Source organism: Erithacus rubecula (genome assembly GCF_903797595.1).
Source record: "Erithacus rubecula genome assembly, chromosome: 3".
NCBI classification, from domain to species: Eukaryota; Metazoa; Chordata; class Aves; order Passeriformes; family Muscicapidae; genus Erithacus; species Erithacus rubecula.
Window position 1 is genome coordinate 101,350,053 of NC_136689.1, and position 72,089 is coordinate 101,422,141.

Here is a 72,089-nt window from a genome sequence, read left to right on the forward strand (position 1 = left end):
CTTTGTTTGTTGCTCTGCTGTCTTTGCTTGTTGGTCCCTTAAGCCTGTTCTGCCCAAAGCCCTGCAATTTCCATCCCTAAGAGCCTTCTATCCCTATGGGACCCTTCAGCCTGGCACAAGAGATAGGGTCCAAGTGTGGTGGAATTTGAGAAATTGGTGATAGATATTCACAGTGCTTGACACTGGCTGGTCTGTTGGTCACTTCTGCTCTTAAGTTGGTGAATCACCTGTTTATACTCAGAAAAGCATGTGATTAACTTGGGCAATAGGGAATAACAGGCTCTGTCTCCTGCCCACTCTTGACAAGATGAAGCTTGCCCTGATGTAGGAAGAAGCCAGCGCACAGTTTGTCACATTTAAAGCACAGGTTCCCTTGACAAATAAGCCTTGAGATAGCCATCAGTTCTAGCAAGTCAGCAACTCATGGCAACTTTTACAAGGATATAAAATGTCCTAACTACCTGTATCCTAAAAATTCAGTGAGAGTATGGCAACCCTTATCTTTGCTGAAAATACTTAGCTGTCATTAAAAAGAGTTTTGTGCCCATTTTTTAAAAACAAGTTTAGAAGTATGCCTCTAAACATGAAATAATGATGAATTTAGCTACATGGTTTTTAAAGTTAAAAGTATGGTTTTAGACATACAAACTTTTGTTTAGTGGACTTTTTTCAAAAAACAGTGTTAAGTTTTTTAAAAATGCACAGTCCTAGAAAAACAGTTGTGAAATCTCAGATGTGATTTTTCATGTCAAAGGCCCAAGCCTTCACCAGAGGTCTTTCACATTTTTACAGTTCTCAAATGACTCTGTGAAACATCCTATTTCAAATGTGTTGAAACGCACCAAGTTATGCTACATGGATTTCATGAGGTCATGTTTGTTGTCTAGGAAATACACTTACCTTCAAATAAAATTCTTATTGCTAGGTTGGAGCAGTCATAAGATTCTCTTGAGAGGACATTTCCAAATGCACTTGGTTTTGGCTTGACTACTTCCCTCTATAGCTGCTCCAGAATTTTCTGTTCACAGTTTTTAATAGAAAAGTGGTTTCTGTAATATTTTTTCCACAGGAAAAAGTTGGTTGTGTCAAAACAATATAATGTCCCTTTGGGAAAATAAAAAAATAATCCAAAATGTTTTGAACTGTCCAAGCAAATCTAAATGTTTGGCTTCAGGATGGTTTGTCATTACTCATCATGCGTTTGTCATGGTTTAGGTTCCTTATTTCCCCTCATCATCCTGGGGTTCCTGAATGGATTTCATTTTCCATCAAGAACAATAATGTCCCTTCTAGCTGTTATGATGATGCATCAAAGATGTCCAAGCCCACATTCTAAAACCAAAAGACTTTGGAACTTTCTGTGTTTTGTCTTTCTTCCCAATTAGAAAACAAAAGCAAAAATGTGGGACAATCTTGAAGACACAGTATGATTTTCAGCAGGCTCCATTTTGAAGGGAAGAGGAATGGGAAATTCTTGTGCTTTGGAAAATCCCGCTTTAAACAAACGTGAAAGGAAAAATAAGCAGAAGGAAGCAACATATGAGCCATACTAATATAATCCTCAATGCCATATATCTTTCTTTAGCTGGGATTTTTATTCTTCCATTTAGCTACATTTTTCTGCATATTATTAACCAGCATTGTCCACCAGGAGAATTGAAAAATGTATATTTTTATTCCTTAATTTACAACTTTTTCCATGAGAAATTAAATACCAACACACAATGGTATCTGGCTTCAACAAACTGTTTCATGAAATGTATGAAACAAACGAAAAAAGTGGAATATGATGTTACTTAAAACAAAAAAAAAAATTTACATTCCTTCTGAAGTCTTACAGTTATCTGAAACAACAGAATCAATTACTTGCACATTCAAAGAAGTGGGGGGGAGGGGGAAAGGCTGCCTTTCTTGGCAGCTGCATTTCTTAGAATTACTAAGAAATTTGTACATATATATATATATATATATATATGTTGGTGAAACCTCTCCTTTCTAAACAAACTTGTGCCTTTTATAGTTTGCAGTTCTGAATTTATGGCATATACTTAGTTCTTCTGAACCTTTATAGCAGTCTTTTTTCTTTTGAAGAATATGAACAAAAAGGTTCTGGGTCTCATAAAGGCAGGCTCAGGTTTGGTTCTGTTCTGCTCCTTTTTTTCTCCTGAAAGCCAGATGACCAAGAAGCACAGTGATAAAACATCAGGACAAACCAGGAATCTGCAGAACAAAGAGAAGAGTAACTCAAAAGTAGTTTTCCTTCTTTAATAATTCCTGTATATTTTTTTTCTTTTTGAGCTAAGGGTGGAGAAGGTTAGAGCTGCTAATATTTTCCCACAATAGCTGTTGCATGGTGGGAGGTCTGTTCCAGCTCTGTGTTCCTACCTATTTGCAAAGAAACACTGGCTTAGCCTTTGAAGCCTTGGAACAGAGCATCTCCAACCTCCTTGGCTTGTGAGAGGAAATGTAGATAGAGTTTTTGGAGAACTCATCTTGGATCTACCAAGCCTCTATACGAGAAGTGAAACTGTGCAGAAGCTTACTTGCCTTTGGGTCAGGTATGGATGTTCTATTAGCACCTACTGCAAAATGCATACCCTGACATCTGCAGGGGAGGCTTAAGACATTCCAAATGGCTGTGTCCAGTCTGGAGGCAGAGGTGCTGCTCTACAACTTAGCTGCCAAAGTTGCTTCCTTCTAACACGAGAAAGCAGCAGATTTTCACCTTACAAATGTCAGAGCAGTGTGTCAGGCAATTGCCAAGAACAATCTTTGCCCAGAAAAAGTGGAAGCTATATGATTATAGGCAACTGAAAACTCTCACAAGTGCAGCCCCCTGAGTAGCTGTTACTTCCATCAGGGAAGATGGAAGAGACTGTGGCTGCTTCAAGGGAACACAGCAGATAGGGATAAGCAAACCAAAGAGTATTTACCTGAAGAGAGGTGAGAACTGAAAAACATCCATGCAGAACCATCTAAGAGTTAAACATGAGGAAAACAGAGCCCTCTAGTCTTCCCTATTCCCCAGTATCACTGTTCTCTCATCTATTAATGCAGCCACACTGGATTTTCCTAAATTGTGAAATTTCAGAAAATTCAGACTTCTGTCTGTAGGTAGGATAAGAAATCACTGGTCTACCTATGTTATTATATCTTTGCCCATGCCAGAGAGCACAACAATGTATATATACCATTGCCTAGCAAAATTCCTCAGCATGTTCTTGGTTTATAGAAAACTATTAGGTGACATAAACAAGATCATGTTGCAGAATTGAAAAACAATAGGAAAAAAACCCTACAGCTGCAGTTACACCAGCAGACCTGAGGGGACTGTAACCTCCACCTGAAAGAGTGGTGATAAGAAAGTGAAAGTCATGAGGAAAACAACAGCAATAGAGGGCATGCTGAGAAAACAAGCCCACATATCTGGCAGATGTCCAGTTTTCTCAGATCTCTAAATGGTGCACAACAGTGATGTCCACCTCTAGCAGCGAACAGCCCCATCCTGACCCAAGCTGTATCCTAAGGATTTGTTTGATGTCACAGATTGAGATTTTGCTCCTGGGACTATACCCAAAGTAATAAATTTCATCACATTAATCTCTAAATTAAGATGGAAGGCTTTCAGATCCTCAGGGTTATGACAAACAACTATTCTTAAAACGTTAAGGTAAGAAAAACAACCTGTCACAGAAAATTCAAAAGATCTTTTAAGCAACAAAATATAATAAAGGGCACTCAGCCTGAGGAATTTGTTCATCTTTAAGCAAGGTGATAGCTGAGAGGAAAAGACCATACAGAGTCCCAAGTAAGGTTTAATTACTCATTATAGGACAATAAGATTTTTTTTTTCTTTTTTAATTCTATTTCACTTGGCTTTGTTTTATGAAGTCATGTACAGAAGCACCACAACATCAGGTGTGTTCAACAGCAAAAATTCAGGATGCCCTGGAAAATAGGAAATTTTGATGCAGAATCCCCTTACAGTGCTTCCTAAATTTTAATTTCAATTCTGCAGCTACTAACATGATTAAGCATCACACCCACAATAATGTCTTGGGTAGTCAGTTGAGGGAAAACAAAATACATATAGCCAGTATGTACATGTGCAAGTCTCCCAAAGTCAGCAGATATTACTTCTTTATACTGGCTATCAATGAGGTCAGAACTCTCTTAAAGGCTATGAATGACTCTGGTTTTGACTCTGATGTCAAAATCAACCTCGGTTCAGGTCAGCTTTAATGCACAAACTTCTTTTCCTCCTACTCTTTGACCTTTCCACTCTTCCTAAGAGTACATGACCTGCTTTGTGAGGAGGAAGGCATACATTTCAAATCTCTCAGAAGACCTCAGTGGCACAAGTAAATATATTATTTTTTCTGAACATGTATGATTCCATAGGTTTCAGATTTTTCAAATATGAAATTTAAATGAAAAATAAAAAAAGAATGTGTGCAAGTTTCCCAACTGAATCATGCAAGAACCAAAGACACAGGATGTGAAGTTGCTGCCAAGGCAGGGTTGAGTGTTAAGTGTTCATCATATATAGCACTGCCCTTGAAACAAAAGCAGTAGTTATTTTAAGTAACCATAAGCAATAGTCGTGTGCAATTCAAAGGAGATCGGATATAATGAGATAAAGATTAGAGTACAGCAATACAGCTTTCATTACACAATGTAATCCAGCGTGTCTGATGTAACTGGATGTGACACAAATGTAAATAGCAACAGGTTTGGGAATACAGGCTTTCAAAGTCTAACATGCTTTTAAGCATAACTTTTAGTAATTTAAAAAACAATCTTTAAAACAATGTCTTTCAAAAATAACCCTCTGCATATTTTCTAGAAGTATAATATGCATAAATAATTAGACATGTTATGCAAGATCAAACAGAAGTGTTATTTGAGAAAGAATGGAATATTTAACCTTACAAATAGATGTGGATTCCAAACACAAAGATCCTGGCTATTTGGCAATGCAGATACATTTGCAGGCAAAATGGGACATCTTAAAATTTTTAAGATTAACATAAGGCTTAAATAGGATACTTGCTTCAGAATAGGAAATGATTACAGATCCACCACACAGTGACTTAGCACTCCATTTCCTTATTGAACTACTATCCTGGTATGTAATTTGCATTATATCCAAGGAAGATGTTTCACGTTTAAACATCAATGGTTTTATTAATAGCTTTTGGCATATTGAAATAGAAATTAACATGATAAAACCTACCCACTTATTCGACTAATGCTTACAGTATTCAGATTCAAAAGAAATATATATGAGATTTAAAAGAAATACCTGTTTTGCTAAATGCCATGTTCTTAAAATATTGATCCAAGAGCTTCCAAGTAAGCGACTAATACTAACTCCAAGATGAACTGCTTTTTTGCAATATGATCACACAGTACAATGAGCAATGGGAATGTTGCACAAGAATTTTAAGAGGTGCTGCTATAAAATACCATTGTTTCCACACTTTTAAAGAGCAATAGATAAAATGAGGCCTTGACTAACTCAGTTATTTCTCAAAAAGAGGGAATGAATTTAGATCTAGAAACATTTTTTATTTATAAAAAAAATTGTTAGCCTGTGAACCACTATAGTGTTTTTCTAATTATTCTGAATTGTTAGAATCCCACCAAGTGTTTTAAAGAATGTCTCAATGTTTTCATGTTAGTGCCATGTGTCCCACAGATTAACTTTTGGCATATAATGTAAAAGCTCTTCAGAGAATCAATCTGTCCATCTCATTCAATATCTCAGGATGCAAGTCCCATATGCCCCAATCACAAACCACTGAAATACCTTAGTCTGTCTCTCTTCATCTCTATTCCTCTGCTCCTCCTTCTTTCTGCTCTTACACCCATATTCCCCCATACCAACCTAAAAATACTTTATTTGGCATAGTATGTACCTGATCCTATTATACATTTTGCGGGTTTTTTTCAAATTACTCAAAAACATTAAGGAGTGTATAAGTATAAATGATTACTTACTTTAGAAAGTAATTTAAATACATGATAATTTTCAAAGAAAATAAAAATACAAGCACAAATAAAAGTAAATGGAGAATGCCTTCCTAAATGTAGGCTATTTGCACAAATCTTCAAGATTAACTAACCACACAACACAGATGAGGAGTTAGTGAATGCTGAGCCTGTCTGAAGAGCTGTTTGGGAAACTGTGTCCAGAAAATGGCAGCAATGAAGCCCTGCATCAGTATATTCCAGCCATGCTAAAGCATTCGAGGGCAGCTCCTCCCTCCTCCTTCTCCAGCAAGGTCAAAAATACTAATTTAAAGCAAAAGAATAAAAGAGAGGGGAAATTCCTAGAAGTAGGCACTGGCCTTGCCTGACTGGCAGCTGAGACTTGTGGTAGTTCTGGCTGATTTGCTGACTCCTGAGTGAAAACCAAGCAGTGTCAGTCCACCTGCACCCAACACATTTGAGAGCCCACTCAGGAATGGCTGTGGCCAGGGAGCTTTACCCAGACAGGCTGCAGGTTGCCTGGCTGGCAGGTAAAAGGTGGCAATGACACCCTGAGTCCCATCCTGTGCAGGATTAAACAAGCTGAACCACCAACAGTTTGATCATTTTAAGTCACCTGTTCAACATTTCCTTATAAAAGGCACACTCTGAGGAACACTCAGACTACCAGTGACAAGTGCAGGACAATTTAAGACACAGCCAATTTTTCCACTGCAATGAAAGCATGTCTAGCCTCCAAGACTCCCGACTCAAACCCTCATCTACTCTTTCACGTCCATATGGTGTGAGTCTGAGCTTGCTCTCAGCTATGGGACTGGCCAGCTCGTCCTCTCCCCAACTGCTTTGCTATTTTAATCACACTGTGCTTGAAATGAAGCGTGACAGTCTCTCCCGCTACTGACCGAGTCAATCACTGGTGCAGCCCCGGTACTGTCTGTGGCAGCCAATAGCACACACAATAAGACAGCAAGCAGAGGACACAGTTACAGCTCAGCCTTCCAGAAACCCACCAAATCATTCCTTACATTGGTCTTTAGGAGAGAAAGCAACAGGAGAGGTGTGGTGAATTGAGAATCCCAACAAACCTTTCCGTACCACACAGGCATCGCCAGGTGCCGTGAGAAAGGACTACTATATAATCCCATCCATCAACACCAAACCTGAAACCCAGCAGTCAAATTACAGCGACAGCTGGCAAGAGCCAGTATGTCTCTAACCATGAAGCTTTAGCCCAATGCTGCAAAACTTCTTATGTGAGTCATTTTGAAACTTAACGAAGATGATAACACAACTAGGTCTCGTGTTTTTCAGATATGCAAGTTATACCATTATGTTGTAAAATTAACCAATCAGCAGCACTTGCCTGTGTATACAAAACCCCACAAATGAGACTGGAGTTCAAACTTTGTTCTCATTCAAGACTACCATAAGCCCAGTTGGAGTTGTGAAGCCACGGCAGTGCTAGAGATTCAACCAGTCTGCAAACTGCTAAGTAATTCATTGCCAATGTCAATTTGTAAAAATCACCCTTGCTTTTAAAATTAAAAGTCAATTCTGTATAATGTTAGATTTCTGACTGAACAGGAAATGAAAAAAACCACCACTCTTAAAAGGGTTACATGAGAACAATTTGTAGCATTGAGTCTCCAAATCCAGAACACTTTTGGGTTTTTTGTATTTTGTTAACTGTTTAAGTGCATATAAGGTCCTCTAAAAACAAATATACGTATTTGCTTTATCTGAAATTCAAAATACAAATGACTTTACTCTGCAGCATCGCCTGCAAAATGAACTGGATATTCATTCTTAAGAATAAACTGTATTAGGTTATCATCAGTGATCGACACAATTACTCTTTTATGATCAGCCTTTAAAGAAAATAAAGCGGGGAGAGATGTACATTTGACTACTAGAGAGGTGGAAACAATAAAAGATAATACTGAATGAGAACTGCTGATTTGCCTATGTAAACCTCACTAACTCTGCCTCTTTAGGTTAATTTTTTTCTTTTCCTTCCTGCAGTCTGCAGTTCTGAAGGCTAGATGCATTCGGATCACCTTTATCCTTGAAGCCCGCCGTGACATACACTCAATTGTTTTATTTCTTAAAACACGAAACACTGATGAGTGGGAAACCCGCAAGGTAAAATTCCCCGGAGTCGCTGGTGCGCAGTTATCAGGCAGGTTCTTCGCTCGGTGTTCGGCGACAGGTCTGTTCCGCGGCGCTCCCGAGCAGCACCCGCACTGCCGGAGGGCCATCCTGCTTCTGTTTCACCCACTGGAAATCAAAGGCACCGAGACTAAGCCGTGGCCCCCCTGAAGATGCCTAGGCGAGGAGTTTTTAAAGTTATTTTGTTCGCTTTTCACGCCGACGGACTCCGCCGCCGGAATCTCTCACGTTCGGCTTCTCTGGCAGGAGAGGCTCGCCCAGCACACCAGCCCGGCACGGCCCGGCACGGCGGGAGGAGCAGCTCCCCCAGATTTACCCCGCGACCCAAGGCCGGGCGGAGGCGGCCGCCCGCGGGCAGGGCAAGCCCCGCTCCCTCCCGCCGCCCCCGCGCCGCCCCGCACGCCTCCACCATGTTGTCTGGGTGCGCAGCGGCGCGGAGGAGGCGGCGCCGCCGCCAGCCCGGCTCCGCGGGGGCCGCCCGGCTCCTCCCCGCGGCCTCCGGCTCGGGCGCGGAGGCGCTGCCCCGGCCGGGAGGCGCGGCGATCCCGGCCCGGAGCGCATGGAGGGAAACGCGGTGCGGAGGCGGGGCCGCTGTGCCCACCGGAGATCCCGGCCATAGGGGCGGGGAGTCTCCTCCTCCTCCTCCTCCTCCTCCCGCAGCGAGGCTCCGGCTCCCCGCACGCACCGGAGCGCTCGGCTCCCTCCTCCTCGTCCCTCCTCCCTTCCCCTCCTCCCCGCTTCCCTCCCCGGGTCGCCGCGGCTCCGGGAGGAGCGGGGGGGCCCCCGCTTCCTTCCCTCCCCCCCTCCTTCTCCCACCCGCCACGCCGAGGAGAGGCAGGTGAGGCCCCGGCCGCGTCCCCGCTCCGCCGCCCCACGGGAGCGGCGGCCGCGATGGCGGCGGCGATGGAGGCGCTAGGCCCCGGCCGCCCGCCCCCGGCCTCGCCCCGCCGCCGCGCCCCGGGGGCGGGGGGCGTCCCGCACCCCCGGCCCCCGCTCCTCTGCAGAAACTTTCTCGGCAACTTTCTCCCGGGCCCGAGCCCCTGCCCGCGGGGCCGAGGGGTCGGGCGGGCGGGAGCCGCGCGGGGCTGGGCTGGGCTGGGCTGGGCGGGCTGCGGGCAGTAAGTTTGTGGGGCAGGGCGCCGTGCCCCCCGCTCGGGCCGGTCCCTGCCGGCCCCGCCCGCCGCGCTGCCCGGGGCGCTGCTCGTCCCCCGGCGGAGGCGGCGTTCAGCGCCCGGGCTGGTGCTCGGCGTGAGCCGCTCCCGGAGCGGGGCCGGAGGATGCAAAAGGGCAACATTCGGGAGTCGCCCGTAGCTTGGCCTGCGCGGTTTTATCTACTGTTAATTTTTCTTCCCCCCGCCCCACCGTTCTGGTTTATATCCCATTATCGAGCCTGGGACACGGCCGCTTTACGTTTCTGAGTCATTAATTTAAATGTTCAATTTTCACACTTCATCAAGGCTCCTTGTATTCCTTACGGTTTAAAATGTGTTGGCCACACACAGGCCCCTGTTCCTGCGGAGTCTGCACATAACTTTCTGCTCGGTGTGGACCCGCGGGCTTGGTGTGCTTGAAGTTGTGTGCTGCAATATTCAATATTCAGTATTACAAATATGTGAAATTTATGATATAGTTCTGTATTATATTCATATATGGGCTTTTGCTTGTCTTGTATGCATGTGAATGTGGTCTACTTGGCACTGGGAAAACGAGGACAGAAATATTTCTGAAGCTCGTATTGTAAAGGTGTATTCAGATGTACCTGCTGGATTTAACCCTAGGCAGAGGCCAGTCGTTAATTAAAAATCAGATATTTGGGTTTACTTAAAGTGGCAGAATGTTCCAAACCAGTTTTGAAACTTGGAGTGTGTTGACAAAGAAAGTGTATTGGTTTTCACTTAATAATTCATAGCCAGCTGAATGATATTTCGGGCAAATTTTGCAAGTGAAATTGATCTTAAATCGGGGGAACTAGATACGAAAGTTTATTTCAGAGTCTTTTTCTTTCCTTTTTGGAAAGTAAGATGTTGAAAAGGGATAAAATTGCCTTGTCAGTTACCTTTGCAGTACCTCTGTTGATAGGTAGTACGCTTCAGCCATAACCATGGTTTGGTAGGCTTCACAGAAGTAAGAATGTTTCCTTTCCAAACAAGAAAAAAATCTACAAAACCTTGCACTTTCACTCTTATTTCTGATGTGTGTCTGTAAATTTAGTTACAGGAGGTTCCTACTGAGCATAAGCATAGAGTGGGGGCTATGTGTGTGTTTTTTGAGACAAGATGGCATCTGTGATGGCAGCTGAGACAGCAGTGTGGACACTGTGCTTTTCCTGAATTTCCAAGAGAAAGATCCAGTGGTAGCAGGTGTGACAGTAGTTACTAGCAGCAATTGCCAGTAAATAATTATTCCACGTGTTTTGTTAGCTTTATTTAACAGGTGCAGTTCAAATAGAACTATAATCTTTGTGTGCCTTCAGTCCCTCTAATAACTATTCTGACTGATAGAAGATTTCAAATAAATTTGGCCACAGAGGTCTCCCAGGTGAACAGTTTCTACAAAATTTGTGGAAGTAAGGAAGCCATGTAGAACGGAACTTTTAACCTGCACACCAGAGAGTTCACAGCAACACTTACCTCAGGCTGGAAATTGATGCAGGAAATGGGGCCTCCCTGGCTTTGCTGCTTGCAGAGCTACTGGTCTGGTTTTCAACAGTTATTTAATACCTGGACCCCAATACCATTCTATCTGGAATGAGACTGGTGAGCCCAAGGTGGCTTTAATCTGTATTTTGTGTTATTAAGAGTGATTTCCAAGGAAATGTTTGTTACTGTGCTACAAAACAAATGAAATTGGAAGTATTCTTAAATTGCTGCATTATTTTGAAATAGCTGGAAAAATTCTTCATACATTTTTGGTGTGCTGCATTCTGTGTAACAGAATTATTAATAAACTTCACAATATAGGGGTTTTTATCAATATTCATGCAGAGCAGAGCAGTTAACTATTCTTCTGCACCAAAGAAATGCTCTTTATCTTGAGCTTTGCACACTTTTGCAGCTCCTGAAGAATTAAATTGTCACTCTGTTTGGTCTGATAAATCATGGCCATCATGTGACAGCAATATGAAAATCTGCGGTGTGGCACATGTCAGATTATGTGGTCAAAGTTTACTTTCTGAACAAACTGGCTGCATGGTTTTACTTTTCCATCTGCACTACCTGTGGACAAAAGCTATATATTTTCAACAGATAATTCCTTGTGTTCAAAACATTAGTTAAAAGCAATATGTTCTTTCATCCATGTTCCCTACTTGCATCCAACTGTTTTTGCCGCATAGTTTGATCACAGTTGGAGTAAGATGCCTTGATGCTAATTTAAAAATTGGTGTCAGTACTAACGCAAATACGACTTTAGGAACACGTCCTTGTTCTGCTGGCTTACATCAAGCAGCCTTTTTTGGGTAGGACACCTTCCGTGCATACATACACAACCTGTGGTTTCTGTGATGTCCTCCTGTAAGGTTTCAGGCTTCTTTTCTAGTACTGAAAGTCCTGTGCCTGTTGATGGAACAGATTGATCCATGAGGCAGAACTGCAGTTTCTCTAAGTACTGTAACAGAACCAGGTTACCTTTTGTCTTGGAGGAGCCACCTCCAAATATAAGTAGATAACTAAGTCTGAGGATTTATTTAATTTCTCTTCTTGAGAGTGCCAGTAGGAGGCTGTTTTATAGTGATGGATTTTATCATGTGGCAAGAGCTGTTTTTCATAATTTTTTAAAATAAAAACTGTTTTGGAGTTGTCTATAGGAACTTTCAATCACTCCAGTTCCTGGTTGCATTCACATCAGTGATTAGAGCTGTAGGGTTCCAGATTTTATCACCAATTGCTGAGTTTTGAAGGTAAACCTGGACAACTTCCCATGTGTATGCTGAGCTTAGTAGGGAAAAAGTAATATTGAAAAAATGCTGTCAATTAATTGTAGGACAAGTTTCATTTTAGGTTATAGAGGTCATTCTTACTGCCTTTTGCACTTATGGTGGTTTATCCTTGATGGTGCCAGTGCATTTAAACAGAAACCGGACCAAAGTAAGTAAGTTATTGAAATGAGTAGGACTGCACCCTTGGTAAAGTTAACATGCATGGCTGATTGCAGGATCAGAGATCAAGATGAATAGTAACTTTAATGCTAGAAATTGAGTAAGTAAGCACTATTACTTATGAATGAGTTTTGTTCCCTTTAGATTTAAACACACTTTCTTTGAAAATGTAAAGGGTAGCTGGAAATAGGATAGGAAATGCTATGTGTTGTCATTTTGGGTAGACACTGCATAGAGCACTGGGTTTCATGCTGTGTCCCCTTAGTCAGTGGACCAAAGCCATGCACTGCTGAAATGAAGCCCTAGAGCTTGACTTCTAGCTAGCCCTGGCTTGTATCCAAGCCCCACAGCTCAGAGGGATACTGCTGTAGAGATCTGCATTTTTAAGGCTTTGTTGATTGTTGTGGCCAAGACTGGGGTTTAGTTTCGATTTTTCTTGACTGCAGTATTAGGTGATGTTATAGAGCATGGTTGAAGAGTGCTGAGGAAGTAAAATCTCAGACTGGAATAATTTGTGTTCTAGATTCTTGAACACTATTTGTTGTTGAGTCGGAATCGGATAACATTTTTGCTAACCTGGCTGTGCTTTATCTTTGTATTTTTGGAAGGCAAGTGCTTTTATAGTAGTGTTACATGAGACTTTAACAAGTATCAATATTGACTGCACCTATATCTTAAATGTTTATGTAAAATTTGAATTCTGATGGTGCTGCTGAACATGAAATAATTTGTCTTTCGACTTGTCACTTCAGGGAGATGAAAAACTCTTATGGCTTAAGATATTTCTGTGGCTTTCTTCACGCCAGAAGTCTAGAGTTGTCTGGGAAAAATAAATGATTCTTCAGAAGTGATGAACCCTTTTAGTTGAAATTTCAGGATTATGTAGACCAGGCTTGCAAGAGTGAATAACTTTATTTAACTTCATTGACAGTGAAGTTGAGTAAACACATCCACATAACTAAATCTTTGTAGATCAGGGCCTTTAACTTTGTTTTGGAGAAACCTTCAGGAGAATTTCGTGCCATTAATCACCCATTTAAACTTATTCTTTGTATTAGAGGAGTTTGATTTAGTAGGGTTAAGTTCCTTTGCACATGCCCAAAGCACTCTCAAATGTTGCAAAACTGAGGCAGTAGTTGTGTTTTATTCATGGTGTGAATTATGGAGTATAAATGCAGTCAGGCCTCAGGTATGCTTCCCAGACTGACAGCCCCTGTAGAAAAGAAGACTTGGAAAGGAGGATGGTGTTCATGTTCCAAATATTTGCCCATAGTTCACGCAAACATTTTGATGGTTTGTGCAAACTTCAGAAATAAAGTATCTGGGCTAAAGGTTTTGAAATGTTCAGCCCTACCTAATGGCCTCGCAGTAAGAAAAGGCAGTGCTTGTTCGAGGTATTTAAAGAGTAATTAGAGGGTGCTATGGATCTCTTGTGTATTGCAATTGTATAGCATTATAACTGTTTTGGCAGTCAGCCAGGAAAGGGATACTTAAAACAAATTAATAGTGAACAATCCAGTTTTAATAAGTTATTTTAAGTATGGTTAGATAACAACATTAATATTTATGTTTAAAGTGTGACAAAGAAAATACAGGTCTCAGTTGTTACATGTATCTTCTTGCTTTTCAAGAACATTTTATTGGAAACTAAAATCATGACTGAGGCTTGTAACCACAGAAGAGTAGAAAAAAACCTCCAAAATCCTTCTCTTTCTTTACGTACTCTTCCTGTTCCTGGTTGATTTTTACCAGCTCAACCTGTTCAACATAAATGCTTTATTTTGCCAGTAGTAGTACTCCAAAGTCCAGAGGCTAAAAGACTGTACCAAGGACAGCATGGCCACAGGCTTTCCTAATTCTTAGGCTCCCTTCCTGAGCATCCAGTATTGCCAAGCATTTCGGATGGTGGGGGCCCATGGTGAACCTTGGTCTGACTCAGAGGTGTTTGGGCTTGATGGACTTCTGGTTTAATTCATTAAAAACTGGCCTTTCAATAGGCTTAATGTGTTTCATAGATGAACAATGCTTTTAAGGTTTTGGTCAAAGTATGCTTCACTGAAAAATGAATATAGAATTAACATCTAGAAAATATTCTTGTTTTCAAAGTGCACATTTATCTGAAACTAGCATTTGTTTTCCAAATATAGGAAAGAAAACATTATCAAAACTGAGGTTGAGGGAGGAAATTTAAAAATAAATACAAAAGTTCTGAATTTAATTGTAAAGTGTTAAAAACACATCACCAAGATTAGTCATATATCTTTTTATTTCTCTTGTACCTCCTTTCTTTGCCTTGATTTTGATCTGCTTTTCTGGAGGTCTGCAGTTTGAGATAAAAACTTCGCATTACTGATTCCCAGAAGAATCTTCAGAAGAATATTAGCAGAAAAAATATGTAGTGCTTTAGTTAAAGTTGATCAGACTAAGTCTGTGAGAAACAGAGTTAAGCGTGACATTTAGGTCTGAAATTTGTATAAAACAGGCTCGAAACATCTTAAAAATTACAGATCTGCACCAAACCTAGTAACAAAGTTCATGTTTTAAAAATCTTCTATTCATGTGAGGCGAAGCAAGGGTGAGATGAAATGGGAGGAGAGCTTCTGGTGATAAAAGCAAGTGGTTTGTGTCCTTTGTTCTGTAGCTTCTTGAGCTGAAAACAGAACGTACCAGCAGAACATTTCTCGACTTCTGGTGTTCTGTTGATACCTAGTATTTAATAGTTGTGACCAGCTCTGATTGCAGTAGTTCTGTTGAAATACTCCACATACCCTGAGAGATGTGGACTTGTAGCAATGCTCTGATGAAGCTGTGAACATACTGAGTAGTGCATCTTATGAGCTCATAGGTAATCTCTCCTAATAGAAAATCCTGCAATACTTCAGTGACAGGCAAACATGAAAATACAGATTTTGTCGTCTTTTTCCCAATACAAATTTATGCAAGGCTTAAATAAGTTCTGCAGGGCAAAGACAGTTCTCTGCTCTGTGTCATGACTAGCCCAGGTGGGTTGTGTATCATTCTTAAAAGAGAGCTGTCCCTTACTGAATGGGCACAGAAGACTTGTAGTTTTCTTGATTGTTTGGGGGTTTTTTTATCCTAAATCTGAACAGAGCTTCTCTTTGATGAACATGTTCTTTTCTAAGCCTACTGAAAGAGCAGTTGTTATAAATCAGACCAGAAGTCTATGTAGGCAAATGTGTTGTCTTGATTTTTTAGATTTTTTTTTTTTCAATCCACTCAATTGAAGATAAATTCTTAGTGTCTCAAGTAAGTTTTTGGAAGTTCAGTTGGAGGCTAATTTTTAGAATAGGTTCTTTGAGCAACAGATGGCACTTCTCATTCTGCCTGTTATAAATAAAAAGTATTCAGGTTTTTTTCCAGCAGAAGTGTCTTAAAATGTAAGTGTGCTCTCTGGCTTCTGAGACATGCAATATATGGGATTTTTACCAAAGTATGTTCTTTGGTTTTATTTTTTTGGGACTTCCCCTGCCATGTATTTTAGAAGAGAAGTTGCATTATGGAATGACAAAGCCCTTAAAGCAAAGAGAGGATGGGCTTGTTTAGCTGATACTGGTGTTAAATATTTGTTTAATGGACAATTAAAGGTTATAATAACATTGGCCATATCAGCTCATCCATACCTAACTGGAAAACATTCGCTGGGGAGAGAAAAAGGGTATTTTAGTCTCACTGTAGACAGCCATGTTGAATTCAGCTTTCATAGTAAAGTTAAATATTCTATTCAGGAACACTTAGAGCATAGAGCAAAATACCATTCCTTTTGAAAACAATTACCCATGAAGAAAAGAAACGGGGAAAAAAAGGGTAATTCCTGAGATGTTACTACTAGTCAGATGGAGAAATTTTCTGGAGTAAAATTTGTTTTCTCAAGCCTGAAAAGAATGCATTCATATTCTGTAGTTGGTGGGATAAAAAGGGTTATGTGTTTTTGTTTGATGGGTTTTAAGAAGTTTTTTTTGTTTTTTGTTATTGTCTTTCTGTGGTTCTGATGAGACAGCAAATTGCAGGTACAAAATTTTCAGCTTCAGAACACACAAAAATTAAATCCTAGTAGTATATGGCTTTAGAGGCTAGGATGCAGTAGTAATATGGGTACTTTTTTTTTAATTTTACTTTCAAGTACAATTCTGTACTTTATTTTAAGTACAGCTACACACTTAAAACACAATTCATAAATCATAGTGATTGAGGCTATTTAAAGTGGTAAGCTTTCAAAATATCTTGCTGAATAATTGCACATTATGTAATTTGCTAAAGATATCCATCTTTTTCATTTTAGAAATTATTTCTTAGCTTGTACGCTGTAGAAACCGTAGAACTGATTGATTCAGGCTATCGTGATGTACGTAAAATGAGACAAGTGTTAGTTTATAGATGAAAAATTATTTCCCTGGAAACGTTTGACTTGTTCATGCATAGTAGGTGTATTTAAATATTCTGGAATTCATTTGCATTGGTTATTAAATCTAGGGTTCTTTGATTACCTCCCCTTCCCTTTTCCTTAGGTCTGACTATTTAAATCTGGTGCATACATGGTGAAATCATAGCTAAGTTAATACGTGACTTACATTAACAAGCATGATATCTTTATTTTATATGGTTATTTAAAATTACTATTTTACCTCAGATTTGCTCTTGGGCTTCTTTTTTCTTTTCCCACAGAAAGTGCTTGTACCTTACTAGTCAGTAAAATATATTGACTCTACATATTAGGTTTACACTGTTAGCTTTTTTTGCCAGGGGCATGGATTTTCTGTGTATATTTAATGTAATAATGAAGTGTTTTAATAATTCTCTTAAGCTATATACATAATTATTTAAGCAATGAAAGTGTAATTTCTATGCAAGACATTTATATTTCCTCCTAGTTTGTGTTCAGTGGCATTTGAATGGAAATTCTGATTGGAATTCAGATAATAAGTAAATCACCAGTGTTACATTTTAAAGTACAGGTTAATATGTTGCTTCCTAGATAAGGATATAGAAGGCAATAATTCTAGTGCATACCACATTTTGCTTTAAATCTGATCGATTTATTTATAAATGAGAGTAATAGATTTAGTTTGTGAGTCATTTTTGGTCACCAACACCTCCAAGGCATTCGAATGGATAGGTCCCATACTTCCAAATTTTCATTTTGTTTGAAAGTAGAAACAAAAAAATCTCTCCTGTCATTAAAACTTGTTTTCCCTAAATGTTTCTAAGATGCTAGTGAACTGGTATCTAGATAACGTTGAGGGGTGGAATATTCTTTACACTTGCAACAGCTTATGTTACTTTAGATAGTTGGGTATTCAAATTCTGATTTCAGGTGATTATGAATTAACTCTGCCAGTTTGGTGATTTAAATTTGTTTAAAGTTCTGGTGGCTAATAACATAGTTTGAATGTTTTAAAATTCAGTATAGGTTATCCTGAAAGTAAATATTTCTAGAAATTTCAGTTTAAAAATTCTTTCACCACTTTAAATATTAAAAAAATGTCATCAGAAGGGTAACTTACTATTATAACTATATGTGACGTGTGGTCAATCAATATATGACTTAATTCAGCTTCATAGGTCTGTTGTACTCTATTTTTGCTGTTATGCAAATACTTAGGGGTAAGCATTGTTTACTGCATTGTGTGCAATACAGTGTTGCCAGGTAATTTATATGATGGAATCAAATCATATTTAGGCCAACAGGGTAACCTGCAAAAACTTCTGAGCCTGTCTATTTATTACAGCCTAAGAAATTCTTGAGGAAATCCTGACTGCTCTGATGCAAAATTGAAAAGTTAGCAAGTCTTACTGCTGCATGATTTCTGCAGTTTGGAAACCATGCCATTAAACTGTTGCTTCTCTTAAAATATTTCCTAGATTTGATGGAATTTTACTTTTCCCTCAAGTCTCCCTGAAACTGAAAGCCAAAGCAGATGCTGATAGTACAGTTGTACAGTCAGAATATCTGAATGGGCTCATTTTCTTTAAAAACATTGCTGTGTAAAATAACTTCTCACATGATTTAAATTTAAATGGAAATTAGACCTTTTTTGCCTTTTTAAAAGGTTTGTTTCAGGGTAGTTTGTTTGCTTGTCTGGGGCATTTTTTGGCTAATTAGGAACTGGAAAGTTTGAACCTGTTTTTATTCACGTATATTTTGGCACTGCTGTTCTAGGATGTGATCCTTTTTCACACTGAAGTCAAGTGCAAAATTCCCCTTGACTTCAGGGAGAGCTGGATTAGCTTTACACAAAAGGACTAAATCGTCCTTTGGGATAAGTGGAGGCAACTCTATTGAAGTAGACTTCATTAGAGTATAAAATGAAGACAAAAAAAAGTGTTGCTTGCCTTAACAGGCAGTGAAATTGGATCTGTTAGCTCAAGCAGCTAGGTTAATTTAGCAGCTGAATCAAAGATTTTTGCTCTTTTTCAATTAGATTGTAGTTTTATTAGTTCAGTGCATTGAGCAGGGAGTAACATGTATCACTTAACCTTGACTACAAATATTTTACAGAAACTAGAATCTCTTTATGAGCCTCTTCGTGTGTCATAAGAATTGTCATGAGAAAATAAACACTTGGTAAAGGATAAGCAAACTTTTGAGGAGTTTATCCTTAAGTAGATGAAAGGAACCTGTTTAAATTGCTGTTTAAATCTAGGCTTTATATGACAAGTTGTGTGAGTTTTGAGGAGCCTTATTTGTACTTTCAGCCTCAGGCTGGCATCCTGAGTGGCTTTATGTAGTCTTGCTGAGGTGAGAAGTGGGAAATTCATTTACACCGAAAATTGAACTGGATGTTATCTCATATATTTGCTGGTGGTGTCTGGAGTAATCCCATTGAGTTCCACGGTAGACAGCAGTGCCTTTGGCATCTCTCCCTAATGCTTTACTCAGCAGTATCTGTTTTGTGTACACGAATGATGAGGAAATATTATTTGACAAATTAACTCAAATGTAGTGATTACTTATGTAATACTCTGCTATACTTTTTGTAAAATGTATCATTTGCACTCTTGCTTATCAAGTGTTTCTTCTGGTGCTTCTGATACCTAGAATAATGAATTAATTCAACTATCTTTGTGATTATTGTGACCTAGCACTTTATATATGGGTTTCTTATACTTCCTCTCTGAAATTTCACAAGGGGAGGGGGATGGGAGTATTGTAATCTCCTTAGAATAATTTGAGGTTGAGTCCTTAAATGCTGCCCCGAATTTCTTTATTAACACTTCAGAGGTGAAATAAAATCTGCTCCCTAGGAAGCTTCACAGAGCTCTCAGCTGTTTAGCATGCATAGCTCTGGGAAAAAACCCTCCACAAAAAACTGTTGCTGCAATATTTAGCTGTTGTTAAGGGGTTAAGTAGTAAACTGAAATTCTCTGAAACACTTGAGATGCTAAATTTACAAAACAAGACACGAGAACTGTTTTAAGATTAGTCATAGTTAGGGAGCTTATTGAAGCACCGGCATCTTCCTGGATACATCCTGTACTTTTGTGTCTTCAGCCTGCTTCATCTATTCACGGTCCTAACTGCTTTTTGGTTTTTAGAAACTCTTGCTGCAACTTCTTTGTGACTTAAGATGCATTGTCAATCAGTCCAGTCCTCCCCATGCCAGCCAACTGCCCCCTTAATGCAGCAATTCACTTGGATGAATAGTGCTCATGCTTTAAGGAGACAATTGTCTACCAGAGAGAGTGCCAAGTTGATTTAACTTTGTACGGGTGTGAAAGAGTTTTTAAATGGGTGCTGTCAACTAGCATTGGCCCAGAGCATCAGCTGCTTGAAAATTGTTACAATCTGTTTGGGATTGCATCAAAATTTGCAATATTTTAGTCAATCACTGTGCTGCAGAGAGCATTAGTACCCCAGAGGTGGTTGTCAGGCAATTGTCTGTGGTCTGTCGGAACTGTAGCAGACGTGTCCTGGCTGAATGTGCTACACAGCTTTTAAAATGGACTCCTTTTTGGCAGTACATTGCTAAATTGGTGAAAGAATACAGGATTTATGTTGTAATCTGCTCTTCCAGTTCCATTTAATGCCACAGCGTGTTTGAAACACTTAGTTGGATGTATAATACAGTGTAAAACCACATCTGTAGCCTGTCATTACTGTAGTGCCTACAGAGCTGAGCTACCATTTAGCCTAGCCAGCTACTTGGATTATCCATTACCTGCAGAATTTATGAAAATTGCATCACTTCTTTGCTGACCAAAATTTTTTGATGCTTTTTTAGTTTTAGAGGAGGCTGAAAAGATGCTTACCTTCTAGGTACACCATCACTTGAGTGCAGAGCGTTTAGTGCTGTACTTTCTTTCATTCTTAATAGTATAAGGATGGAGCTTTCCTAAGCATTATTTGGGACCTGATATTTCTTCACTGCACTTTTAAAGGGTAGAGAGAGGGTGAAAAAAAATTAAGAAAATAACACGTGGAGAAGATGCTCCCTGAAATTCCTCGTGTGTTTGTTTTTGTGGTTTTTATTTTTTTTCAGGGAGGCCAGGAAATCTGAAAAAAGTTATTTCTGTCAAGAGCCTGACAAAATATGATTATTATCCTACGTGTAGAAAGGATGCTGTTAACAAAATACTCGGTTTAAAGGAGAGAATTTCTTGTGTGCTTGGTAGTAAGTAGTGAGTATATTTGGGGGCAGGGAGGAGGGTGTTTTCCTTGCTTCTCTGAGGTCATTAGGCCATTACAGCTGCAACAACATTGCTACTAGCTTACATACATTTGTGGAGAAAGAAAGAAGCATTGTTATTTCAGTGCCTGGCTGGAATGAGTAGTTTAAGCAGTGAGATTGTTAGTTGTTTTAGGGACATCTCCATTAGTAGATATACAACTATTACTAAGTGTATTGCTGACATCAGAAGAAGCAAAACAAAAGCTTAGATTAGAGAAAGTGATGAACAGGAGCTAGAATAACTTTCAGATATGAAAGACAAGGTGTTGATTTGGATCTGTCATAGCCTGGAGAAGAAATCATGTTTAACCACCTTGTGTGATGAGATTGGCTGGGTAGGTGAGACAAGAGCAGTGAACATTGTTTATCTTGATTTCAGTGAGACTTCTGGCATGGTCTCCTATGGCATCCTTATAAACAAACCGATGAAGTGCCTGCCAGGTGACTGAACAGTGAAAGTGACTGGGAACTGCCTGGCCTGATGGGCCCAAAGGGTTGGCATCAGTGGCACAGTGTCTCAAATGGCTCAAAAGCTGGTGGCCAGTCACTAGCAAGGCTCAGTACCAGAGAATCCTGTTTAACACCTTTGTTACTGACCTGGGGGTCACACAGAGGTGCACTTCAGCAAGCTTGCAGGAGGAGCTGAGAGACCAAAGAGAGCTGTGCTGATATCCAGAGGGACATTGACAGAGGAATTGAATTGTGTGATGGGAACCTCCAGAAGTTCAGTAAAGGGAAATTCAGTGATCCTGGGGAGGAGCAGCTCCAGTGTGTGGTAAGGTCCAATCAGCTGAAAAGAGAGTGCAGTAAAGGACCCAGGGGTTCTGGTGGGAAAGATGTATGTGAGCCATCAATGTGCACTTTAAACAAAGAAGGCCAGAAACATTCTGGATGCATTAGGAAAAGTTACCAGCACATGAAGGTGGTGATCCTTTCTCCCTGCTCATCACTGGTAAGACCATGTTTCAAGTGCCTGTGTGCTTCTGGGTTCCCCAGTACAAGAGAGACATGGACATACTGGAGAGAGTCCAACAAAAGGCCGCTAAGATGACTGAGGGTCTGGAGAATTCCTCTTATGAGGAGAAGCTGAGAAAGTCAGGATTGCTCAGCCTGGAAAAAAGAATGCTGGGGGCACCCTATATGTATAAAATAACCTAACAGGGTGGAATGAAGAGGATATAGTGGGGCTGCTCTTGGTAGTTTCCCCTGATAGCATGAAATAATGGGCACAAATTATAATAGAGGAAATTCCATTTAAAATCATAAAAATGAGAGGTTTTTAATGCTAAGGCTGATAGATTGCTGGAACAGGTGTCCAAAAAATGTTGTGGATTCTCCATCCTTGGCAATAACTCAAAACCCAGCTGGACACAGCCCTGAGCAACTTGCCTGTCATTGACATACTTTGAGCAGGGGGGTTGGGGTAGGCATCCTCCAGATGTCCCTTCGAGTTTCAGCTGTTCTCTAATTTTCATTAAATGTTTTGAGAGGGCCAAACCAATAAGTGTGGCAGTTGAAATGAAACAAAACACAGGTGTTTAAAGGCAGAATATTTTTGTTTGTGTTCATGGACAAGTCTATTTGTTTGTTCCTCCCAGCTTTCTTATGACCACTTAGGAAGAGGATAGAAAACTCTTTGCAACTGCATTGTTCTCTTGGGTGTCTTAGCTTTCTGCTATTAATATCAGGGCTGTGTATGGCTTTATTGTCAGCTGTGTCCTCTCACTCCCGCAGCAGCAGCACTGAGGCTGCTGTTAACTTCTCTGCTGCCCAGAAGACTGAGCAGTACTAGAGGCTTTAAGACAAGGAAGAGTTTTCTTCTCATATCTGGAAAGGTGTTTTTTCAACATCTGTAATTAGGATAATTTTTTTTTCTTCTTAATGCTGTAAAAGCGTAGGATGCAAACACTATGCTTGAGGGTTTATTATTAATAATGTTTGGTGGTTTTTTCTGCTTTCTCCTTACATTTGATTTAAACATACTAAATTGAGGAATCCTTGCTGCTCTTCTTTTGGTATTAGAACCACAAGCTTCTATTAGACTGATGCAAAATATGGAGGTATAAAATACTGATGCAAAAAAGAGCTGAAACAGTTGCATATGGATTTAAACACACTGTTATGTGTAACTGTAACATCCTGCCAGTAGAAATACAGTCACGGTGAACCTAGCCACCACAGAAAACCACTTGATCAGTTTGTAAGACTAATTTTCAACTCTTTGTCTTTGGATATGTGAGTTAAAAGAGATGAAAGTTGGCACTATGTTGAATAAAATTTGTGTGAATTTAAATCTGAAACTTAGATGGCATTTAAAAATTTTCGTGTTGTAAAAGCAACTTCACATGAAATGGGTGAGCCTAAAAATACTTGTGTACATTGTTTTAGTCCTTATCTCAAGTTGCCTGCTTGTTAGTTGTAATTTCCACAAAAGTTCCCAATTCCAGAAAGGTTTTAAAAGTTTTACTTCTCTTTGAATGCTGTCTCATTTGCAAATGAATAACTGTGTCTTCACAAGCTCATTTGTGTTTTCTGGTAATTAGGACAGCTATTGCATAGTTGAATGGCTACTGCTGCACAGCAGCATATATTTATGGAATTATTATTTACAGACTGGAAAGATGAGAGAGACTCTTTGATGCAATTAAATGCTTGTAGTATTACTGTTACAGTAAATTTTTATCATATACTGATCTTCTGAAGGATAATGCTCAAACCTTCTGTGGAAAAAATGAAGACTACTTACATGTCTTTAGAGAGGCCTGCTTTGCACTTCAGAAGCACAGCTTTCCAAACAGCAGGCAAGTAAGGATCATTGTACTGTAGAGAGTGAGCAACAAATACAACATCTAGGTAAGATACAAATTCATGTGTGCGTGTGATCTATAGTGTCCTAATCTGTATGTGACACTATTTTTAAAAAAGGCTTTGGGACAGATCTGGGGAACTACAGATTACTAAGCCTGACATCTGTTCCAAGTAAATCAGTCAAAATAGTAATAATGAGAATAACATGGGTAAACTTGATGTATTGAGGAAGAGTTAGAAGTTTGCTGTGAAAGGATGTCATGTTTTGCAAACTCGCTGGAGGTTTTTTGAAGGCAAGTACATGAATAAGCAAGATCTGACAGAAGCAGCTTCTTTGGATGTCCAACAAGCATTTGACAAGGATCACCACCAAAGAATTTTGAATAAAACAAGCAGTTACAGGATAGGAGGGAAGTATTTTATCTGATTAAATTAATGACTAAAATATAAGAAGAATTGGAGCAAATAGAGAGGGGTTCCAGGTAATAATTCTCCAGGGTTATGTTAAAGGAACGTGTTCAAGTTAATAAGGTGTATAGAAGAAAAGTGAGCTCACAGACTTCACTGATGGGTAGCAGATGCAAAGGCAAACCCTAGCATTACACAGGGACCTGACATTGCTCAGCAACCAGACATTAAAATGACAGATGAAATTTCCCATAAATTGCTTCATGTGTTCTGTGTGGAGCTGGGGAGGAACAAGCTTGCTTCTAAAAAGATGAGCTCAAAGCTGACTATTGCCAGTAGAAATGGTTAGGAAAGAAAGGGAGAATAATGATTATAACATGTAAGAAATTTAATCATCATATGCAGTTTTGCCCTGCTTACACCTATCCCTGTCATTGCTGTAAAAAGAACTAGGAAGAGAAAGTCTGAAATATGGAGCAGTTTCTGTAAGAGGAGCAGCACAAATCTGTTCAGGTAGAAAAGGTGACCAAAAAATGGTGTGACTGCATCCTGTTAAGTGTTCAGGAACCAATTGGACAAAAATAGGGAGTGTTTATTCACTGTCTTTTTTTAGTGCATGCACACTAAGAGGTATCTAATGAAAATAGCAGCTGATGAATTGAAAACAGACAAAAGGAGGTGGTTCCCAACAGAATGTGTAATTAAGCTATAGAATTTCTTGCCTCAGGAATTTAAGGAGTCTAAACATTACATCACTGTAAAGGGAAACTACTGTTTTGTGGAAGAATCATCAAATATCTACCTATTCTTGTTCAGGAAATCCTGCTTCTGTAAACCTTTGGGGGAATCAAGGAATATTCTTGGGAAACATTGCTGTGTATTTATTGTATTCTTGTCTGCTCCACTGCTGGCTGCTGTTAGTGAGAGGATATTTGAATGGACACAGACCTCTGGATCTTGCTTAGTATGGCCATTTTAGCCTGCCCCTTTTTTATTTTTATTTCTCTGTTACTAGTTTTCCAGAATCCTTTCTAGTGGTAGCACTCAAACTTTGGCCCAAGCTGGGGTGCTAAGATATTAGGGGGGGATTTTAGGGCTACTGTTTATATATTCTTTGTGCTACTGTGTGCGTGCCACCAAAACATAAAATCTCCAAAATATAAAATCTGATCATGTTCAGACCAGGGATGGGACTGCAGGTACGTGTCAGTCAATGGCTTAATTTCATAAGACTTTATCCTCTTAGTAGTGCATAGAACATTTTGGTCATGTAATGGATGTTCTAAGGAAGAGGTGGTTTTGAGTGTGTATAGGTCGAATAAATGGATGGCCTGGGCTGACTTGGCAGATTATTTCTGCTCTCCCTTCTGACTCCTTTGTGCAGTGATTTTGTATTGCACTTCCTCCTCCAGACATGCTTATTGATAAAAATACACTTCTCTGTGTCTCTAATGACTATTGAAATAATCAAGTGATCTCACTGCTTGTAAATTAAGGGGTAATACTGTGTCGAACAGCAATATTCCATATGAAAATCTTCACACTCTTTGAAACAAGAGACTGCTATTTAGCATGGCTGCCCTGTTCCTTTTGTGAAGATAGAAGCTCTGCAAATAATAAGCTTTAACTGTTTGGTTCAATCATAATAGATTGATTCATTCTGATTTAGTATTATACTTTAATATGTAACTGATTATGAAATCCTTTGTTCCTGCTTTCTGTAGAAACATTTTTGAAGTTTAGGCTGAGGTTAAGGAATTAGTAGACTTCATAAAATATTTTCATCCAGTTATATATAATTTTCTGAAGATTTGGACTTCCTGATAGCTTTCCTTATATAGTTGCCTTATTTTAAAATAATTATTTCCTATTCAACAGCTATCAAGACTTGTACAAATATGTCAAAAGCATGTGTAATTTTATTTGAAAGGTGTGTTTATTTTTCCATGAACAAACATCTATTCTATCTGTTGTGCAGGGGAAAAATAGTGGATGCTAATATTTACATACAACTTCAGCTGATTCCAGTTGCTAATTTGTGGCAGTGCTGCTTCTCACCCTGTTGAGGGACTTTTCTAGCCTGATTTTTTGAGTCAGTGGAAAGAGATGACCATTAAGCATGCCATGCCACTTAAACTTGTGCTCTGGCTGTCAAGAGACAGGTTGGTTAACTCCAGCTTTGGCTGCTTATACATGAGCTGGTTCTGCAGGCTCCCGTTATAGTCAGTGGAGAGAAATAAGCACTTTCACTGCATGATTCATCTCACCCCCAGATGGATGTCTAAATTTGGAAGATGAATTCCACCTGAAGTCCATTACAGAATATAAATGTCATTAGTTTAAACTAGGGAATTATTTTTAAAGGACACTAGCTTGACTGGCACAGCAATTGAGTAGAAGTCTTTTGTTTTCTTCCATGAGTTGCATTTCAGAGGTTTAAAACCAGCACTCTGTAACTTGTTTCATATTTTGTGCTGTTTGGAGCTGCTCTGCTTTTACAGCAAGTTTGAAAGTTACAAGTCAGATATATTCACATTGCTTAATTTCTGAGTATCTGACTCTGCCAGGCTATGTGACTTCCTGACAACTGGTTTGATTGCTGGAGTAAGGGGATGACAACAAGGTTATGTGCCCTGCTCTTATCATTGTGCTAGTCCCTGTTGTCAGAAAGATGTCTTTCTGCTTGGAACCTTCTGCTAAATATTAGGAATTTTTTTAAAAAATCAGTGTCCTTAAAATCATTGCTCCTTTACTGGAGCCTGTGTCTCTACAGTAGTTTTACACAATGTCTGTGTGAGGTGATCCAGCCTTCAAATGTTCAGGTACAGAAGGCAGGCAGTGCAAATACCTTTTTTGTTTCTGTTTGTCTGGAGCAAGCACTTGGTATGACTGGTATCCTTTTAAAGTACTTTTCATGCTGTGCCATGCTCACCCCCTCCCCCCCCCCTTCATTTTTCCTGTTTATAGGTCTTGATTCCTGTCATGGGTGATCTCCTGTTCTTTTCCCTTTTTTTTTTTCTTTTGGAAACTGCTTTTATGTCATGATTTGTGGCAATTTTTTCCTCGTGATTACAGTGATCAAGTCCTGCCATCAGATTCTATCCTAATACTTGAATCAAATACAAAGAATTGCTACAGTCTCATTGCTATTGTACCACTTTCATTTTTCTATACCATTTACTCTTCTTGTGTTATCTATCAAGGATGGTGGAGTTCTCTCAGTTTTGTTTGGCTTGGGGTTTTTTGCATTGAAATGAGTGTTTTTTTAGTTCCTACATCAGCCTGAAGGTTCTAGAAAAGTAGTTTGGGATTAGAAAATAAGTCACAAGAACATTTGAGGTCGTGTATAGAATAGAAAAGTCTGTCCTTTTAACACTCCACCAGATACAACCATGGTGGGGAGAGGAGTTCCTTACTAGGAGTTTAGGGGAGATCAGTAGTTGGAAACTTGGACTCAAAAGGTTATTTGGATTCCTAATTGGGAGAACTGCATATTGTACAGATAGTGTATGGGCTCCTTGCTTGTACTGACAAAGATGTAATGTAACTCTCCTAACAAAAATGGAAAAAGTCAGAAGTAATAGCTATGGAAAGATATGAGGGCAGGTAAAACGCATCACCAGCCCTTAGCACTAGCAGAGAGTGTATCAAGTACAAATTTCCAGGTGCTTTTTACAAAAATATATCTTCCCTCAAAGAAGGGATGTGAAAAAGCCCATTAGTGTCTACCAGTTGGGAGTGGCTGGGTAATTCTCCCCATTCCTAGGCTGGCAGTTTAATGCTGGGTGTTGTATGAGCAGAAAATGCAAGCCTGTCAGTTTGTGTGATAAGGAGCAATTGCTGAGTTCTCCATTTGATGCTGAATAGGACTTTGCTTGGGGACAATATCCCTTCTTCCTGTTGAAATACAGCCAGAACTTGGTAGAAATATTCAATGTTACCTGCTGCTTCCCTGTAGGCAGTTCCAAAGGAGTTACTCCCTTCTGTGTATTTCTCCTTTCTTCTTACTGAGTATTTGGGGATTAGTGTTGTATTGTGCTGCTCTTACCTTAGACCAGTCAGCAGTGAACTGTGCACTCCTTTGGTGGCTGCAGGTACAGCCTATTTTACCTCTAATTCTGCTCAGGCTCAGTTATCCCTCTTAGTATTACTGTTTGTGAACAGCAGTAGGTGCTGGTGAGCAGTCCACAGATTGCACCAAACAGCTGAACCTGTTTTACAGCAGATCCATTTTGTGTTTAGTCCAAAAGACAGTGTTCAAAAATATGCAAAATTAATTCTTAAAGCTAACCTGTGGAATTATAGTATTACATTTCTTCCTACTGGAAAAATGACATTTAGAAGTATTAAGTTTATAAAGCTGGTAAGGACTTAAGGAATTTTGGAAGTTTAGGAGCTTTGCAAAGAAATCCCATTTCTGCTGGATAGGGATAATATACAACTTTTTGTCAGACACATCTTCTTACTTCAACTTATGGGAAGTGTGAAATACAAGTTTTTGCATATCTGTAAACCATCAGTATAAGAGGAATCAAAACACTGAAATGAGTAAGAAAACTATATGAAAGTGCTTAAAATATGTCTCCCCCACCTTCCAGAGGAGACATAGAACAATGACAAAGCTTCTTCCTTTTTCTTGTTTTATGGTGACATGGTAAAATGCCCTTAAGTCCTTATATTTTTATTTTGTTTTTAATAAATACTTAGGCTTATTGAAATTTTCAATCAGATTTCAAATCTACAGCAAAGTGGTTTTCATTTAAGCTGTTTTAATCATGCTGCTTATTTTCAAAGATCAGCAGTTCTGTAATTGAAATATCTCTATCAGGCAACATTAGTTCTTTATGAATAGTGTAAATTTGTTGTTTTCTTGTTACTCATTACTGAAATCCTTCTGAACCTGGGACCAAAATTTTAAAAACTCATGCAAGTTACTGAGTAGTAAGTTGTTTGCATGCTTCTGCTAAATTCCTAACATCTTCCTTCCACCCTTCAATTTAACATTTAATTGAAATAGAAATTTTCCTTCCTTCTGGCAGTAGTCTGGAGTCAAAAAAATATCGATTACTGGTTACAAGCAAGAAAATTTTTTGATAAAGATCAGTTACTTAGCCTGAAGAGGATTCTTGAATATACATTGTTTGCTCCTGAAAACAAGATACCTGAGTGATTGAGAATACAAAATAGCCAAGGCTTTTACTTTTCCATTTAGAAAAGCATTGCCTGAACTGGTCAATAAAAACTGAAGAGCCTCTTTGTGCTTTGGTGTACCCTTTTGGAAGTTAACAGTATTTACTTACATGAAATGTGTCAAAACTATTTCCTGTTGCTCTTTGATTATTAGTGGTTTGTTTCTCTTTTTAAACATACCTTTGAGCCCTCTAGTTGTTGTTCCAACATCACTCTTTTACTCACTCTTCTCTCATCTATTGCTGTTTTATTGGGTGTCCTGTACTGTAGCTAAAACTTACTGAGTTATCTGTTGTGTTCACTTTGCTCATGTTCAGGGAATAGTGACTGGTGATATGTGTTACATGTTGTTGGCTACTTCATGCTTGGAATATGCCAAATTAGAGGGAAGGCTCATTAGGTAATATGGAAAACCTTTTAAAGAAACAGAAAACTGATGTCATCTCTAAAATACCATTAGATGCCTTCAACATTGTTTTTGAGCTCTATGTTGATAAAGTTCCCCATCACAGGAAATACTAAAATGGTTTCCCTCTGTTTCACTCCATCAGGTAAGAACACCCTCAGGAAAAGTTTATCTTTGACATGCTTTGCAGAAATGCTTTTATGAACTCTGTGTAAAGCCCTTTCAGTGATTTTAAGTGATAGAGTGAAAATCAGTAGAAGGCGAGTTGAAATGAAAGCAAACAGAATGGGAAGCTAACATTGTGTGGTTTCTTGTTACATGCCATCATTGCAGGCTTGGTACACTTGGTACAAGTCTCTCTAATTGCTAGTCTGGAGCTGGAAAGGGTTGAATATTTTGGTCCCTTAAGCAAATGAAATAACATGAATGTAAGGGAAGGTAGTATCCTGGTTTTAGAAAGCAAAGAATGAATTTTTTATTTTTTATTTTTTTTCCAGTAACAAGTTAATGAAATCACTAGTGAAATGCCCACATTTGGAACAAAACTTTTCTGTTGGAGACAGAGGATACACATAATTTGCAGGAGCCAGCCCTTGTTTAGGACAAGTGGGTCTAACCTACATATTAAGCCAGTCCTGCTTACAAAGGCAAGAGGAATGTCAGTGTTTTCCTGTGGTGGTGTGCTTGCTGAGGCACTGCAGAAATGTCTTTGTTTTGCAGAAGCAGATGAACTTGGAGGTTAGAACTGCTGCATGGCTGAGATCAATGCACATTGCAAAACACAGAGCAGGTGCTTGCAGGGCAGATGATGAACAAGGCAATGGAGCATTGGGGCTAATGAGAAAGGCTGGCTAGGGTCATGGTGAGACTCATACTGTGTCCTGGTGTCTCCACTTTCAGATGAGTGATAGACTTTTGAGGGTTTTTTTCCAAATTTTTCTCACAGATCCAGGTTAGGAGTTACCTGTATTAACTGAGCCTCATGTCTGTTTGATACAGAAGAATTATTATAGTACGTTTTGCAAGAAGGATATGCACCATGCTTTCAGGATGTGGAAACTTCTGTTCAAGAGCAGTGCTGAAAAAGACCTAAGAATCATAAGGCTGCTGTCAAAATAAATACTAAAGATCTCAACTGAGCCCAGGGAACCATCATCATTTTCCACAAGGTAAAGTGTGAGGTCCTGCTCCTGGGTCAGGGAAATCTCTAATAGCAATACAGACTGGAGGAGGAATTAAGTGAGAGCAGCCCTGCAAAGTAAAAGATAGATGTTGGTGGGTGAAAAATTGGGCATAAGCTGACCATATCCTGGGCAGCATCAGAAGAAATGTGGCCAGTAGATCAGGGGAGGTGATTCTGCCTCTCTGCTCTGCTCTGGTGAGACCTCACCTGGGGTGCTGCATCCAGCTCTGGCACCCCGAACAAAAGAACAGTGTAGAAGTGTGAGAGCAGGTCCAGAGGAGACCATCAAGATGATTGGAGGTCTGGGGCATCTCTCCTATGAGTACAGGCTGAGAGAGTTCAGATTTTCAGTCTGGAGAAGGAATGGCTCCTAGAGGAGTTGTTGTGGACTTTCTGTACATAAATGGAGTATGTTGGAAGCATGGAGAGAGACTTTTACCAGAGCCTATAGTGACAGATCAAGGGGTAGCAGTTTTAAACTGGAAGACCATAACTTGTTACAGATACAAGTATTTCAGTATGAGGGTGGTTAGACACTGTAACAAATCACTTGGAATTGTTGTGGATGTCCCATCACTGAACCTGTTCCCAGCCAGGTTGCATAGAGATACCACTGCTCAGGGTCATGTGGGCTGGAACTAGATGATCTTTGAAGATCCTTCCCAGTCCAAAACATTCTGTGATCATATGAAAAAAGAATTAAGGGATATCCCCTACCTTGAATGCCATGTCTGTTCCTAGTGATCACTGTTAATGGAAGTTCCTGAAAAACTGAGGGATCTTGAAGAAAATGAGGTGATTGAGTGACTGAAGAGCTGCTTGATAGACTGGAGTCTAGGGGGGCTGCATGAGTCTTGTCAAAGGGAAGGTTTGAGAGCTGTGATTTTCCTTACACAGGAAACAGGAGCAGGGTCATGGTAGGGCTCCAAGGCAAAGGGCTTTTCTGGATGTTGGTATTAAATTCAGATGGGATGCAAAGTATGTACTTTTAGTGGTCATTGTGCTCAAAATGTAGGACTTTGTAGGGCATTTCTGTAGAAATGTGCAGACTGTGGGTGAGCTTTCCATTTTGAATGAGTTTGAGTATGTATGTACATTCAAGACCATAAAAGGAAAAATTAAATTAGGGCAGCCCTATGGCCTCTATCCTGCAAGATGCCTGATATGGTAATTAAGATAATTTCTCCTGGTCTTCTTGCCTATGAACACTTCTATATCTGTCAGTAGAGAAGCAATAGAACAGCACTAATGATAGCTATTAGAGTAATAATTCTTGTTTAGTTAAAACATTGTCCAGCTCTTTCCATAAGGTTGTTATTTAGCAGGTGTCATTTTTTTTGTTTGTTTTGTTTTTAATTTCTTTGCAATTTAATTGTACTTTTCTCTTTTTTTTTCATGTACAAAGGAAAAACACCAGCTATTGATAAATGAGGAACAATATACATGTGTGTTTGTAATTGTTTATACATACTTTCACTTTTTGTTTTAGTCCAAAGGTTGATATTTTCCAGCTGTCTTCTTGAAATCATGTTGTTCAGCAAAGAGCTAATTGTTGAAAGAGGTCTGGGAATACGGTCCTTGAATAAATTAGCTGCAACATTTTGTCAGTAATGGACTTAAACACTTTAATTAGTGGTTTTTCTTAACATGGTAATCATGTCAAGTATATTAGGATAAAACAGCATTGAGAATAAAGGAGAATTTGCTTTCAGTTTAGTGGGGTGTTTGGCAAAGAGTAGACGGGAAATTCATGTCTGTAGAGCTGGGCTGTGCAAATGGAATGTGTAAAGTACAGTGTATCAATCACACAGCAAATAATGTCTTAATTTCCATGAGATTTCTTATCAGTGTGCTGTCATTTGGGTGGATATAATATTATAGGGTCTTTGATTTATCTCTAAGTTGCTGCAACTGTTCCTTTCCTTTATATTTCTAAGTTGACTAATGAAGTTGCAAGAGGATTCTTGCTGATATTGAATTTCTCTGTCATCCTAAAGTATGCCCAGCTGACAAGATGAAAATGATTCATAAGAACTTCAGTATCTCTGAATTTCTGGGAGCTTGCAAATGTTGTAGTCCATTTTTCACATGTAGTTCATATAGTTGAACATTCACAGAAATTGCTTCTTACATTATCTTTTCAGAACAAAAATGCAATTTGTTCTTCTAACACCATTTAAGTTTTGTGTTGCTTTTTTCTGTAAGGCAGATGTCCCTTGGGAAGGTGTTTTGCATGCTTCATGCTGTGAGACCCAGAAAGCAATGTTAGTTTACTTTAGTAAACAAAATTTTAAATTGTTTTTAAATAACTTTTGGATAGTTTTTTTGTTTTTAAATATACTTAAATAGAATATCTGAAAACTGATTGTATGAAAATGGTCTATGGTATCAGGCATAAGTTTGTTGTTTCCAAATAAAATTCAATGAAAACAAAATATTTCTATTTATAAATTGATTCCTACATCCTGTCTAAAATATCCTGGATATCTTTGACAAGGTATGACATGCCTTAGAATCTGAAACAATCTTTTGGCCAGACTCCTTAAACACACCAAACTTTTAGCTTTTTAGATACTTGTAATTATTTACAATTTAATGAAAATAGCCATTACGCTATTAAAAAAAAAAACAGAATTTTTCTTTTCTGCGTTTATTGACTATATACTTAAATGTTCAAGATTATAGAGCAGCAGTAATATTGTCTAGACAATATATTGGTTGTTTTGTCTGTGGTATCATCTGTTGTCACAGAAAATGTCTTTGTGTGGTAAGGGCTTGAAGTTGTATGGCTAGACATTGTAACTCTAAATTTTTTAAATGGTCTCATGTATATGTATTATATATTTCATCACATAAAACTACTTTTGCAATTGATATTTTAGTTTATCTCTCCCTTGTGATCTTGACTGCTGAAATAAAGGAAATTATCCCACCAGTGTTTTGTATTTTGCATTGCCTGCCTTTTCACCCTTTCTGAAAGTGAAAAAATATGTTGACTTGACTCAAAATTTAATATACATCCTGCAAACAAACTTTCTTTTCCCACCCAGCAACTTCTTTCCTTTGTGCTTTCCATTGTCTTGCACACAAGGTATGCAGCTTCCAGCTGAAGTGGAGATTGCTCCTGTGAGCAGCTGGAAGACAAGGAGGTTGATGGTGGGAATGAGCTTTTTCAGATGCTTGAGCATTTTGGATGAGGAAGCCTTGCACTGCTGTATCAGACTAAAAGTCAGGCTGCTGCAGTTGCACTTGCATCTTAGTCCTGGCCTTGGCTGTGACACCCCTTGTGGGTTTTCCTGAGCCTTGTCTAGATGAGAATGTTTCTGAGGTTTAAGTCAATATCATTATAGTAATAACTACTTCTATTTTCTTCGATAAGATTATTCTGACTTAAACCGGTATAAAACAATTCTATTGAAGGCATACTAGAATGCAAATCGTGTGCAGATGTTGCATCAACATAAGTACATTGGTTAAATTCATAAGGTGAGACATTCCTGTTGGAGTTTTCTTCAGGTGGCTGAGTCCTTTGTCTTTGAGTGGAATTTCTGAGTTATAGGTTGGTGGAGGTCAGAGCAGCCTGCACTCATCCTGCTTGTCTCGTGTTCCAAGGCATCTGCTGGTGGCTCTTTACAAAAGGACAGTCCAAGGCCCATGGTGAAGGTAGAACTCCTGGTTAGAGGCAAAGGCCACTACTGAAGACAGAATACTAAACTAAATCTTAGTTGGCTAAAAGTTTGTTTAAAATTACAGTAGGCTTGCTTTCATCTGCCTCTAGTCTGTCATTCTTGGCCACTTCCTAGTCTGATTGGAAGAGCCACGTTTTCTTACATATAACATCTGCTCAAAGCATACCTACTGCCCTAGATAGCATAGGTGAAACTGACTATAAATAACCACTAATTTATAAGCATGTGTGTTTTGCAGAGTCAAGCACATATCATCCATGATATGGTCATTGTCTCCAGTATGCTGTTGGAGCCTTTGCCTGTCTCTAAAGTGAAAGGCACTTTAGAGGTGCACGAGTCTGTACCTCTACAGATTCAGCTGTCCAGGTACTGAGTGAGTGGGAGGAGATCCTACATGTTTGGTCCAGATAAAAGGAAGAATGTATCTGAGATGAAAAAGAGAGTGTTCTCCTCTCTCCTAACTTTGCCTCATAGATAACCCCTAATTCCACATTTGATTTGATTTGCCATAGTAAATTTTTCTTTCATCTTTGCAACCTAGCATCCAATGGGACCTTGCAGTTGGATTTCTGGGGCCCGTTGTGTGCTGGTATATGAGGGTCATGCTGCTTGCTGGAGTAGTTCCCTCTCCTACCCATTGGCTCCAACAAGGACAGTAGGTGTTTCTTCAGTAGAGAAGCCTTTGTCTGGGATGATCCAAATGGGAGGGCTGTAAATCCTTAGACATGGGTACGGTGTTCAAAGTCTGAAACATCTGGGCAAATCTCCCATGTGTAAGCCATTCAAACCTCAGAGGAAACAAACTTCTATTGAAATTCTTCCATCAAAAAAAAAAAAATCAGGAAATAGAGAAGGTAATGAAGGATTGAAGGACCTTATTCTTTCACCAATTTCTGCTTATCCTTGTTTTTTCAGGTAGCATTTTGGAATCTGGTATTCCTTCAGAGCATAATTGTTGTGATCTTATAAACCAGCTAACTGTTTCCTCCAGAAGAAGGATCAGTATCAATCATTAATTTAAAGGATATTCAAAATTCTGAGCCCTATAAAAAACACAAACCAGAATAGAAATATGTAGTATTCCCAATATATTTTGACTCTGAAATGCAAAATAGCCACCTAAAAAGCATTTTTATACTTGTTTTTTTTTCCTCTGTACAGAATCCTATGTTTGCTACAGTGGGTTTAACTGTAGCTTTATTAGAAAACAATCTGGGGTCTGTTCTGCTGCTGTGAAATCCAAATCATTACCACAGCAGACCCAGTTTGGTTTTTTGTTTTTTTTTTTTTTTTTATATGTTTGTATAGTCATGATCAAAGAAGGACTGGGTCTGTACAACCATTAGGTTTCAAAATTTCAGATTTCTTTAGTAATAAAAAGGATGGTTTTAAATATGCATTTTAGTGTATGGGCAAGCTGGAGTCTAATAGTACTGGTTTGTGGTTATTTTTGGTGTAGAACTGCACAAAGATATGTTGTAAACATTAAAATTCAAGTAACATAAATGCTTGCTTCAGTGGGGTTTTTTTTAATGCCTCTTCCTTTATCTTCAGTTTTTGCTCCTTATTAGATTGTTAATTGCAAGGTCATGTCAGTTGCATTTTAAATGCATAATGATGCAGACTCTCTAAGGCCTCATTACACTAATGTTACTGATAATTATAAAACTGAACACAGTAGAACATCATTCTTTGAAATGTCATGGGTTGTTAATGGTAAAATAAGCAAACCCTGCGATTTATGACAGTTCATAAAAGATAAATTATATGCCATGATAAAATTCCATGCATAATTCTTTGCATGTGCAAAGAACAAGAGCAATTCTTTAGTTTACTGTCCTTTATAAATAAGGCAGGTTGTTTTGTAGACAAGAAAGCTCACTCTTGTTTTCATATCAAAGCAGTGACCTGTTAAAGATGGATGGAATTAGCTGGATGTTACAGTATTGGCTGAAGACTTGTTAGCCTCTTTACTAGTGGTTTTCATTTTTTTTTCAGCCTATGTCACATCTAATAAATGATTTTTCAATACCACCAGCTGAAACCAGCTGTTTGGCTCTATGCTTTTTGCCCAGTGTACAAAAAGCCAGTATAGGTTCTGTGTCTCCAGTGACATGTGGAATCAGCTCTACACTTGTTTGAGCAAATAGACAGCTGGCAGCTAATGGATCCATTAGCAAACTTCCCACAGAATATCCTGTCTTTGTTGCTGCATGAAATTTTAATAACTTTAAATCATTACTTTAGTTGAAAGTTAAGAAGACCTTTTTGTAAGACATTTGTTTCACAGAAGTGAAGACATGTCTTTCTCAACAGAAACAATTTATTTTTTTATACTGAGAAGTAAAGCTACAGTAGCAGTGGAAATCTTCAATGTTTTCTTCGTCTTTTTATTAGCCATTTGTGAACCTCAAGTGATTTTTCTATGTTATATGGCATGGGGAGTTACTCTTTAGTTGGAAGATTTTTTGCATGTTTAGGTGGGAAAATATTTGCAATCTTGCCTTATCCTTCTGGAAAGAGACTTGATTTGCTTGTTGTTCTACTTGACTTACTCTTTGTAGTAAAAAATCATGTATGCACTCTTTTTTAGCTGTATGAATAATTTCAGTAATGAAATCAAAATGTTGCAAACTGCCCTTCTTTTAGTGATTTTCTTTTGCTGTACCTCTCAGTTATGGTACAGTACCTGTTTTGTATGAGAAGTTGAATAGAGAGGAAGGCCCTAGAGCATCTGTCACTTTGTGGCACATTGAAACTGTTACATGTGACTGTCACTCCGGGTCTTACCTCGTGGTGAAGTCTCCAGAAGGGAACTGGGACAGACTGCACTGTAGCAGAGAATCAAGATCACAGGAGTACTCAGTTGGCCCAAAAAGGAAGCACACCAGTTTTCTTGGGTGCTTTTTGTTCAGTTGTTTTGTTGTTTTTGTTTTTTGGGGTTTTTTTTAAATAGTGAATCAAACTGCATTACAGCAAGTGAAACAAACATGGGACTCTCCCAGCCCTTGGTCTTCAGGGTTTCAGATGCTAAAACCTAGTTCTCAAAGTGCTGATGGGTAGAATATGAGGAAAAGGGAGCAGTGCTTCGAGTTCATTTGCAGGTAGATTTGCTCTAAGGCATGTGGCTGGAACAGTTTATCTGCCAGTTGGAATCACTTATGTCAATGAAAACTTTATCTAATCTTCCTTCATGCCAAGAGGAGACCTTCCTTGAACCACTCCTAATGATCCTGTGTCCCAAGGAACCAAGGAGTAACTTCTGTAACTACCAACTGGAGGGAGCAAAGACACATTGGATAAATAAATGGTTTCCTTGTGACATCCACCTCTCTTGGCTGGATGGACAAGACTGCAGACACTCTGAGGGAATTTGTCAATATGCTAACATTTAATGGCTTTAGATGAAAAACTTGTTCTCTTGGTCTGGTAGCTCATTCTTAGAGGAAAGCTGAAAAAAACCAACACAAAGACTACTGGCCATACTTTCCAATTGTTGGTGAAAGCTTTTCTCGTGATCTAGCACTCTGCTATAAAAAGGAGTTGGGAAGATAAGAGGGCAACGTTGACAGTTCTTGGAGCTCTCATCTTGTCAGTGTGTTTATTAAGGGTCTTCTTCATTGTCTGAGATGCTTGTAGAGTATTGAATGACAATTAACTGTTGCCTTTTATATGACTTCTCCAAAAAGCACAAATCCAGTGAGATGCTACTAAAATCTCATTTGATTCTTACTGAGAGTACTGGAGTACTGTTATACTTCTATTGATTTCTATGTGCATCCTGTTAACCTGCAACTGTCCTTAACAGTGATCATTTTAGCTTCTGTTTCTGCTTGAAAACTTTTTAACACAGGTTTGTTTTCATCTAGAAGGCAGAACAAGACAGCTGGGTTTGCAGTTCATGCCTTTCTGCCTTTTCTGGTTTCCTGATAGATCTCCAGCAAGCTGAGTGCCACCCTCTCCCACCCAAAACGTGTAGGCACAGTGATCAGAATCAATAGGTCAATGTTTGTTCAAAGAACAAGATGCTGAAGTTAGTCCAGTAGATTGTCTCAGACACCAGTCTGGTGTGAAATAAGGATTTAACTAGTGGAAAGTCAGTGAGTGGCTTGTGAAGAAGGTACTTTGGGCTAGCTTTCTTTAAATAGATGGACTTGTGCAGTGCAAACAGGAATTTCCTGTCTCAGTCTATTTCTAAAGCATTCAGTGCATCAGAAAGAGAGCTGTTTGATTTTTATTACTAAAATGTACTCCTTAATATGTTCTTTTCTGGCCAGGTAAAGTCTGATAAAAATAGTTGTGAAGTTTTTTAAGTTACATACATTTTTGATAACAAATGCAGTACCAGAATAATGAAATCCAACATTGCACACCAGCTGCTTAGGGATTTTTTGTTCTTTATCCAGCAGTTTATTACAAGACCAAACAGTACTAAGTCGTTGGGGGTTTCCCCCCACAGGATGGGCAGTCAGGGTTTTCTTACTACTCACTCTTGGTTTGTCATCTTCCCTCATGCCTCTAATTCCTTCTCACAAATGCATATACAGAATTTTACTGCAGTTTGCACGTTGTTTTTTTTTATTTTTTAATTTGCTTTTGAAAGCTAAGAAGTTTGCTCAATTTTGTTTTGTGGGTATGCAGTTATAAAAGTAGTTTACATTTTTGTCTGCTTATTTCTGAATGTCTTTCTCTTTGAAGTGCTGATTGAATCTCTGCTGTTAATCTCTTTAACCCCTGAAAGAAGATTACCTTAACAGTGAAGTGGCTGGGGAGGGGAGAAGCAAAGGAGAGGCTGATTCTGTTTTTCTAGAATGAATTGAGGTCTTCAATAAAGGCTTTTTTTTTTGTGACCCTCAAGCATACCAATAGTAAGTTCTTGCTGCTAACACAATCTTAGCAGTGAGAACATATGGGTGATAGTAGTTACCAGCCGTTTGATCAAATCAGCAATTCCTTGGGCAGAATCCAGCAGTTTTACCGGACTTGGTAAATTGTTTACTATCTTTTTTGGGTTTTTGTTTTTGTTTTTCTTTAATCTTGAGGTCAGCCTGCTACAAGTTAGGTAAATGCCAGAAGGAAGGAAAAGTATTTGTGATAGACATTTGAACAGTTGTCTCTGTACTTCCTTTTCATCTACTTGATTAACATTAATAGTGTGCTGGACTTTTGAATTGTGTGTTTAACTTCCAGCCAAAGGCAAGGAATCAGTGCTACTAGAAAAGGTATTTTTGTAAAGGTGATTGGATTTTTATTCAATGCTAGAAGAAAACATTGATTAAAGTTTTTTTAAAAACAGTCAATTAGATCTCAGAGGAAGACAAGAATTCACAATAGGCAGCCACATGGCCAAAAGAAAGTATTTTGGATTATAGTGTCTATTTGGCAGTGGTAGAGAAATTAAAAGGATGTGATTCTGGATGTTTGACTTCTATAGTGAATTAATAACTGACTTCTCTAATGTGGATAGTAAGGTGTTTTCTGTAAAGTATTTAGGCACATTGCATTCTTATGCATATATTCAACCTTGCTCTATTAACATTTGTTCATGGTTAATAAGTTGGCTTTAATTGTGTAAGAAGTAAAAGTAATAGAAAAGGTACTCTTTGTGATGATTCATTATTCTGTGGAAAACCTTTAATGTGATTTATAAAAGGGCAGTTGTTTGACTTTGTTGCTGCTTGTTTCTGCATCAGTTAATGACATTGCAGTATTAGGGGATGAAATAACAGGGTGAATATACTTAATCTTTTTGAGCATTAAATTTTATAGGGTGTTTCACTGTCCGTGGACCTTGTTCTTTCCAGGAACTCTGATTCATGATTCTTGAGGAAATTACAGTATTTTTATTATTGTAATGGTTAGTTATACTGAGGGTATTATTTTCTCTCAGTTTGACTATATTAAGGCAGTATTTGTTCAGGAAAATTTACTTTGTTCCATATTTCTGTGTCTAATAGTTAACATGGTAAGAAGGAATTGAGAGGGAAGAAAAGAATTAGGCATACATTACATAGTTAGAGTCCATGAAATTGTTGTTGTACTTATCAAAATGTGTGGTTTTCATGCTTTCAGACTCCTGCTGTGTATTTTTTTATTGCTTCATTAGAGAATGGGGAGTAGTTGATTTCCTGTGTCTATAGAGGTTTTACTTTTGTAGTCAAAGCAGATTTTTACACCCCCTCCTGCAAATAATGCAGGACTTTCAATGCCAGACTAGTGCTGCATCTAATAGATGCTGCTGTTTTCTTCCTGATTTGTTTTCCAGCTGGGGTAAGCCAGAAAATGCCTGCTACCACTTGTCACCACGTGATGAATGGCAGGTGGTGACTTCTTAAGGCTCAGTCGGTGTTAATTGCTGGCGACAGGTCTCTCTGATTCCTTTCAGCAGCAGGTAATAGGTGGCCCCAGGTAATCAGCTCTGGCACTGTCTGCCTGTAGTGGGAGCTGGTGGCAGCCCTGGGCCATCAGGGTTATAAATTGTCACCTGTCTGGGCACAGTTCCGTTTCTAAATCCCTTAGGATATTGTAATTACTCTTGGGTTTTCTGTAGTTTTAGTTATTCTGAGCTTAACCCTATCCTGTGGCTGTGAATATCTGGGGTTTGTTTATGAGATGTATTTGGGGGCTGGCAATGGATGAAAATTTCTCTGTGTCTTTAAATATGTCACTGTTTAGTCAAGACTTCTTTGCACAGATGCTTAAAAAAGAAAGCAGGAATGCCCCATTCATTTTCTTTGTATAATTGCTTCCTATAGTTGACTCTGGATTTGTCACATCTGTTTCCCCCTCCATCCTGCTATAGCAGACTCCAGTGTCCTTTCCTCATCTGTTGCCTGATTCCCTTTTTTTCCTTTGTTGCCATTTACAGTCCATCAAGTAACCAGGATGAAGAATAATCCAAATGTGCTGTTATTATGTGAAGTTGTAAGGGAAAATAATTAGGGCTTCCCTGTCTGGTAATAGTTTAGATTTTATTCCAGAACACTTTTTCATCAGAGTTTGCACTCTGCATAGGGTTTAACAGTAATAAACTAGCATTTGGATTAATTATTTCAGAATATTCTTTGTTAGCTATCTAAAGACAATATGAAGGCGAACTGTTTTTCTTATTTTTTCTTTCTCATTCTCACAGAAGCAACCATGGGGTGTATTAAAAGCAAAGAAGGTAAAGGCCCAGCCATGAAATACAGAACTGAAAATGCTCCAGAACCTGTTATTTCCCATGTCAGTCATTATGGATCAGATTCCAGCCAAGCAACACAGTCACCGTCAATAAAGGGATCAGCAGTCAACTTTAATAGTCATTCCATGACTCCTTTTGGAGGGTCTTCAGGAATGACACCCTTTGGAGGAGCATCATCTTCATTTTCAGCTGTGCCAAGTACATATCCTAGTACTTTAACAGGTGAGTGTTACATTAAATGATGCTATTATATTTAGTATTATAGCTGCTTGACTGTCATAGTCAAAAAATTGTGACACCTTGCCACACAAAAATAAATTGCTAATTTAAAATAAATTTCCTAATTTTCCATATCTTTACTGCTTAGAAAATAATTCAGCCTGTAGTGAGTAGTAGTCACTAGTGGCTGGGGCATGAAGGTTGAGTGTGTTTAGGCTTTTATTTTTGTGCAGACAGTTAGGATCTCAGCACAGAGAAATTTAAGACTTAATAAAGACAATAATGGGAATAGTTGATACAATTAAGTGAGAAGTTTTAAGCTGTTGGAAGGATATAGGATAATGGCTTTAAATTTGGAGAGTTGTATAAAGTGAAAAACACTTCAGATTCAGGAAACTGGTGTTTTTTACTGATTTCAAGTCTTAGTACTTTTAAGTTATATTAATACAACATTGAATCAATTTATACAGCTAAACAGGATTTGCATTATATTCTATGTAATTTACTGTGGGAACAATACATGCGAAATGAAAGAGCAGAATTCACATTGTTGGTGATCATATTAAAACCAAAATGGAAAATGTAAAAATAGAATTTACAACACACAGAGACCTCCTTGGCTGAGGTATAGAAGATACAGCATTTTAAAGCAACATGCACATTTGATGTTATAAACCCACCTTTATATCAAGATCTTAAAACTTACAAAAATATTGATTTTGTCCACATAACTAATTTTGTAGTTTGGTTGGATATTTTTGAGAGGAATATGTGATTTACACTTTTTTTTTTTTTTTTTGAGAGACAGTAAAAAGACAGACTAATCTATTCTAGAAGCTCTGTATAAAAACTTCAAAAAACAGAGTAAATAATTTCTTACTAATCTATTTCTGGTTTTCCCACAAACCTCTAATGTTGGCACAATTACAGTGCTTAAGCATTTACATTGTTCCAGTGGCATATAAAGTCTTTTAAACACAAGTAATTTGAGACTCATGATTCTGACCTTGACATTAAGTAATTCAGGAAACCAAATATGAATTGTCAGGTAATCATCACCTCATAGTTCTTTTCTTGGGAATGCATTAAAAACCAAATAATTAAAATGAACATCTAGCCTGTGTCATTTATGAGTCAGCTCTGAATCCCCATTTTGGCTGAACACATGCAGCAATCAAATAAGGGTAGCATTCCTTTATTTTGATTAGCCCTGCTGTATTTATTGTATTTCAACTCCCTCAAGAACCTTGGCATATTTCTTCTTACTAAATCTGGTTCTTTGGTCATGTAGGAAGCTCCAGCAGTGCATGCAGGCACTCCTCAGCATAACCAGACATCAGAGATGTAGCCCCCCACTGGGTTACCACAAATCCTTTGCTGCAGAGACCAGAAGGGATGTTCTCTTGTCTGTTCCTGTTCCTGCTGGTTGTTATATCTTGAACCAGAGTCAACAAAAGAGATTTCTCATCAAGAGAGAGTCTTAATATCTCATCAGTGTGAAATCAGTTGTCAGCAGGCAGGCTGATTTGTGTGAATGCTCCCGTTGTTTTGCAATTAGGTAAAATGATACTGCATATGAAATTATTCCTCTTAGTTCTGTAAAACCATCCTATCCACAAAAAAGCACACATTTTAAAAAATAAATATATACCTAAGTAAAATTGCACTAACAATTATTTGGTACATTCAGTGCTGCTTTTCAGATCAACCAAAATTGCGTGTTTTTGTGAGTGAGTGAGATGACAGTCTTCATCTGCTGTAAGCTTTTTGTATTTGTGACCAATAAAACACTGGATCACATTCTGTCACCCTTTGCTTCATGAGAGAGGAGAATAGATGGGCTTGTCAAACAGGATGTAAGTGTCAGTAGTACTTACCCAGTTGATCAGTGATGTGTGGCAAGAGGATGATATGGTTGTCATCGTGGCCTGTAGTGAGGCTGAAAAGAGTTGAGCCATCTTTTATTCCTCTAGAGCAGAAAAGAAGAAATCTGAGTTAGTCACACTGCTCTTGTATTACATGTTACTAAGTATTCAGATACTTTGAATTCATAGAATATTGCTACAAAGCAAACCAGGAAAATGGACTGCTGTTCTTGCCTTCCATGAAGCTGTGCTAGTGCTCTGTAATCCCCATGCTGAGCAAGAGGGTAAAATCTTCTCTCCAAAATCAGTCATAGATTAGAGGATGGAATACTGATCTAATAAAAGGAAAATCATTAAGGGAAGTCTTGTGTCTACAGACTTCAGCAGCTAAACCAGATCCTCACAGTGGTTCACAAAGAAAACAGCTGTAACAGCTTGAAATACCATTTCACAGTATCTTGGTTTAATCAGTCTGTGCTGATGTCCTCTTCAAGTATTTTATTATTCTTTGCTATGAAAAAATAGCACTTGTGACTGAGAATAAAAAGAGGTTTTATGCTAGCTGAAGTTTTCTGAGTTTCTTTATATGCAGTTAAAAACTTTTCTGATATTGTGACTTGAGAGTATATATTGTTTTCATCTGCTGAAGAGCTCTGGGGATGGTTTATTTCCATAACACTTGCTTTCTGTTTGTGTGAATATAAACAGAGGTTGTACCCTCACTATTTTCTTGCTCCACATATCAGTTTGTGCCATCAAAATAATGTAGTAATAAAGAAAAAAATTGGTAGAGTTGTTATGATTTTTAACTTAAATTAGGAACTGCTAACTTCAAATGAATATTTTAATTCGTTTTCAGTTCATAAATCACACTTTTTAAAAAAACCTCAATTACTCTAACCTCCTGTGGGGATTTTGTTCTGTTTTTCCTAGTGGAACTATAAATTCATTTCCAGCTGAGGCCTGCTGAGAGACTTTAACCACAGGAAGACTCTAAATCAAATGAAAATATTTAGGTGATTAGGAGCTCTTATGTCAGAAAGTGTACAATGCAAAAAAACATTGCATATAGACTGTCCCCATTGTATTATGTATTCTTCCTTTCTATCATTATTATGCTAATTGTAAGATCTGAAATTATTTTCAACATGTTTCTCTTAGTGGACTTTGATGTATATTTTGATATGTATATGTGCATATTAGAGATGTACTATTATGCATTTGAAAATATATTATTGCTTGGATGGTCATAAGGCTTCTTAAATGTTCATCAGAGTAAGAAATAGCATTTCTAGGGCTTAAAAAGTCTTTTTGAATTGTCTATTTGCGATTTTCTATTATAATTTTCTCCTAGTTATGGTACATGGTTCCTTATTTTTGCAAGTAGCTTGTAAAACAGCCTGTTCTCTTTTCCCTCTTCTTCCTCTTCCCAGTTTTATAGATTAGCTCTTTGAAGTATAGAAAAAGGTTTCCTGCTAGTAGGTGTGGAAGCTTTCCTACCTCCACCTCTCACATCTGACCTAATAGGGGGACATGTTCGACAGCATGCCCTATACCAGAGGTGGGGTGGGAAAGGGAATTCCTTAGGGGTGGTGGAGTGCAGCTGTTCCTCATGTGACCTGTCTTGGCCTGTGTTCTCTGGAGTAATGCACTGATGGATCATTCTCAGCTGCAGGTCTGCTTCACAGGCAGAGATTTGGTGGAATCAAAAAAATCATCAGTGCTAAAGCAGAGGAATGTCTGTCCCCAGGAGATTACTTTTATTTCTGGTTCAGTTCCTTGGGTAGGTCTTGATGTGTAACCTCAAAAAGTTGGGAATTCATCAGTTTTTTTGAAGCTAAGTGCAACAGGAACTTCTGTGAAAATTAGTGGCTGATGGTTCACTGCTGTGGTGATGTAGGTTCTTCCTGAACTGCATTTCTTAACAAGAAGCAATGAAGAAGCTAACGGGTTTTTTTTACTGATGGTGCGTCATGCAGGTTTCTGTATATAAGTTCTGGAATTATTAATGTAGTTCCAGTCATGTGTCTACTGGCCTTTTGTGGTGTGGAAGCATATTTGCAGAATGTCTGTTTATAGGCATTGCTCTGTCCTTAGAAGTTAGTAGGTTATTCATCTGTCTTCCAAAACGAAAAGCAACCTGGAGTGTTTAGTTGCTTTGAAATCAAAACTGATTAATTGTTTCATGGACAAGTACTTAAATCAAGTTTTGCAACAGTACTGCTTTATCATACTGGATTTTTTTTTCTTTTTCCTAAGGTGGTGTTACTGTATTTGTGGCCTTATATGATTATGAAGCTAGAACTACAGATGACCTTTCATTTAAGAAAGGTGAACGGTTCCAGATAATAAATAACACGTAAGTGTTCTCATTCACATACCTCACTGGATTGTTTGGAATAATTAGATCCTCAATTCTTTTTGAATTTTTTTTTTTTTTTTTTTTTTTTTTAATACATTCAATATTCAACAAGCATGGGGCTAAAATACATAACACTGCTAAAACAATAACTTTTCAGGTTGAGATCAGGGTTTGGGTGCAGATACAGCACTGTAGCAACTGTGGTAGCCCCAAGCCTCTTCTCAGTTGGGTGACTTCCTTCCCTTCCCTGCCCCAGCAAGGCACAGCTACCCCCTTTGGGGAAGCAAAAGTAGGGACAGGTACTGCTCCATCTCAGACTCTGCACCTGGAGTTGCTCTCTGATCTGGAGAGGCTGATGAAGACTAGACAACTCAGAAGTTTATTTACACATCTCTGCCATAAAGCATTTTGGTCTTGCATTAAAAAAAAAAGCCCCAAATCTTTAAAATATGAAATTCCACTAAGAGGCTTTTGTGTTGCTCACAACATAAGATGTGTGTACGTGCAGCACAAACTAGTTTAGATGCCCTCATAATTAAAATAACATGTTCCCTAAATTTACCTACCTTTCATATGTGAGTGCATTACAGGTGCTATGGTGTGTTGTTACATGTGGAAGAGGTAATGATATTTCATTTCAGGGAAGGAGACTGGTGGGAAGCAAGATCCATTGCTACGGGAAAGACAGGCTACATCCCAAGCAATTATGTAGCTCCTGCAGACTCCATTCAAGCAGAAGAGTAAGACACTATCCTGTCAATCTTATACACTTTATACCCCGTGGTGATACTGTTTTTTAAATTCATTGTATGTAACATTTAAGGGTAGAGTAGGAAAATATTATTAATGAAAGGATAGCAGTGCTATTTGGATTATATCAAAGGTATAATTATTAGTAAGCATGTGGTGGGCACACACGCAGTGTTTTATGCCTGCTTGCTACATGCAGGGCTAAAGGAGAAAGGATGAAATAATTCAATAATGATAAAAATTGAAGGGCACACCTTGTGTACCATATAAAGCAAAAATGGATGGACTTGAGCTAAAGAGTTCACACGCCATCAACTCTAGGTTTTTATCCTTATTTTTGCTTGCCAGGCCCTGAGTTAAGATCTGCTATATACTTGGTATGACCTAACCATAAATTCTAAAGAAGTATTTGTGTGCAGAATTATTGCTAGTCTATTAATCTGTAATAACTTTTTGGTGACAGAATTGTTTGGTATGCTAAGGCTTGCTAAGAATTTGGAAAACTATACTTACTGCATCTGTTATTAACATCCTGGAGTGCTTAGATGATCACATAAAATGACTGTGGAACCCATAGGATGGAGTAGAGTTTTAGGTTATTCCAGGGGATTGTATTCGTTGTATTAGAAATATAAAGTTGCACAGCTCTTGTTTCAATATATAGACATGATACTGCTAATCAGCAGTTCACTGATATGTGATCTGTTTACTTCTCTGTTTGCTACTGCACATCTGATTTTCAAGCTGAGACATTAGCATGTTGCTGCTGCTGCTCTCACTTCTCTTTGCTATTAAAAAATGATTGCATCAAAGGTGCTCTGTTATTTATACCCTTGAGTTTCATCTGGGTTTAAAACTCTTAACTTTTGTTTATTTTTTGGGAAAAAAAAGTCAAATATTTATCTTTTTTAACTGTGCAATACAAGTTTATGTCATTATAACTGCAGTGGTGGTAAAATGAAAATTATAGCCTTTTTCAAAGAAAGTTTAGCTCCTGAACACTGGCCAGAGTGGGGGGGTTTGTCATAGGTTTTTATGATGACTGGAGGTGAGTGTGAAGGGTGATGAATGAGGAAGCTTTTAAAAACTGTTTATTTTAAATAACCAATGCTAATTTTATGAAATATCCCCACAGTATTTGGAATGCAGTTCATTTGCTTTAGAGTTCATTAGCCCTGTGCTTTGATAGTGTATAGATTTTGTGTTGTGACTTCAATTAGATTTGCAAATGCAATACAGAGCCCCAAGTTGTCTGTGGCCTTTTCAAAGCCTAGAGGCATTTATAACAGAAACTGCTTGTGGCAGGATCCATATTATTTGTGTGCTTTTTTTAATGACACCATAATATAAGTGTTTAATTGTCTCTAAAAAAGAAAGCAATTCAATCCTACTATTATTTTATAAGTAGTGAAATAAACCAGCACTTTACAATATAGTTTATAAATTGTTTTAGTCTGGGGAAGAGGCATTTTCATGTGAAGTTATGAACTAAGATTCAAGTTTGCTTCTGTAAGATTATATGTTACATCCAAATTGTGTCCAGTGTGTATATTTTCATATCCATTTCTAACTTTGCATATCTCCTTCAACACTCAAACTGCAAATACAATAAAATGTAAGAATAAGTTTCAAATTTCCATGTGATTTCACAGGCCATTCTGTTCATGGCCAGCAAAGTAATCCCTCTTTATCTACTTTTTTTCCCCAGAAATGTTTCACCCACAAAGCCATTGTCTTGCAGCAGTTTCCAGTACTAATTTTCCCATCACTCATGAAGCCAAATTAGCATGATGATAAGACAGTGACAGACAAAAATGCTTGAAATTTATACTTTGCGTCACTTTGTAACTTTCAAAGCATCTAATAAAAATAAAACCTAGATAGAAATAAGTCTTATTCCAAAGTCTGAGGATTCATCTGAAGAGGCACCTTAAAATTATCACTGGCTCAGGACAGTGCTGTGTGCAGGCTGTTCATCAGGATGAACATGCTTTGGAAATGTAGAAGAAAAAGCTCTTTTGTGAAAGAGCTGAAGGCAAGGAAAAATGCAGATCTTTTAAAACATTTGTGTTCTTTTTGGTATCAGAATGATTCAGCAATTTGGGATGTTACAGAGAAGTGAATGACACCTACCATAGGGTTGTTCCTAAATGATCAGTAGAAAAAAGTGCTCTCTCTGCTGAGGTAGAGAAAGATGGGAGGCAACAGAAATTGAAACAGTAGAGTTTCCAGCTGAATATAAGAAATCTTTTTATCCTGAGGACAGCCAGGAAGGGGTACAGGTTGCCCAGGTAGGTGATCTGTCCTTCAAGTTTTTGAAGCCTGAAGTAGACTACATCCTGAGCAACTAGGTCTGATAACACTGCTGAACCTGCCTGCAGCAGGAGGCTGGACCAGAGAACTCCAAGGGTCCTTCCAGCCTGAATGAGCCTATCATCCAGTGATAATTATGCACACTCACTTTGCATTACATATTGTTTTCTAACATAAAACCAAAACTTTTTAAAGACGGGAGTTTAAGCTGCTGTAGTGTTGAATGTGGTACCAAAGTGTGTCATCTGATTCATCTCGGTCTGTAAACTTAGCCTGAGGAGGGTGTTCCTTCAGTGTTAAGAACAGTTGATGTCTGTTGTTAAACCAGCAGAAAACCATAATACTTGCAGATACAGGACTCTTTACATATATTTTGTAAATAATAGAAATGAGAGTCATATGGAAATAGGTCATCTTAATACTGTGATTATATAGATGCCATTGCTTTTGTTGGTCTGTATCTGCCTGGGGATACTTGTAGCCCAGCAACTATTTTGGAATATTAGTAGTCCAGGCAGGGCTTGAGATTTCTAAATCTTTTGCTTATATGAGTACCAAAGCATAGGAAGATTTTATTTACACATTTCCTTTTAAATTTTCTAGGTGGTATTTTGGTAAGATGGGCAGGAAGGATGCTGAAAGGCTACTTTTAAATCCTGGGAACCAGCGTGGTATTTTCTTAGTAAGAGAGAGTGAAACCACTAAAGGTATGTATGTGTCTGTGTATCTGTCCTCTCTTCCATTCCCTGCTCTCCCCAACACCAAGGTGAAGATTTTTATGCCTATCCTATGATACACATGAATGTGCACACCGTGTATGTGTACAATGACAGCTGGGGAGATATGTTAAATACTTTTTTGTATTTTGGTAAAGAACCAGTATGTGACTTTTTTCCTAGGTGCTTATTCCCTTTCTATACGTGACTGGGATGAGGTCAGAGGTGATAATGTAAAACACTACAAAATCAGGAAGCTTGACAATGGTGGATACTATATCACAACCAGAGCACAATTTGAATCTCTACAGAAGTTGGTGAAACACTACAGAGGTAAGCCCAAATTTCAGTGTCCCAACGTTGCCTACTGTGAGGAAGAAGGACTACCTGGCTTATAATCTTAAAATTTACAACTATGAAATTACTTTCTGATTTCAACAAAAAGTAAATGGACTAGTTCTTTTTCATCAACATTAAGATGTTACTTTTGTTACAGTCTTGCCCCTACTTAACTGTGAAGCTATTAACTATTTTTTGTTTTCCAGAACATGCCGATGGGCTGTGTCATAAGCTAACAACTGTTTGTCCCACTGTGAAACCACAAACGCAGGGACTAGCAAAAGATGCCTGGGAAATTCCTAGAGAATCTTTGAGGCTGGAAGTTAAATTGGGCCAAGGATGTTTTGGTGAAGTATGGATGGGTAAGAGTTTAATGTGACACATTGCAGTTGTTCCTGGGATGTTTTAATGGTATTTTAAGTAAATCAGTATCAGGATATGAGAAGATATTATCATAAAGAAATGAAGGAAAAAATAATAGTTATGATCATGCATGTAATGGTAAAACTGATATTCAATATAGTTCTAGTTTATGATTATCCTTTTAGCTGAGAAAACAGAAGCAAAAAAGTTTCAGCAAAGAATCTCTTCACTAATACAGTGGGGAATAAAACCTGATCTGTTTCTCTAGGAACATGGAATGGAACCACAAAAGTAGCAATTAAGACACTAAAACCTGGTACAATGATGCCAGAAGCTTTCCTGCAGGAGGCTCAGATCATGAAGAAACTACGACATGACAAGCTTGTTCCGCTGTACGCTGTCGTTTCTGAGGAACCAATCTACATCGTCACTGAATTCATGACAAAAGGTGTGGGACAGGATATTAGAAATACTGCATTTAAAAGGTTATTTAAGACCTCAGCAATAACTCAGATGTTTAATTAATGTTAGGTATAAGCTGACTGGAGTACAAGTGTTAATTTTGATTAAATTAAAATGAGCAACACTTGACCTACTTGGAGCAGTTCTGATTTAGATTATGGGCAGAGGCATGATTCTTTTGCACATCTGTGGCAGCCTTGCTAATCTTCCAAGCACAAGATTGGGGTTTTTTCCTCCTTGTTTTTAGTGTGTGCTGTCCATCACATTTAAATGGAACAGTATAGCTGGCAATATTATTATGAGATTATGCCTGCCTGTAGACAGGTCATGCTAACAACAAAACATGTTGAGCTTTGGGTTTTTTTAGCATTTCTTTCCCAGCAGTGTAATGGTAAATTTTAAAAAGGTTGAGCATTTTTTTTCCTCCCAGACTCCCTCCTTTATCCTCTTGTTTTCAGTCTTTGATCCTTCTTCCTTTGCTCTTTATCATTTCCCCCTCCCCCTGCTGCTGAAACAGAGATTTAGAGATTTATACAGAATGTAGAAATAAACATCATAAGCATATTAGTGTTAAGAAGCAGCAGATTTCCAAGTCAATTATTCCATTTTTTATAAAATGCAAGCTTATGTTGAACTCAGAGAAATTTTGCTATTTTCATAAGATACAGAAGCAGGGAAGTGGCTAGTTGTGTTCAGTATGGCACCACAAATGTATGGGTTTGCTTTTTTCCTGTTTGGATGGGTTTTTTAAAGGGTTGTATAAGTTTTAAAAGGTAAAAAGGAAAAAAGAATGTAAAAAATACCTTCTGCATTTTTGTTCCTAAATAATACTAGACAGCCATGCAAAATCATTTTTATTGTTCAGAAATGAGATTTCAGCAAGATAGTAAGAAAAAAATACTTATAACTGTCTAAAGAAAACCAAAGTTTACTACTAGAACTGGTTACCTTGCAAAAGCAGAAGTAAAGAATTGTAATTTGTCTAAATTACGGATTCAAAATGCTTTTGGAAGCTTCTTTTTGTAGCTTTCCCTTGACAAATTTCTCACATTTTACAAAAAACCCATAGAACTTCTTTGTTCTAAGCTAGTAAAACAATTTATTTTTATTTATATTTCCCCTTTTACAAAGGTAAGAAGCAGGTACAAGCTGCAAAGTACCCAACTGTGTTTTGCAGTGTGGACAGGTTACTAGAGATCAGTGTGAAATCTTTGCTGCTCTTCAGTCCTTTGATCTCATACCAAGGTCAGAAAAAGTCTGTGCAAACACACACAGCAAACAGCAGCAGCAGTGTGGGTTTGACCTGCCTCATTTTTACTTTCACTGTACAAAAATGCAGCAAGTCACTAAACTTACGCTGGAAAAATCTAGTTCAGAGTTACTGCTGTGGATCTCCTTCAGGACATACAGTCAAGTGGTTTCTTTCCCCACCATGGCCACACCTGTAATTTTGTTACCATAATTTTGTCTGAAAAGAGTGATTAGTACCAATCTTCACCAGTTTCTTAGCAGAGTAGTATTCTTACCTCATGTGACATAATGCCACCTGTAGGGAAAACTGTTATGGTGAGACAAAGCTTTACTGCACAAGTAAAGGTTCTTGTTCTAACAGAGCACAGATGCTTGAAACTGATTTCAGATACTGCACATATAATGCTCTGTTCATTGCATTATATAAATGGGAGAAAATAAGGTATTGGAAAGAATGAAGATAGTTTTCTCTGTAAGAAAGAAAATGCAACAATTTCAGAATAATTTCTTTAATATATGATTGGGGCTAGCAGAAAAATATAAGTAAGGGATAGAGGTTTTTTTTTGTTCTGTAATCATAAATCTCTCAGTAGAAGAAAGTCCAGCTAGGAGGAGCACTGATTATAACAACATTGGAAAAATTCTAATGTGGTGCCAAAAACAGCAGTCTGTTTTATTAGTATATTTGCATTATTGAAGTGGATTCCAAACCACTTGGATAGAATTGCACTAACTAGTTATCAATGCAAAGGTAACTTTGGGTATGATCATTGGGTCATATATTCTGGTAAATGATGTATTTTCAAGCACAGATTTCATGAGATAAATGTGGAAATTATAATGTCAAAGAAAATCTTACTGGTGTTTTCAGATCAAGTTAATGTTTTTGATTTTTTTTTTCCTTTTTTTTCCCCCAAAATGTGTCATGTTTTACAGGCAGCTTGCTAGACTTCCTTAAAGAAGGGGAAGGGAAATACTTAAAACTCCCACAGCTGGTCGACATGGCTGCTCAGGTACCAAAAAAACCTTTATTTTGTGCTTAGAGAAGGGGTATCAGATGTCAACTAAACATAAATATCGAATGCTCTGGCTGTTGAATGCTGCTCTGACTTACACCTTCTGTTGTGGGTTTGTAATTTGTCAGAAAGGAAACAGTCTGGTTTGCAATTAGCAGATGCTGCATAGCCAGACACACTAATCAGTGCCAAGCTCTTGATTGCTATACTATAATTCTTATACTTATACAATGGGAATGGAGGTAAAATAGGGGGTGTAGTTAATGCTTGGGAGAAATGTATGCAGTAGTGAAAAATAACCTTTTATAACACTTTTCTTTTTGAGATTGCGGATGGCATGGCTTACATTGAAAGAATGAACTACATCCACAGGGACCTGCGGGCAGCTAACATCCTTGTAGGAGACAATCTTGTGTGTAAAATAGCAGATTTTGGTTTAGCAAGGTTAATAGAGGACAATGAGTACACTGCAAGACAAGGTAAGGCCAGTTAATTTATTTAATTAATAAGATGAGTTGTCTTTCAATTGCTTAGAACTATTGCATTTAGCAGAACATGCCTGTGTATTCTGTATTCATGGATAAAGATCATGCATGGAGCTGTGCTTTCACAGTTATGTTTAGGTGAGCTCCTTGCCCCAGTGTAATCTTAGTAAACTTCCTGTGTTCAAAGTTAATGGGGCAGTTTGTGTTTTCAAAAAGCATTTTTAATTATTTTTGGGAGCTAAAACATGCTCCAGTTTGAAGAGAGATGAGATTCCAGAGAAGCTGTTCATCAGGTTCACTTTTTGAAACATATTTTAAACTCTCAGATGCCTTTAGTGCTTCCAGGTATTGTAGCCAGTAGTTGCTGTCCTGGTTTGAGAAATATCAAAATACTATACCACCTTGAATTTTATCAATAAAGAAAAGTATAAAAATTATTTTAGTGCATTATTCTTTTCAAAATATTTTGAAGTGTAAGCAAATTGTGGATTGGCAAGGGAAAATTGTGACTGTCTTTCCAATGTTTGTAGGAGCTAAATTTCCAATTAAATGGACCGCTCCAGAAGCAGCCTTGTATGGTCGGTTTACAATCAAGTCAGATGTGTGGTCATTTGGAATTTTACTGACAGAGCTGGTAACTAAGGGGAGAGTGCCATATCCAGGTAACAGGAATATCCTTTTATTTTCTTTCTTGTGTTCTGTACCTCTGAAGTTACCTTTTGTACTTTTTCCCTTCATTCAGAGCCCACAGTTGACAAGCAGAGACACAAACTTAGTCACACCTCACTGGTTCCTTTGTTCACAAAGATACTTTGGTTTATTTTCAGATTAAATATTGCATATTTTAAAGTGTTTTAAATAATAGCAGTTTAAATGTGACTGACAGTTTATTTCAGATTAGTGGTATCCATATGTTTCTTATCTGTCTGTTTCTGATATTTCTGCTTCTGACATTTTCCTAGGCTACAGAGAGCATCAGTACACTGAACCTAGTAAACCAGTTTTTGAAACTAAACATTTTTCAGCAGATATTTTGCTGGATCTAGAATTTGTAAGGCAGTTCTGTTAGCCTTTTTCTTGGCCTGATTTCAAATTAAATGGTCCTTGAGTGGAACCTAAGGCAGGAAGAAGCTATTTGTGTTGGAGTCTCCTTTCTGAAATGACAGGTCCAAGGTAGTGGGAAAGGGGAAAAGGGAAAAGGACCAGGTGTTGAAGAATTACCAGTGTACTGGAATAATGTTCAGAAAATGTATTTAATGCAAAATGTAAAAAAATCACTCACTATAAAGTGTGTTCATTAAAGGTTCTGTTTTGGTAGAACCACATGCATTGCAGCTGCAGAGGTTCTTGAAAAACTTTGGGAAACTGTTCTTTGCATAACATCGTTCAGAGCTAATATGTTTTCCTTTTAGGAATGGTGAACCGAGAAGTTCTGGAGCAAGTGGAACGTGGGTATAGGATGCCTTGTCCACAAGGCTGCCCAGAGTCTCTCCACGAGTTAATGAAACTGTGTTGGAAGAAGGACCCTGATGAGAGGCCAACATTTGAGTATATACAGTCATTCTTGGAGGACTACTTTACTGCTACAGAACCACAGTACCAGCCTGGAGACAATTTATAAGCCAACAGTCTATATAACATGCACAAATCTGCCAAATGTAAAAGACTTGCAAAGAATTCCTGAAGTCTCTAAGGAATCACAGGAAAGAAAATCTTCGCTACTTTGCATGCTCTTAATGGCAAACTGGAATTTCATAATGCAGTTGCACAAAACCACTTTTAAAGTGTTATACTCTGATTTACCAATGACATGTTTCTATTTTTTTCCTCTTTCCCAACTTATTTTCAGGGTCCAAAGGAAGCTTACTGAAAATACGGGGCAGAAAAAAAAATGAGTGTTGGTGTGAACAATAGCAGAAAAACCAATGTTTCAAATCCTTTATTCTCCCAGTATTTGCTAATCATTCTACTAATGAGGGAATTGTCTGGAATTAGTGATCTTGGGGTAAGGCCTTTTTAAAGCAGAAGAACTTTGTTGGGACCAAGCAATTCTATTCCAGTTCAGTAAAACTCCCTGTGTTTAAAGCTACATGTGTGTGCAAAACGAAGGATGGTACAACTGTATTTGATTTATAGTCTTGATCTTTAAGCTTCCACTTTCATGGACTTAATTAGGGTAGGCAGGTAAAAAGAGAAATTGGAACAGTGAATGAGAAACTTGAGCTAAATGGTAGACCTCAATAGTGAGATTAGAGAGCATAATGCACTGTTAATACTTGTATTAATATAACTGGAAAGTAGCATGAGAGATTTTTCCTTTTTTTCATTCTGCATAGCTAATTAAGAATAATGAAGGTAACTAGAAAATGAGGTAATATTTTATAAAATTGTGTTGATAAAGTATGATGATACTTTGAACTTGAAGCTATGTAATACAATCACGGAGGGAAAACCTTTAATCTTTTAAGCTCCAATGGAACAGCGAGCTTTTGTATGGGAAGACTACCTGAACAAAGTTCACCAGGAAAGCAAGACTGAAGCTGGTAAATGGCCACCTTTTGGTCCTTTTTCAGAGACAGGTTTGGTACTGTTGTATGTGGCTTGTAAGTGTTAACGAGGGTGGGTGCCACAAGTGCTGTCTGTCACTAGTTCAGGGATTTGATTGCACTTTTGCTTTTCTTGACTATTAAGACACACACACAGTTGCTCTTCCCATTTCTGCCCTTCCTACAGAATTATTTAACTAAAAATAGATGAAAGAAAATGTGAAAGTTTAAAAAGTAAAGGGATAAAATATATTTAATATTGTCCAAGTAATGAAATTTGCTGGCATTCAGCCCAGCTGACACTACATCTAGATTTTTTTTTTTTTTTGGTTACTGACATATCAAGCAATAACATCATGTCTTTTACTCAACAATTTGCATGAGGTTCTTGAATTTTCTGATCAAGCTTATATACTTTAATTTTGAAACACTCTTACTTAGTTACTGGCTTGGAATTCATATTATCATTGTAAAGCTATCCAACAAATGAATTCAGAAAAGCTGGTAATATAGTTCTGGTACTAAACTTAACATTCATGGGTTTGGTTTACACTACATTGAATCCAACTACCAAACAGATCTGTGTAGGATCATTTTCCCTCATCATAGTTCATCAACTATACATTTGTGGTTATCAAATTTTAAAAGGGCTTTCTGTAAGAAAAACAAAAACAAAACAAAAAAACACACACACAAAATACTCAAAAAACCCAAAAAAGATGATGACATTTAAATTTTTCTAAATATTTTAAAATTAATAACACAATCATATGAGTTTATGTATTAATACAGTCATAACAAAAAATGCCAAAAATGACACTGGCATTATATGGATTTTTAATTACTGAATGGAACAGTTCATTGTAATAACACTTGTATAGTAAAGGAATAAAACACTAACTTAATGAACGTGTTCATTGTAAATGGTTGTGTATTATAAAACTTCTCCAAAAGAGTTTGTATGTTTATGAAAATTTATTTGTTTCACCTGAAGACCTTGATGTGGTTCTTACCCTAACAGAGTTTAAAATTCACATTCACACTTTTTATATAAATAGTAATAAGTTTAATTATGTAACTAAGTATTTTTATAAAGTATGGCATTGTTGAACTGTTTTGCAGAATTGGTTCAAAAATAAATTTCACCTTGATTGCATCTGCTTATTTGAGGTGGGGGAGGGGAGAAGGTGGGAGGGGGAAAAAAGCAGAGTAACCTTCACATTGAGGGGAGAAGGATGAGAATAAACATTCGTGAGGGATTTTTTATCCTCTGTAAATTGTACTTTCATACAGGATTGTGAGCTCATTTTACATTATTGCTGTTAAAACAGAGACATTTTCTAGACTGGTTCACAGGTCCTTGGCAGGAATGGGTTAGAACACCTCTGCCTTGGCTTAAAACAAACCGCTGTGGTGGACAGACAGATGGACTTGGGATTCCTGTGAGAGCAAGTCCAGCTTAAAACTCTCAGCTGGCAGTCTGTGCCATGCTGTAAGGCAAGCACATATCCTCCCTCTTGCTTTCTCTGGGATTAGCAGCCACTGTTCACTTCTGTCTGATTTTTCAGGGAATTTTATACATTTGTTCTTGTGATAGCCAATGTTTTATCTCAACCTCATTGAATGTTACCTGTCTCCATGACCAGTATAACTCAAAGTGCAGATCCTGGCATGTAGGTCAAGGGGCTAGTACTGTTTGAGTTTCAATAATAACTAACACAGCACTAAAACCATTCTTCTTACAGAACCTACAAACTGCTAAGTTTACTGTATTTTTAGTATTTCCTGTAATGTAATTAATGTTTTACTATTTTTAATGAGAACAATCATGTAATTTCTGGTAATCTATACTCCTCCCTGTTGTCCATCCAAACCTTGTGATTCCTGTTCTGCATGCAGACTGTTTCTGTCATGCATTGTTTCAAGCTGCAGTATTTTAAGGGTATGTTCATAGTATTTTTGAGTAAACTTCCTAACATAAACATGTGTACGATCCTACTATTTAGATAAAGTACATTCCTACTTTAGCATAAAGCATTATGAAAAGAACCTTATGTGTTCTTACCCTTGCAACCACTGAATTGTCATTTCACCAGGCATATGAGTAGCCCTTACAACTGAAAAATGGCTTTGGAAAGGTTTGGAGAGATTTTTGGTTGGTTTGGTGGGTTATTTTGGTTGGTTGGAGTTTTTTTTTTTTTTTTTTTGTTTAAAGAAAGATTGAAGAGTGTGCTGATGGGCAGAAATAAGGCAGAATGCTGTCTTACCCACAGTCATCTACAATACTGTTCATTCTAAAACACATTTCCTGCAGGTGGAGTGAGTATAAGGAAGTAAACTTAATGAGCCCCTACTTTTGTTATTTATTTTCAACTATTCAATAAACTTCTCAGTTTTTAAGTTTTCCGTGGAGATGCTGTAGATGTTTGTATTTGTGCCAATGTTTCCCCTACACAACTTCACTTGGAGCTGTCACGTTGGGTTTAAACCACAGGAGCACTCAACATAAGCTAAGCAGTACATTGTAAGCAGCAGTCTCAAATCCTCACACCTGGGCTTAAAGAACTTAGGGCTAGATTACAACAACTGATCTGGGCACCAGAAGCAGGTCTGGGTGGATAAGGGCCTAAGTCCAGAACTGTGATTACCCAGTCACTATTGCTCTGTGCAGTAGGTGCTTGGGCTCTGTGCTAATCTCTGAAAGTGCAGGTGTCTTCACACACCTTGCTCCCACTTGAGCCTCATAGTACAGGAATGAAACTGCCTTTGACCTTCCAGGCACTGCAGGAGAATGACTGTCACTGTGAGGCTGGGAGCATCCTCCCTGAATATACATCTCTGACAGACACCTTTCCAAGGATGGGAAGAGTCAGGAGATGGAAATGAGGTGGTTGTATCTATTTTTGATGTAACAGCCTTGAGTGCCAAACCTGTGTTCTGATCAAGAATCCTGGCTAGCTGGGTGTCAGCTGTGAGAGACTTAAGAGCTTGTTGAGAGTTGGAAGCAGAACCCACTGCAGAACTTCGCCCTCAGTTGCAGACTTTAACATTTCCTCAAGGACCAGATTATTTTCTCTGCACTTTTTCCTGGTGACACAGAAAGAGTGTTAGCTACAGAAACAGCAACAGCTTCCCTGCTTCTTTCTCCCTTAGCATAGGGGAGGAAAAGGAGGAGGGTGAGATGGAAGGATGGAGGCAAGCAGCTGAGGTACCACACTTCATCGCTGGGCAGAGGGAAGCAGGCTCAGGGGTGTGGCATGGCAGATGTCATGTTCTCATGTTTTGAAAAAGGTAGAAATGCAGGGGAGCTGAAAAGCATCTGTTCCCTTGTGCACAGTGGAAATGGAGCAAGGCTAATGCCAAGTGCTGCTTCTGTTCTCTGATGGTTCTGGGCAGCTCACCCTGACTGGTTTCTAGCAAAACCACTTCATATTAGCTGGGGAGTCCCAAGCATTGTTTTGCCATCAGAAATTTCTAAGAATGAACCTCTATCAGCTCTTAGGAAATGAAAATAAATAAATAAATAAATAAATAAATATATTTGGGATTCAGGGGCCAGTAACTCCCTGGCCAGGCTCTCTCTCTCTACATATATATATATATATATATATATACTGAGAGCCTGGCCAGGGAGTTACTGGCCCCTGAATCCCAAATACACAGCATATCAGACTCTGGGAGGTAGCTTAGCATTTCTTTCCTAGTGAATGTAGTATTTTGTGTCAGGTTTCCCTCCTCTCCCCTGTATGGGTATGATGTGCCTAGGAACTTCAGAGTTTAGATATTACCCATGGGACCCATAGTCCTACTCTTTGGGCTCATTTTCCTTGTCAGTTCTGCATGCAATCATTCTTTTTGTAGGTAGCACATTGATTATATTTTTTAACATTCTCTTTAAAGGCATGGTTTTTGTCAAATTGTAGCTCTTGTTGGGGTATCAAAGTATTTATAGCACTGTGTGTTTTTACAGAACACTGTCCATCCTCTGTTAGTATTTAATTTCCTGTAGGCAAGGAGAAACGTGTTGGCCATTGTGTTGTTTTGTTTTGTTCTTAAAGAGGACAGGACAGATTCCCAGTTAAACTCAGCAGGGTCTAAGAAACAGACTGGAAATCTAAAAGGGAAACCTGAATACAAGCAGTCTTGATGAATTAGTCATGTACCAACTGGAAAGCTGACTGCTGTGAAAGCATTCCTTTCTTTAATCAAAAAGCTACTGCCAGTAGGAGCACTTCCTTTGTGCCCTGCTAGGTTATTGAGTCTAGCTGAGGCTGCTGGTAAGTACATACTGGGAAATTTATAGATCTGTGCATTTTACCTTTGCCCCAGAAAATCCATCCCAGGCGTGCTTAATGATTCACCTTTTTTTCCTGCACCTCCACAGGTGCCAGCTGCTGGATTCACCATTCATTCAATACCGCCCACACATATTTATTCACATTTGGAGCAGCCTTCCAGGGGCTAAATGGCTGTTGATCCTTCTCTTGGCTTGTTTGGCAGTGCCAGGTGTGTATTTGCTGAAGTAGGGAAGGGTAAGGAAGCATTTCTGCTCCTACAAAAACAAAATGTGATACATCTCAGTTAAGTATGACTCCTATGATAAAAGTACCACACGTGAAGAGAACATCTAAGCATTTGACTGCTTCATCATGAGAACAGTGAGGACTTTTCCCTGCTTGTCTAGCAAGTGTAGAAAATGCCACTCAGGGAGATGCTCTTGGTGTGCTGTGGAACAGGGAATTGCAATGCTAAGTTGCAGCCCCTGTTCAGTCCTGCAAATAATGCCAAGTCAATAATTCTGTCCTTCTAGAGAGTTCCCAGGAAAAGGCAAGAATGTTGTTTCACATTCCTAACAGTGAAAGCTGGTGACTAAATGACTTCTGTTCCTTACATGCCTCTATCTCCTCTCAGTTCTATCTGGAGTGTTTACAACCAATCAGCTTTTATTTCTCCATCGTGGCTGTGCAGTAATAGCATGGGCACATAGAAGAATTCACAGCTTGGTGTTTTCTCTTTTTTAAGTGGAGGGTGCCTGGCAAATTAAGTAGCTTTATAAGAGCAAGGTCAGATTTGTACCCCTTTCACTGGAGTTTTAATTTTGTTCCATATTACCCTCTTCCCTTCTGGAATGACTCTGTCTTTCAAAGTGGCTTATAACTACCACAAATGTGTATTATTTCCATTGTGCTAAAAGTATAATACATACAATTTCCATATTTACGTTTGTCTGATGTTACTTGTTAAAGTGACTGCATCAAAATCTGTCCATTTAATCTTCTTGACATCTTTATCGAAGGACTGCCATTTGCAAAGAGAGGATTTTTTTTTTCCACATGGAATGAAGTTCAATCAATTGCTCCAGTGAGTTAAAGGTTATAATGAGCAGATTACAAGTAGGCTAAATATGAGCTCTGGTGCCACTGTCATTAGAATGGCTCCAGCCTTTTCAGACTGCTACTAAAAGTGCTCTGAAGAGCAAGTGTGCATATACTTAGCAATAGATATGCCCCTGATTTCAATTGATCAGTAAAGTAGGAAGGAATGACCCTTTTTGCAACCTGAGGGGAATAGTGGGATACACATCCACTATAACAGGTCAGCATATCTGGTGGAAATGCTCTTGATCTATTGATGAAATAGTCTGGGTTTCATTTGCTCTTTGTTCCAAGACAGACACTGTTATGCGAGGCAATAAACTGAAATCTGCTGATAGGCAGCACCTCTCCCAGTGAATTTACCATCTTGTCCAACAACCCTTGTTGCCTAATACATAGCATTTCTCACACACTCTCAAACAAATTAGATCAGTATCATTATGTCTGTCATTATCCTTTATCAAGGGGAGAGTGTTTTGACTCATCCAGGGTCAAGTTGAAGACCATGATCAAGCAGTAGCCAGAGTCTATCATTTGGCCAATTAACGCTTCCTTTCAGATGGGCAACTTTTGGCATCACCTACCAACCAAGACCCCTGGTCCTGAGTGTGGAGAGGAAAAGCTGCAGTAATTTCCCATTATTGCTCACAATGGACACCTGAGTTACTTTAAAAAAAAAAAAAAAAAAAAAAAAAAAAAAGAAAAGAAAGAGAGAGAAACTCATATAAAACCTGTGGGCTCTGACAGCAATTTGTCTGCCACAAAGCCAGTGAGTGCAACAATTATGTCATTCAGACAGGATGGAGCATGGGTCTCTAGCCTGAGGTTTGCCCAGGGATCCCTGGGATGCAGCTAGCCACCTTTCACAGCCCTCATGTGGGTGAGAGCTGGACCGTGGCCTCTGAGAGCAGCAGTGACTGTAAATGGGATCTGCCTTCCCAGGTCACTGAGCTGCCACATGTCAGACACACGGCCAGCAGGGCAGGTGGCTTCTGTCAGGCAGTTTGGACAGGACACAGCTTCTGACTGTTCTACAAGCACTGCCCAGTGAGCACATTCATGAATTCCCCTGTAGGTCTCAGTTCTCCCTTCTTGTATCTTGATGGCTCCTGACATCACTGGTTTGCAGCAGTGCCCTTTCGGCCCTAGACCACAGAATGAGCACTTCCTTCTTTGCCATCCCAGTCTGTTTCACTGACACTGGGAATATGTCAAAACCCTCTAAGCACTCACCTGAATACCCTCAAAACCTCTGGCTTGGTGACATCATGCCTCTTCCTCCTTCAACCTACCCTTGCAATTGTTTCTCACAAAAACATCTCATTAGGTTTTCTTTATTCACTTAGAATCTGGAAAGTACATACTCAGTTATTTTAAGCTTCTTTAGGAACAAACCATCATCTTTAGTCAGCCTAAGACTGGAGTCTGTGTATCACCTGGCTTGTTATAAGATGCTGAAAACTCTCCCCGTCATCATGGGTGAAATGTGCGTAGTACAACCTGCCTAGATACATAAATGACCTCAGGCACTGTAGTACATGATTCATCACATCCAAGAAAAGTGGGATGGGATGTTGTTCCCACAGTGCAGGTGGGAACAGCAGAGGAATTGAGACACAGGCAAGGAAAATGTCTTAGCCAGAACCACGCAAAAGAGTTCTCACAAAACTGTTTCAGACATCACTTGTATCTCAAGCAAATACCCTAGGCAAGGGAAAACTCACAGAACTGGAATCACTGTCTCTTAACTCTCAAGACTGTTTATTCCATGCTGCTGAAGAAAATGAAGGTTGGCACAAAGCTTATGCTCTGCCTTGTCTTTCTCTGACGCTGCAGTTTGCTGAAGATTTGCATGTGGTTTACCCTAGCAAAAGGCTTTACTTGGAATAAATGTTGACATTGAATAGTGGTATATGGGGCTGCAAAATACCAATTCTGGTGCAGCCCTGAGTCTTGGAGACTTGAAACAGCTGGTGCACGACTGCCATTACCTCACTGCCAGAAACAGAATGCCTTCTGAGGAAATGAGAACTTGAACATGGCTGCAAGTACCAAAACAACTCAGGGAGCTGCTGCAGTGGCTGGAAAGAGATGGTATGTAAAGGCTGTCTGATTTGGAGAAATGCTCTTTTCCTCACAGGATAATAGGATCTCATTGCCTCTGTCCCTTTAACAGTATTTTGGACTGCCAGTCCAGGGTGGCTGTTTTCCTCCTCTGTGGACTGGGATGTGATACAGAATAACTTTCATCTTGAAAGCCCTTTGTGATTATTAATTTTTTGGAGAAAGGGGTAAGCATCTGGAAACAGGAAGTGTAAGATGAATCATGGCCACTCAACTAAACTGACAGTGGCCACCCAGGTCTGAGTGCAAAGTGAATGGTTCCATGCTGGTACTTCAAATTCACAGACTATCTGAAAAGGTTAATTCTCAAAGTACCAGCTGAGGAAAGAGCCCACAGTCCTTCTGTTATAGGCATTTGGATGTAATGAGGCAGTAAATTTGGCTATGCTTGGCATTCATATGTGCTGTCAAGGCTTTGTTTATTCATGTGGTCAATAGAGACATGGGAGAAATTGTCAGCAGCTTTGAAGGCTTCTCCAGAGAGGTTACCAGCAGCAGGCAACTCTGCTGCGAGAGACATTTTAGGTTGCCATTGTGAAAAGGATAGTAACAAATATGTAAGTTGTGAATGTTCACAAAATAGTTCTGCTTACATTCTTAGAAATTGGGAACACATGTGGTTCTCTGGCAAGCCAGTGTGAAACTGACCACTCAGAAAGAAAGTTGCACATTTCTGCACCTTTTTTTTTTTTTTGTGTGTGTGTGTGTGTGTGATTTTTAACCAATATTAATTGTTCTTTATATTTTTGCCCCCAGTATTAGTGACTTTTCCCCTTGCTGTGTTATCAACACCTTTTTTGTGTTGATACTCACATTGGTATCAAATCTCTTTGGTGACACTGAGGGGTCTACAATTCTTTTGCTTAGTAGATTGGACCAGAGAAGGGCACTTGGCTATAACTGTTGTGAAAAAGCAGCTCCTGAAGCTCTGCAGGCCAAACAAGAGGGAAAGGTGACACCCATGGGACCTCAAAAAGTAAGAATGCCTGTTAACTCAGAGAGATTCCCTGCTCTTGGTGCCCTCATGGGCATGTGATCTTGGTTTTGAGGTCATCTATATATTTAATTTGCTTTAAAATATCAAATAAAATACAGTCATCGTTGAGTGCTTAGAGACTCTGCCCATGCAGAGGATGGAAATTTAAATTAATTTTTGCAGGATGGAAAATTGTAGCCACAGCACAGCACTTAGTGCTGGAATTGGTCAGAACATTACAGAGTAATTTTGTGAACTCTGGCATTTCTGAAAGAAAATATTTTTGCTGAGTCCTGTTTCTTCATATACCCTTCTCTTGATTTAATCTTTCTTACTCATTTTCACCTTTTAGCCACTTCCCTACTGAATATGCCATTGATGTGGGAGCCAAATCTTGCATACTTAACATGCTACTATTTATTAAAAATAAATAGGAGCCATAAAGACAGCCTGGTTAGAAAGAAAAATTAGTGAACAAAAGATATTGTCTGCTCAAAAAACCTGACATAGAAAGGGCTGCCTGGAACTGAGAGCTTGGGACCAGCTCTGTGAACCAGTGAAAAATATCCTTGAAAAGGGCAGCTGGCCTCTTTGAAGTGCAACCTAGAAACCAGAAACATCCACAGATACCACTGACAAGCACAAAACAAGGAGACTACAACAACATTTTGTCATGTGAAGGTGGAAAACAGTCTGAAAAAAATTAGCTCTGAAGGAACAGAAAACAGCATCCCAATTGTCTGGGAAAAATAGAAATGAAACAGGATCTATTGGCTGCTTAATGCCCCACTCCCTCTTATGACTATATTTATGTTTATCCAAAAATGAGCCTGAGAACTTCTTGGTTGGATCCCACACAACCTTTCTATGAGCATTTGGGCTTTCCCCAGGGATACCTGACTGAAAATAGAGTCTGTGATATGGATCATTTTGTAAATGGGACTCTACTATCTCTCTTGCTGTCTAGGTCTGTCCTCTTTGCTCCCCCCAGGTTGTTCCCACCTTGTGAGATGGTTTTGCTGCTTTTAAAATCTGACTAATTCACTACATATCAATAGCATAAATATTAATATAAATAGTCATAAAAATATCTACTGTTATATCACGGATAAATTTGCTTCATTCATGATAAACAGTACTCTAAAAAAGATAAAATTGGCTACTTGGCTGCTGCTGTCATTGCTTGTACCACAGTACTGATTCCTGTTATTATTAATTGATACCATGCTGTTGTTTGATAATATATATTACTGATGGCAGATATTCATTTGTAATAACTTGATGTATATTCATTCATATTCATTTTATTAACCATAGATATGTTTTTTAGTTGCAATTTTTGTGGTATTTGTGGTAATCTGCAATAACGGAAAGAAATTTAGGGCACAAAGCTTTCACATCCACAAACCCATAGTCATTATCTCTCCACACCTTTTTTAATAACCACTCTACTAATACTGCTTCCATAGTGAAACCAAGTTTAAAAGGGTGCTCAATCCTTAATGATTTTCAGGAGAAAGTGTAAAATGTTCTTGCTCAGTGTTAGGAACCACTTTGCTTTGTTATCAGGAATTAATTTTGCATGCCAAATGTAAATGTTACATTTTGTGACATTTCCTCATAAAGAAAAAAGTATCTGTGTGTTATAGCATCACTGTGGCTCCAGTTATTTAATTTGTTTTGTTTTCTAGTTTATGTGAAAGTTACAGGTTCGAGGTGGCCAGAAAGTCTAAAGGACCTGGGCCCTATTAGAAGAGTACATGTTTCAGCTGGCATCCAAACTAAAATTGTCTTACAGCTCATTTCAGACAGAAGCTGTGTCACTGGCAGGGAGTGTTGCTTTCTGTCCAGAGAAGTCCTTCTCTCCCAACACACCCGCTTCCACTGTCTGCTCTCAAGCAGAGATGCAAAGTAGCCTCTCTCCTGGGGAAGCTCCACAGCTTGTCTTTGCCCTCTCTCACATCAGAGCTGGCACTGGGGACTGATGTCTACAGCTAAAGGAAGCTGTGTATTGAAAGAAGGTGCTTTAATCTGTGACTTTGTTTAGGGTTTGGACCAGAAGCTGTTTTTCTTTAAGTCTGGATAATTGGGAGTTTATTTTAGTTTTTGTAATGGCTGGGGGCTTTTTCACAAAAACAACTCCTTACTGAAAGCTACAAACTTGTAATTTAATTGTCTGTGCTACCATTGTCTGCTAATAAATGCTTGGCCTTCATGTGTTGATCTGTTGGCTGAAGTGATCAGTTGTTTTGGGAGGAAATCCCTCCAGTATTAAGATCTAAAAGATCCTATTCTAAAATAACCTGGTATTTCCTTTTCTGAGAGCAGGAGGTATGAGAATAGGAGTGCTTCTCTGCTTTAATTTGACAGCTAAAATTTAGTGTGACTTGGCTTTCCTGTTTAATCTTTTACTCCTGCTTGGATGGAGTTTAAAAAGAAGCTGAAAAGTGCTTATTATTAGCTATTCACAGCCATGAAATCAGGCAAACACACATTTGGCAGTGCAACACAAGCTGATGAGGGAGGGGAGTGTGAAGGTTTAGAATATCTGCTGTTTCAACTCCCTGCTTGCTTCAGAAAAATGGGAAAAAGATTGGCAGCCATTCCTCAACTGACTAGCATTACTTAATCAATTTTTATCATACTATTTTATCATGCTGTGGGTTTTTAAAAAATTTATATGTTGTGCTCGAAGCAGGCTGCCAAGCATTTGCTATTCTGCATGGAATACAGATATATACTGGTGTGCTACCAGAAGAGGAAGCTTGTGGTAAGCCATCTTTCCTTCAAAGCTGGAGTTTTGGTACCCTCCATTAATCCTAATCCTGGTCTCATCAGTTTTGATGGGAATAATTCTGTCAGAAACACACCATCAGCCTGTGAGACTGACAGGCTGGAGGAACAATGGTAATGACGAAATCTGGAATGTGAGGAGACTTTGATCCAGTCCAGTGTAATTTGATATTCATTCTTGTTCCCATACAGCAATATCCTAAAATGGACTGCTTGGGAAAAAAAAAGAAAGGTGTGATCTTAAATACACCTGTACCTGATGAAAACAATGACTTTGCATCTCTTAGAGAGTGGGAAGGGGACTGTGTGAGATGAAGCCTGTTGTTTGCTGGCATCTTCTTGTGTGTCCCAGGAGTGCAATGTCAAACATCAGGTTTGTGCCACGTTGGTGATGTTTTGCCATGTAACTCTTTGCATTGGGTTAGCAAGGAGCTTGTGCTGATCTCTGCTTTTTCCAAGGATTTATCTGCCTTGCAGTTCTTTTGCAATAAAATATCTAGAGAGAAGAGGGAAAGGCCTTTTTGGCCAAATTGATCTATTTGATTAAAATGCCAGGTTTTGGGAAAAATAAAGAAATTAGAGCATCTCCAGTCCTTCAGTTTTCCCAAATGCCATTCTCTGATGCATTATTTAACAAAATAATACACTGCTGACTAAAACACAGCCCAACCTCTAATTATCCTTATCTGGTAAAGAACAGAAAATGTTAAAGGATGGATATCTGGCTTATTCAGGATCCTATTCCTGGCTGGGCTGCTCAGACCAGCAGTTAAAACAGATTTGAATGTTCAATTTTGTAGCCATAAGATTTAAATAGTATGTGAAGTGGGAAATGCTAGCAGATGACGATCAATTTTCACTGCTTGCTCCTAAACACTTAGAAGTTTTGCTAGACTGATTAAAAATGTATCATTTTAAGTCCATTTGGGAAGGTAAAAAAGTGGACCTAAAACCATTTCAGTGATTTTCCCAGCTAGGCAGAGTGTTTATGAATGAAGATATATCCATGGAACTAACATAGAAATCTCTTTATTGGTGTATTGTGTGTAACAGTGAGTTTGCATGGGTACAGCTGTTGTTGGTTTATGCAAGGGGCTTATGCACATAGGGATTCTCAGGGGGGCACTATGAATTAACCAAAAGTATGATCATTAAGAGTGTTAATGAAAATACATAAAATCTGTGCTTGGATAGCTACCTTGAGAAGCACAGTACCCATAGCCTATGGTAACTTCATGGTTGAGAAATGGAAATGTCGTCTTCAGAGTCAACATGAACCTCAGCATTTGATAAACGCTGCTTTAATCCAGAAATTCTGGTTGCCATCATTTTGAGGGATACTCTGGAACTGTCAGTGGCAGAGGGCCCTTGGCTTCCTTTATAAACACAATCCCTACTGCAAAAGACAGCTGCATGTGCCTGACTTTTTGTCTTAGTTTATTGGTGTCAGATCAAGGCATTTTTCTTTCAGAAAATATACACCTTGGTATACCTAGACATACTGTTGCCAAGTTATGGGATGTTCCTACCTGGATTAGAAAATTTTATTTGTTACACTTAGATGGGTTGAGGAATTTGACTCAGCTGTATGTTACTGATACATCTGATCTAAATTTCTGATGGTTTCTTCTAGATACTTGTGAGGAAGAAATAAAAAAAATATTGTAATTACATGTAAATTAATATTATTCTAGATGCAGATTGGTGGAGTTATTTGGAGATGTATAATCAATTGATCTAACTTTGTTTGCAGTTGCACACATAGGCCTTGAGAGAAGGCTGGATAACGTATAGAAAACACTTCAACTGAGTGTTACACTTCTGTGTTTTATGTTTTGAAAGGATGAACTGGGCCTAGTCCAACTCTGGCAGGTCTGTGATATGGGCAGTGATGACTTTGCTTCTGTATCTCTCCCAGGCTCTCCCCTCTTCCCCTACTGCATAATGCTGCATTGCAGGAAAACAGGAGTGCTGTGGGAATGCTGAGGGCTGATCACAAGTGAAGATGAACGCGTTTCCCTTAACTTCCAAAACACCATCGCTGTTTTATTTTCAGAGTAGGATGAAAATTACTCACAAGGGAGAAATAACAAGGAAGTTCTTTCTGTAAGACAGTGATGCTAAAACTGTAAAATCCAGTTTATGGATTCAAGTTTTTGGCCCCATTAATCATTCATAAGCAATCTATTTCATGTTCCAAGTATACATATACATTCAAAGTAAAAGTGGGTGCTTATCTACAGGATGATATTTACAGATTGAGATCTATACAACAAGTGATTGGCCAGACAAAATAACTGTGAATATCCCTTTTTGCTACTATACTATGCTATTTTTTATTTAAAACCATTAGATGATATATCTCTTATATGCATTTATTGACAAATATTGGTTTTTTCCTTCTTCAAATCCTAAATAATGAAATCAACAAATGTTGATATATTTCAAGGAACAGCAGTATTGGATATGACCAAGGTAGATGTATTACTAAGAATTTTATCCTGTATTTTTGTGCCAGAAATTCGAGTCTGCAGGAGAACTCCACTACCAGGATTGTCTTCTAGAAGATTCAAAATGGTTTTTATATTCAAGGAGGCTTCCAGGGTAAAGCCTGTTAATAATTTTAATGGGTATTTTGCCAAAAACAGACTGGAAAAGAAGTTATTCAAACTAAAATATCTGAGTGAAAATTAAAAAGTAGATGGAAGTAGCTCATTTTTATTTTGAAATGTTACTCTATTGACTGCTATGGGTCAGATTATTTGCCCCATATGTTCACTGACACACCACAGCTGCTGACCTACTCTGGGTGCTGCAGTGCAGCAAAAAGCTTTCATGGGATGCCATAAATCATGGAATGCCGAACCAGGAACTCTGTCAATATAGAATGTCAAGGACCTGAAGAGCCTGCAGAGGAATTATGATGTAACTTTCAGATGATTCATTTTTTATAGAAAGAAAAATTCTCCCTTGTGTGGGAGAGAAATACTGCTTCAAAAACTCATTTAAACTACTGCACTTTTTTTTTTGTGAAGAAGCTTTTCAGCTGAAAATTTCAGGCAGCCATGTCCATGTTTTAGTGTACTTTACTTCAGTATGTGCTGCCAAAGATATTCCCCACAGAAGGCTGCTCTACTTCCTACAGGTCCTGATCTGCTTAGTTTGAACCTAGTCTGGATATTGACATAGTCACTGCAATTCTGCATAAGAGTAGCCAAAAGTAAAATAAAGACAGAACGGCAATTCCAACTTTTCATTTGCTTTCTATTTCCTGAATTTCTACCACTTCATAAAAATTTTGCAGTTTGACAGGAAAAATAACTCTCTAGAAATCTTTGCTGCATTTGATTCTTATTTTTCTTATCCCAGATGCTGAATGCAAAGCAAAAATGAGAAATAAAGGAAGCAATAGAGTGGGTCACTGAACCAGCTGAGTTTAAACCCTCATGTATTAAGGAGCCAACTTTTCCAGATGAGGATATGTATATCCAGATGGGACATGCAACTGTTTCAAAGCTTGGAGGTTTAATATTTTATTTCAATAATACTAGAGTGACTCCAGACAGTACTGATGTAATGTTGATACTGTTCCTTCACATATTCAGAGTTCAGTTTGAACTAGTGATTCAGAATATTATTAAAAGTATTTTCTACAGGATCTTGATACATATTCTGCAGCTGTATTCCCTTAAGTTTAAAGAAATAGTTTCTTTCTAAAAAAATATGTAAAAGGACTGCAATGCTTGCATAAGGAAGGCAACCAACATTTAATATGAAATGGGAATGGATTTTTTTAAAAAATCTGTGGTTTCCAGTGAAATTGGAAGTTTGGTTCAGAATTTGTGTTCCCAACCTGGTATACTTAGCAGTCATGTTAAAAACCCATATGTACTGTATGTGCATTTCTTTACTGCTCCACACACCCTGTTATATAATTATTTACATTGCTTGTGGACAAGAGAAAACAGAAAAAAAAATCAACAAAGAGTTTTATAACATGTGTTGCATTTTCCACAAAACACATATAAAATAGTGTGCTTTTGTTCCCTCCTTTGTGCTACTGAGTAACTCCACTGGGAATTCAGAAAAACCAGAAGCAAGTCTTGAATATTTGTTATTTCCTTGCAGACCTTAACAGTGCTAGGAATTGGTGCAGCATCCAGAGAACATGTGAGTGTATGTAAAAGTGCTTTGGGCTTTTTCCTAATTACTGTTTGTTTAATGAATCTACTGCATAACCTTTGGAGCAGGCACCAAAACTCCTTTGCATGAAGTTAAACACTAAAGCTGAAAATTACTTGGTCTCTATTTCAGTTATTCT

At 38.4% G+C, this 72,089-nt stretch overlaps 2 protein-coding genes across 3 annotated transcripts in view; both read left to right on the plus strand.

Moving 5' to 3' along the window:
* Nucleotides 1–8,545: 8,545 nt before the first annotated feature.
* On the plus strand, nucleotides 8,546–58,912 carry YES1 (YES proto-oncogene 1, Src family tyrosine kinase). Of its 2 annotated transcripts, none has more exons than XM_079300289.1 (12): nucleotides 8,546–9,001; nucleotides 41,763–42,035; nucleotides 46,157–46,256; nucleotides 46,901–46,999; nucleotides 49,926–50,029; nucleotides 50,222–50,371; nucleotides 50,584–50,739; nucleotides 51,009–51,188; nucleotides 53,390–53,466; nucleotides 53,795–53,948; nucleotides 54,485–54,616; nucleotides 55,367–58,912. In XM_079300289.1, the coding sequence occupies exons 2-12, from the start codon at nucleotides 41,771–41,773 to the stop codon at nucleotides 55,573–55,575; spliced, it is 1,626 nt and encodes a 541-aa protein (XP_079156415.1). In that variant the 5' UTR covers nucleotides 8,546–9,001; nucleotides 41,763–41,770; the 3' UTR covers nucleotides 55,576–58,912. The 2 variants fall into 2 exon arrangements, with proteins under 2 accessions (XP_079156415.1, XP_079156416.1); XM_079300290.1 differs by lacking the exon at nucleotides 8,546–9,001 and adding an exon at nucleotides 41,000–41,021.
* Nucleotides 58,913–64,402: 5,490 nt separating this feature from the next.
* Nucleotides 64,403–72,089, plus strand: part of ENOSF1 (enolase superfamily member 1) — a gene marked incomplete at both ends in the record, with an annotated part of 11,629 nt that continues 3,942 nt past the window's right edge. The window contains 2 exon segments of the mRNA XM_079299541.1: nucleotides 64,403–64,483; nucleotides 71,171–71,341. Of these exon segments, the coding sequence (XP_079155667.1) occupies nucleotides 64,403–64,483; nucleotides 71,171–71,341 (252 nt within the window).

Coding starts and splice junctions, on each gene's coding strand:
- YES1 (XM_079300289.1), top strand. CDS start 41,771: ATGGGGTGTATTAAAAGCAAAGAAGGTAAAGGCCCAGCCATGAAATAC. Junction 46,257..46,900: donor TTCCAGATAATAAATAACAC/GTAAGTGTTCTC, acceptor ATTTCATTTCAG/GGAAGGAGACTGGTGGGAAG. Junction 54,617..55,366: donor GGGGAGAGTGCCATATCCAG/GTAACAGGAATA, acceptor TTTTCCTTTTAG/GAATGGTGAACCGAGAAGTT.